The 66,397-nt window shown below is 38.0% G+C and overlaps 1 protein-coding gene across 1 annotated transcript; it reads left to right on the top strand.

Annotated features, from left to right (window-relative positions):
- The first annotated feature begins 12,421 nt into the window (after positions 1-12,421).
- SH3YL1 (SH3 and SYLF domain containing 1) lies at positions 12,422-47,585 on the top strand. Its single transcript, XM_008629870.2, has 10 exons — positions 12,422-12,452; positions 12,945-13,055; positions 14,118-14,231; positions 14,738-14,802; positions 17,386-17,498; positions 20,659-20,787; positions 21,501-21,645; positions 22,331-22,403; positions 23,123-23,179; positions 46,991-47,585. Exons 1-10 carry the CDS (start codon positions 12,422-12,424, stop codon positions 47,188-47,190), a joined length of 1,038 nt encoding a protein of 345 aa, XP_008628092.1. The 3' UTR covers positions 47,191-47,585.
- Positions 47,586-66,397: the final 18,812 nt, after the last annotated feature.

Raw genomic sequence — 66,397 nt, 5'->3', positions numbered from 1 at the left:
ATGTGCTGCGTCCTCCGCGTAGAAATTTGAGAAGCGTCGAATGTGGATTTGGCCCCGCCAGGCTGCTGGTGAAATTGGGCACACGGGCGCTTGGCTTTCCAGCCAAGCCTCGAGTGTCTGTTTTTTGGTTCGTTTTATTTAGTTGTGTTTTATATCTATATGATATAGATAGACTGTATATACCTACTATATATTGTAAGCTATATATATTTATATATGTATATATTTTATTTATATTTAATTATATACTTTTAAAAACTTTTTTAAGTATTTATTTTTTCTTCTGTGCTATCTTGTACACTGTATCTGCGTACCTGGCTGGGTTTTGTAACAGCAGACACAGCCCCACCACGGCAGGGTGTGGCCAGGACTGGATTCCTCTGCTACTTTTTAAAGACTTGTTTAGCTGGTCTTTTGGTCAAAATGCAGCGCTTTGGAGGTTAAATAAAAAATGCCAGATTCTTAATTTTCTGCCTGATCTGTGACTTTCAAATGAAAGCTGAAGAGCTTATATAACGTTTGCTGTGGAATGGAACAAACTGCACATTTCCTTTTATGCAGCTTGAAATGCTGTCCTGCATATGCTACTTCTTTTGTAAATACAGTTGTACAACCACATTTTTTAAAATTATCTAGTTATTTTACTTTGCAGTGGAAGTGATTGGTAATCAGCAGTGTGGTTTCTGCCCCCGGCGCCTGCAGCATCCTGCTGTTATCAGGCCAGCTCACAGGTGTCGGGAGCGCGAGGTGGTGGAGCCAGGCAGAGGCCAGGGCTCTGCTCGCTTGTCAGACATGGCCTTGGCAAAGGAGAGCGAGATGAGTCAGCTGTAGCATTCTCACGTGTGGCTCTGCCATATTACATAAGTGAGCAGTGCAGAGTGCCTTTTGTCCTGCTTTCTGTCAAGTGAAGTCCCTTGAGGGATCGACATTGGAAGCAGATTCCCCCCCTGCACCCTTCCTATGTCTGTGGGTTGGGGAGGATGAGGCTCTATATAGAAGTGAGTGCTTTGAAAGGCCATCCTGGAGTTCCTATAAAACCCGGTGTTTGTATCTGTGTATGTCATATGTACGCACACACCTAGCTCTAATTTTGGGACAAAGTCTTTCATATTTCAGTGTCTTGGGGAGGGGACTGGGGAGGATCCTTATCTAAAGTGTTGTCCTGCATTCTTCATTGAAGGAGTTGTCAAGCATTGAAACAGGCTGCCCAAGGAGGTGGTGGAGTCACCATCCCTGAAGGTGTTTAAGGAACAACTGGACGTGGCACTTAGGGCCGTGGTCTAGTTGACAAAGTGGTGTTTGGTCAAAGGTTGGACTTGATGATCTCAGAGGAGTTTTCCAACCTACATTATTCTGTCATTTTCAGCCCTCAGCATTGGAAGAGAGATACAGTTTGTGCCTTCTTCAGCTAATGGCAACTTCATACCTTTGAAATGAACTGTGACAGAATTCACTGTTGTTCTTTGCATTGTGTCATGGTTTCTCACCATTAAGAATTACTGATGTACTATTTCTGATGTAATAAGCTCGCCATATTTTGGGGGCTTTTGAAACAGCTGTTGCATTGTTGTAGAAGAGCCTGTATGACTTAGTGGAGAAGAAATGCTTTTGTGAATAAGATAATCTAAGAATTCAGGCAGAACTAGAGCTCTTCAAATTCTTGATTAATAAATATCAAGCATCTTCACTTTTTAAATGTTTATTCCTTTTAGCTCGAAGAAATGTTTCTTGTGTGATTAATTGTAGGAATTAATTAGCTGTGGGAATTGGTGACTTCTTAGATTTGATTCATGCACATAGTGAATTGGGACATCTATGAAATGTGGAAATTAGAGGATCAGAATGATGGTGACAGTTTCCTTGACAGAAATGTTAAGTACTTTCATTGGGAGATAAGCAGAGCCTGTATTTGTTAAGGTAGTTAATATTTTTTCATGGTAGCATAGAGGGCTATTGTGTAATGCTCATCTGGGTTTCATGTGTTACATTTTTGTTCTCTCTGTACCTCTGGCCCTGGTGAGAAGATAAACAAGATGTTTGTTTAGAATTGTTGTATACAAACAGCCTTGTTTTAGTTAAAGCTTTCATGTGCAAAGGATAATAATGTACTTGTTAATCTGCTTGGGTTGCCTTGAAGTTTATTCTTGAGGATTGAAATAGAGTTAACGAGTCAAAATTGGTGTTCTCTCTAGGATTTTCCTCTTACTCCCCTGTCTAAATTTCACATATCATACCAACTCTTGTATTAAGATGAGACAAGACAGGTAGAACTGAATTTGTAGCTATGACTTGGCTTCAGTCATGCTACTTATCTTGCTTGGTGGGTAGCACCCCTTTGGTACCAATTGTTTACACATCCAACATATTATAATAAGTGTATATGAAAGACTTACTAAAAGGGTTTCAAGTAGACAGTTTCCTGGGGCATGGGTGTAGGGAGGATAGGTGTGATGGCATGTTTTGAGCCAAAGCCTGCAATTCTTGTAGTACAAATTCTTGCTAGAGCCTCACATGTGAGTCTCAGACAACCCCCAGGATAACTCTGCTTTTTGTGCTTGTTTTAGAGCACATCACTGTCTCTATATTCTTGAAAATGCTGTTTTCTGGTTCTTTTTGCACAAATTGAGTGATTTCATCCCTGTGCTGCTTGTGTTTATCCTTTCTTTTAGTGCAAAGGCTACAACTTGGTTGTAGAACTGTGGACTTGGGATTTTAGTATTCTTGTAATTGCTAAAGGTTACAAGAATTTTTGAAGACTTTTAGCTACAGGTGTTCCACTATTCTGCCTCCTGTGCAGCTGAACAGTTGTCTAATGTGCTTTTTGGAACAAATCCTCTGTGCCTCAGGCAGGTATCAACTATCTTCACATGCCACAGTTCCTTAGAAATAAGGAACATCACTTAGTTCATCACTTAGTTGAAACATCTTGCATATACAAGGGGAACACATTTTTCTTTAACGTACATTGTACAGCTTTGTCACTATCATTTTACCCTCATGTATTCCAGCTGTCTTCAGAAAAGGAGATGAGAGGAAATTCAGCATCTCTAATTAGAATTTTCTCCAACCTGACTTCAGTACAAAAACTGCTGGGAACCCAACTCATCAAATGCTTTTGATAACGCAGGAGACTCTGTGTTACAGGGCTTTTTTTTCCTTGACTTGTCTCAAGGAAATAGTTAATTCAAAGTTGGGCTGAGAACTGATACCAAATAAAGTTACAAAGTGATCAACTTGGTGTTTCTCTTAGTTAAGTTCTTTCCTCTTTGTGGAGAAAAGTAATAAAAATTATGCCACTATGAAACGGGGCATGGGGTTTTTACATATTGTAGGGTTATTTTAACGTTAACAAAATGGATATTTCATGGGAAAAATATTGAGTTCCTGTGGTCTAGAAGTGCATACATAATTGGTAGCAAGATTTGAAAAGGCAGCTTGCAAACACTAGAGCCGACCAAAAATCTTTTATGCTTTTGGACACCATACATGACAATAGTCACACTGATACAGCTAACAGGCATTATTACTTTTATCACACTTCATATAATTTAATTTATATCAGATAGCCTGTGCAGAGCCTAAGCTTATTTTGGATGTGTATAATTGTTGCCTTTCAAATAAATTTTGCTTTGCTTTCAAAAGGTTGTCAGCTAACATCTCAATTTCTATCTCTGTAATCCTGAGTTTACAAAATGCCTCTGCTTAGAGGACACCAGCATAAAAACTTGACCATGAAGAAGTTTACTTACTCCTTTTAAAAAGTCATAGCAGAAAGCCTTAAACCTACATTCAGTGTGTATCCTCAGCAAGTTTGCTGATGGCACAAAGCTGAGCAGTGCCATTGATACAACAGAAGGATGGGATGCCATGGAGAGGGAGGGACCTGGACAAGCTTGAGAAGTGGTACCATGAGAACTGCATGAAGTTCAACAAGTCCAAGTACAAGGTGCTGCACCTGGGTCAAGGCAATCCCAGATCCAGGTACGGATTGGAAGAGGAACTGAGAGCAGCACTGCTGAGAAGGACTTGGAGGTTCTGGTGGACAAATGCTGGACATGAGTTGGCAATGTGCACTTGCAGCCCAGAAAACCAACTGCAACCTGGGCTGCATCCAAAACAGCGTGGGCAGCAGAGTAAGTGATGGGATTCTGCCCCTCTACTCTGCTCTCGTGCGACCCCACTTGGAGTGCTGCATCCAACTCTGGAGTTCTTAGCACAAGACAAATGGGGCCTGTTGGAGCAAATTCGGAGGAGGGCAACAGAGATGATCAAAGGGATGAAGCACCTCTCCTATGGAGACAGGCTGAGAAAGCTGTGTTTGTTCAGCATGGAGAAGAGACAACTCCAGGGAGATGTCATTGTGGCCTTCTGGTACTTGAAAGGGGACCTATAAAAAGAGGTAGATGTGATGCCTAAAAGGGGACTTTTTACATAGGCAGATAGTGATACAACCAGGGGTAACATTTTAAACTAAAAGAGGGGAGATTTAAATTAGATATTAGGAATACATTCTTTACTGCGAGGGTGGTGAGGCACTGGGAACAGCTTGCCCAAGGAGTTGTGGATACCTCATCTGTGAAAGTGTTCATGGCCACACTGAGTGGGACTTTGAGCAACCTGGTCTAGGGGAAGGTGTCCCTGCCCATTACAGGGGACTGGAACTGGATGATCTTTCAGCTCCGTTCCAACACAAACCATTCAATGATTCTCTAATAAAGGCTGTGAAGTGTTACTCACCTTAGAGTACCAGCTAATGATAGACATAGTGCACGTGCAGGTTGGTGTGAGGCAGTTTGCCTCTCCAGGTTTAGGGCTGCCACATTTACGTGCCTCTGATAATTCTGGCTTCCTTTGAGTTATCTTCAGAAGTATTTTGATTTCTATAACTCATAGTAATATATTAAAAAAACCCCTAAACACACACAAAAAACCCCCAAAACTCAGAACTACAGACTTCCAGAGATGAGAACAAAGGAAGAAATCTGCTCATCTATCTCCATTACTTAATTTCTAGCAAGGAAAGGCCTTCTGTGTTTGAAATGGTTCTTTTTTCAATAAAGACTTGTGATTCTTTATATTTTGGGTTGATTCCCTACTGTGTATTTGCATGCCAAAATCCAAATGTGGATGCCTGTGTTTCTTCTCATTGTCTGACTTCTTAGCTGTCTTGCAATAACCATACAGATGTGATGCAAGTTTGCGTAAAGGTTTTCAGAAGTATTAATCTTAATGGCTTTTGTTATTCCTCCCTTCACACAAATTACTGTGATTTAAATGTATAAATATATGTAATTGTGGAAACAGAAGCTTCACAAATTCTATAATAGTTTCTTATTATAATGCTCTCCATTAAAAAATTGTTCAAAATACTGTAAATATCTCAGCTTCCTATATTGATAGAAATGTCTGTGAGATTCTCCTCTTTGACATATAGAATTGTTGGGCTGTTTTCCTTTTAGAGAAGGTACTGTCTTCTGTTATGTGTCATTCCTTTTGCATATTTGAGTTCTTGAAGGCTGAATTTAGTTGTAGCTTCAGTATGCTCATGAGGTTTTCCTGGGCACAGGCTGTCATCAACAGCTAACTTTAGCAGGTTATTGCAGGTAAACCAAAGAAAAACAGGCTGGTTTTAACATGGATAAGAATGGTTGTTTATTTTTTTTCATTTTGAACTTTATTTTTAAGCACTTTTTTACTTCCTTTCACTGGAGTGTTTGGACAGAATATATTTCCATCTCTCTTAGGTAAACCTTGATTTCTGTATGCTGTTAGCTGCATGTTCAGCAGACCTTTCTTGTCTGCTTCTCTCACCACTACCAGCGCCAGCTTAATGCAATACCATCCAGTAAACCACTTGTTATCCAGGGTGGGGAAGGAGGAAAGTGTAGTTACATTAATTCACAGTAAGAAAACCATTAGGGTTGTGAAAGTGCACATTAGAGTCTTCCAGTGCAGCTCAGCTGACACTCTGCAAGGCCACATAGTGCTTGCTGTAGTACTTGTACCCTGCCATAACTTGTACTGTCACTGACATGTCACTAACTTCTCACACCAGTGTTGCTGATGAACAGTGAAGCAAGCGTGGAAGTTGGTAAAACTTCAGGAATCCAAGTTATAAAGATCATGGTAGAAATATATGAACTTAGTGCAAAACTTCACTGTACAGAGACCCTGTTTTCTACTTTTAAGCTCTGCTTCCACTGCCTTACGCTGATGTATTATCTGTTGTCTCCTGTCTCCCTTGCTGTTCTCGAGGTGCCTATGTCAGAATTGTACAACCTTGCCAGTTGGCATAACCAGTGTGTCAGTAATGCTTTGTCATTCCCTGTTAGTGCTTCGTAGACTCCTTTCCTATACCATTAGTCCTTTGTAGCAGGATGATCAAAGCATATGTTCTGAGCCTTTCCTTGTTCATGGTCCTTGGAATCGGGAGGAAACAGTATCTGCTTGTTGCTGTTGGTTCCAAAACCAGGAATAAGGAGCTCAGGCTCTGACAACAGTATGTCTGCTGGATTTCAGCTAAAGAGGGTTGTTACTGCCTTTAATTTTAACATCCTTTTCAACTTATTGAACTATTTCTTTGAACTCAACAGATCTTCTCTTGACATTTCATTAACCTGGCTTCTTTGCTTTCAGTCATTGGCTTCAAGTGTTGGAAGTCATAAATGGAGAGAGAGTCATAGAGACATGTTTAGCATAGGCTGCTCTTTGTCATCTACAGCTCTGTATTGCAACACTTAGGCTGGGCAAAATGCTTACAATGCATGTCTGGCATGCTGTTCAAGGAATTTCAAGTACCAGATGAATCCCAAGGCTGGAGCTGGCTACCACAGTATCGTGTTGTTACACATTTGCAAAACCAAAATTGCATTAATCTCTTTAATTGTAATGCCAAATTGCAATCTCTTCTTTAGGCCCTTTTCCAGTGCTGCACAGTCTTGTTCTTCAGGTTTCTCCTTCCCATTAGATTGTTGTTCTTTGACTTTTCTTGACTGTGCTAGTTTTCATGTTTATCAATGTTCATAATTTTGAATGTTCTCTGTTCATACAAGCCTTTTAGCATTGATGTTCTTGATGTAACCACAGGTATTTGCAAATCAGCTATGCCTTAATGTATTCTTGTGCTGCTTCTGAACTTTTTAGTGAAGTGAAAGTAAAGACTGAATAACTATATGAGGCTTATAGAGGTATTTGTCATTGTTTTTTCTTCTTTTTGTAGCCAAAAAACCCCACAAAACCACTTTTCACCAAATGCTTCAAAGCTCAAACATACATGGGAAACATATGTGTGAAATCTGCATGCAAGTCTTTGTCTCCCCTTTGTCATCCATTCTTTGAAACTGTACTTTTGAAGTTTGGTTCTCGTAATGCCACTATGCTTTATTTCATCTGTTCATATTCAGCATAATTTTGATTGGATCAGAATTAGTTACAGCTTTTAAGAAGGCTTTATTTATTCTTTAATGCACCTTGCTCAGATAATTTCACCAAACGTTCAGCCAGCAAATTATTACTGTTAGTCAGAATGTAAATTAGAGGCTGACGCACTTGCCTCATCACCTTACAAATTAAGGAGTTAATCAATTTTTGTGTGATATTCCCCCATGGGGTTTGTGTTGCTGACTCACATACACTCAATATCTGCTCCTTTCAACAACAAGCAGGAGTGCAAATGAAGCTTGCTCCCAGCTGAGCATTCGCTGGTCACGGCATTCCAAATCCATCAGTCAGTGTATCTTCCTGATAGATATTATTGTCTTATTGCTCCTGGTTACCTCTTTCCTGAGCAGTGCTGGAATACAAAACAGACAATTAGGTATGCATACTTAAAGCTAATAGTGAAGACAGTGCTATAGGAATATTACGCATGTTATTGATGGGATGAACTGAACACGGAAATTCTGCTTTTGTCTAAATATTTCATACAGTATTTTTGTTAAAAAGCAGATACATCTAAATGATTTTTTCCATAGACTTCCGACATTAAATGAGTTTCTAAGGAACTAATTTTACAGTTCAAATTCTAAGGTAAGCTTGAGGGAGAGAAAGACAGTTTGATAGATGAACAGAAGTTGAAATAATTTTTGAGGTCACAGAAATCCCAGTTACAATTTGGTCTGTTTATAGAGTGATTAAAATACATAGAAGCACGAATTTACTTCTCTACCTTCACTATAATATTTATTTATTTTATTTCTATTTTATTTAGGGACAGATGCCACCATTTTGTAATGCAAACCTTCATGTCTTTTTTTTTTAAGTGAATAACTAGTTTTGAATTGTCTGACATATTTGTGTTATTTTTGATTTAATAGGGGTTTTTTTTACTGAAAAACCAGTAATTTTCTTTGCTTTAGGACAAATTTTTATGAAATTGATTGATCTAAAATTTAATTGTAAGAGTCAGGCCTCAGCCGTGCTATATATACACTATATATCAAACCATTAAACTTCGCCTTTTTAGTGTTGATTGTTGACTCTGTCCTTATATAATCCTGAACTCTGTCAACAAAATCTTGAGTGTGGCATAGCCCAAGAGGGAGAGCCAAACTTCCCCCTTTCCTCAGCGATAAAAATACTATATTTCTTCTGCTGTGGTTCTATCACCAAAATGGGAGTCCAGCCAGGCCTTATCAGGCACCATATTATACATAATTAAGGTCAGGGTGTGGATTTGCTTGGTTTTTTTTTTAAACAAGTCATCGGTTCCTCAAGGCTCCTGTAGGCATCCTGCCAGTTCCTTAGTATCTACACAACGTTATGGAAGTAAGTAAAGGAACTCAAAGTGAGCCACTGGGGAAAGAATCATATGGTTACCACTTCGAGTAACTGTGTTGGTTTTCAGCATGAAAGTGTTTAATCAGGTCGCTTATTCATCCTGCCTGTTGTTAAAACCTCTCTGTGCTATGTTTGAATGCCAATTAATGTCACTTTCATTTTCATGCCTGCTACTGTCTAAATTAAAATCTTACTTACAGCCCTTCTCTACAAGGTATAGCTTTCAGTTGGTAGAGTGTTCAACCTCTTTCTTTTTTCCTTTCCTTTTCCCCTTTCTGTACCTCTGTTGTGCTTTAGAAATATCACCCATTTCTTAGCTTCTGAAAGTGCACAAGTCTAGCCACATGCAAATTAACTGGCAGAATGTTGTTGTCAAATTCACCTGCTGTGTCTTAGTCCAGAAAAATAATCCTGCATTACTTCAGTCTGTAGCAAGAAGGGAAAAAACAAGGGATAATGGAGGAGTGGATTCCTGTGGCTACCCGAGGAATGCAGAAGAAATAATGATGCAGGATACAAGTGATACAGGGAGAAAGTGAAGTTTCTGGTGTTAGTTTGAGGATGGGAAGTTAAGCTTTTCTGTGCTTGCTGTTGTAGTGTACAGCTAGATGAATGTCTCTCCAGTTTCTCCGTTCCGTGGTAATAAAGGTACCCCACACTATGTGGCACCAAAAAAAACCCGCCTTTTTAGAAAGGTTGGAGTGGAAATACCTAATTTTCAATTTGCTTAAATAATGCTATTTTTCTGTGCAAAGTTTGTATTTTAGAATAAAGTTTTTGGAATCATAGTGCAGGTAAGACGTAGAATGGTTTGGGTTGGAAGGGAAAAGGACATCTAATCCAACCCCTCCTGCAATAGGCAGGGACAACTTTGATTAGAGCAGGTTGCTCAGAGCAACCAGTTATGTATTGAGAGTGAAGGGACAGTGAGGTAGTAACAGCATTACCTTTGCTGACTCCTGAAGTTTAGCTTTGAGTTGTCTTCAATTAAATAGTAGCTCCTACGTGCACAGAGCCATGCACACAGTGTTTTCTGGTAACCATCAAATCTTTCTGAAGCAATTCTGAATCTGAAAATGCTTACAAAAACTGTAAAGTGATTTTATTTTTTTCCCCACTCTATTCTTCCTGTTTGCAGACTTTTAGGTCTGAAAATACCTCATGTTTTCTCAATGGATTCAGCTAAGGGATTTTTTTTTTTTTTTAGTAGTAGGAAGAATAATTGGAGATGTTTCTCCAGATTCTGAGATTAGCCTAAGAGAAGTGAAGGGGAGGAAGGAATGCATGTGAAGACAAGGAAGAAGAGTTTGAGAAGAGAACAGAAATTAATTTAATTTCTCTAATCTAGAAGCTGGATAATGCTTGCTTTTACTCAGTAATGTTTTTTAACTCCCCAATATTTTCATGTTCCCAGTGGTTTTTATCTCCAGTGTACACATCTTATTTTCATTGTGTTGATCACTTTGCTAGAAGTCCTGCATGGTCAGGCACATAACTGTCCATTTAACACAGTTTAATCTTACTGAACCACAAGAATAATTAAGTACCATGAAATGTGTATTTTGGGTAGACTGGGTAGGTGACCCTTCCCAGACTCAAGACCTCAAGACTTGCAAAGTATCTTAAGTGAAAACCTACATGTAGGAGTGTTCACCTGATTTTGCAAATGGACATGCGCTGTGTATTACAATGTTAATTATTAGTTACAAATTATAATATGCTAGGTTTATTCTTCGTGCGTGCTTGAGAAGAATGGTGTTGCAATATGCTTTTTGGGACTGCCTCAATGTATCTCCATACAAAAGCAGAAATCTTATTTTTCTCTTACAATATGCTGGTCATGTTTGCTCTCTGACCTTGAAGATGCAGAGTGAAGTACAAACAGCAGAAGCAATGGAGACATTTGCTCCACCCCAGTTTGTTATTCTACCGAAAGCAATTGTGAGTTCATGTTTTATTTGGGCTACATTGGCCTCTCTTTTTGCCATGTAGCCAGGTTCCAGCCTGGAAGCCTTCCAATCACAGCAGAAATGCATGTTCAAAACTCCTGCAAGCAGTTTGACAATTTTAGTACCGTAACCATCAGAAAAAATTCATCTGCCAAGAACTTTTCAGAATATCCTGAGCTCTTAGAGCTTCACCTTCTCCTATCCTTTCACGCTCAAGGCCTTGCCTAGCTTAATTTTCTGAAAAGAGAAGGGATGATTAGGAGATAGAATTAATATTTATACTCTGATACTGTGGTGAGGTTTAGAGTGTGTTGCATTCTATACATTTCGTTTTGTTTCCAGAGAGGCTGATATTTCTGCACAGCCTTCTGATGACTGATGTCCCTTCAAACTCTCCAAGGTTATACCTGCTGCATCTTCACCAAAGCCAAATGTTGCTGCAAGCTGTCTCAGGGATGCTAATCCAGACATTCAGCTGTCAAAATCTCTCTTAGTCTTCCTTCTTGCCTGGAGAACATACTAGAGGAATATTCTCATTGAAAAGTGGAGGTGTATCGTGTTCTAGTCAATGGAGCCTGAATAGAAACTTGGCTGACTTGCTGCTATGCGCTTCCCTTGGCCTGAGCTGAATCACTCTCTAAGCTTCATTGATGTAATCTCAAAATGTATTTAGTCCTCGCCTTGGTTTTGTGCAGGAATGTTGCCCAGAGTGAAGAGATGAATGAATATTCAGGGAATGCCAATTTATAAAATAGTCCACTTTTGACTGCATGTTGTTTCTCTATGCACAGTCTTTTTTATGTGTTTGTGAATTTAGGAACAGTAGAATTTTACAGAAATGCTGTGGCTAGTTTTTTTCAGAGATGTGACGTGAGACTGGATGCATCTTTGGTCTGGCAATATATTCATGTGTTAGCTGGATGGTTTGTTGCTGATAAACTTGGGAGTAGTGAGTGTTGTTATGTCCAGACAGGAAAACAAGAATGATTTAAGTGATAACTATGGGGGATTTTAGTAGATGTAACTATCAAGACTAACTCCTGTCTCTTTAACTGCACTAAGGCTTCTTTTTGCAAATCTACAGGTGAAACATTCATACATAAAATGTATTTATAATGTTGCAGAATACTAATATTTTATAATACTTGATTCTGTCCAGTCATTGACTAGTGGCAGCAGATCTGGTGGATCAAAATGGAATAAAGACATTTCTGTAGACTTTACGACCTCAGTGGTTTGGAGGATAGCATTCAAGATTTTGTGTGTTTGCTACTGTACTCTGCAGCTTTATAAAATAAACATAACTTACCTCTAATCTGTACTTTTTCCTCAGTTGAAATACATGAGGGGCTTATGTTAGATCACATTGGAAAGAAATACTGATAAGACCTTCAACAGGATGTAGATTTCTAAAGGAAATTTCTTGGTCTGAAACAGATTTTTTTTCACTTTCAGAACATGCCACATGTTTATGTCTGTAATACAAGTGTCCTGAAGAGGTGTGAAACTTTTAGTGTTCTTGAGTCACCAGTTGCCGGTTGCTCTGCTGTTTGAAGGACAGCAGAGTTGATGGTGATATGGAGAAGAGCAGTTAGAGTGGTCAGTGATGGAGCAACTGCCTTGAGGAGAGACTAAGAAGGCCGAGACTCCTGAAAGAGTGGAGAAGACTGGGGGCTTTGACTATTTATAAAAGCATGAAGGTAGTAGATAAGTTGAATGCATTAGGTATTTACCAGATCTTGTGATACTTGAGCTAGCAGGCATTCACTGTAACTAGGTGATTAATTTAAAACAGAGCACGTATTTCTTTAAGTAGGAGGTGAACGGCTGCTGCAGGAATTCTGAAGGCAGAGTATCAGCAGGTTTGAAAAGGCATTAGACAAATTCATATGCAATAAACCCATAAATAAATAGTGACAGGAACAGCTGAGGATGTGTGTCCAACACCCCTGCTGTTACCAGTGTGGATTCTGAACAAGTACAAGAGAAAGAGATTGCATAAAAGAATCAGGCTTGTGTGTTTTCCTAAGTGGTGTCTTCAGTTAAAATTGTCAGAAACAAAATGTGGATCCAGAAGATAATTCTTGTATTTGCTTGCCATGTTTGTTTGATTTACTCTTTATTTGTAAAGAACCACTTTTCCCATACAGATGATACTGTTTTTTTCATATGAGATATCCTAAACTGACCATAATTTATTTCTTTCATGTTTTACAGTGAACAACCCTATACCTTCCAACCTGAAGTCAGAAGCTAAAAAGGCAGCTAAAATACTACGAGAATTTACAGAAATAACTTCCAGAAATGGACCAGATAAAATTATACCACGTGAGTAAAGAAAATGCTTTGATTCAGCTAAAACCTTCAGGACTCCCATGTGCTGCAGTCATGCTGTCTTTACCAATTCCCTCTGTTTTCACTGACCACAACTTAGAGATGAATGAAGATTTTGGGTGCTATAACTTCTTTGAAAATATTTTGAAAGTAAAGGGTTTCAGTTTGCTGTATTCTTGGGAGATGTTACTTACTGGGAGAGATCTTTTGAATGTTTACCACTACAAGGTACCTGCACTGGAAGGCTTCCCTCTGGGATGGATGGACTGTCTCATGCTCAACCCTGTAAATGTATCTTCTTAAGAGAGAACCTGGAATAGTAGCTCTAGCTCTTGAATATCTGTGTTGATTAGAATGAGCTAGATGAAAATCACTTGAAGCAAAGAGAATGAGGGTGCATTTTCCCTTTGATACTAGTTTAGCACTCTTACTTGCTGCTGGCCTCTTTATTTTTGCACTTGTTACTCCGTGTTTCTTCTAGCGTCTTCCTCCATCCAGTGTTGCTGGTTGTGGTTTTGAATCCATAACTGTTATGTTCTGGAAGGTCTGCAATAAGATTTGCAGGATGATGACACTGTCTTTGCCACAAACACTGTCTAATGATACAAACTTCTTAGGCTGCTCTGTGTTGTTGCGATTTAAGTTTGGACTCCTCCAAAAATTTGTGGAGACTACATCTCATATTCAAGTCTTAAAAAGTTAATTCGTATACACACTGCCTGTTTTCTGTTTATCTTGCCAAGAGTACTCACACACAATGTGTGTGGCACTATACAAACTAATTCTATGCATGCTAATCAGGACAGGTGAAGCAGTTGTGGCAGTCTATAGATTGCCACAGGCTAATGTGACCTGCGGCTAGATTTGTGGTTCTCTGTGGTGGAGGTGTCATTATCAGTTCAATTTTTTTTTTTAAACTTTAAAAAGTTTTCTTTAAACTTTTGCTTCGATTATTTGACTCTTACATGTTCAAATTTATTAACTGTTGAGTTTTATTTTCCCCTTCTCTTAGAACTTCTCTTACAAGGTCTTGAATAAATGGTTTTGCTATTTCAGCTCACGTAATAGCTAAAGCCAAAGGCCTTGCAGTTTTGTCTGTTATCAAAGCTGGATTTTTGGTGACTGCTCGAGGTGGAAGTGGAATTGTATTAGCTCGGCTTCCTAATGGAAGTAAGTGGATATTTTCCTTTTGTACTTCATGAGAGAATTAAAAGAGATAAAAATATTTTTTTTCATTATTCTTTTCACAGTATTAAACAGGAGATGTGTGATGAGTCAGGCAAGTAGGTGACAGGTGACAATGTTTGGTGTGAAGGCTGTTTTCAAATCTTCATACATTTGTTTGACTAAATGTAAATGCTTTCAGTATCTTTGTGGAAAAGGATGAAATATAAAAGTACATAGTATAGAATTAATTTAAAAAATGTATTATATCTGATTATAAACAAGTGTATGATAAATAATTTGTAACAAGGAATTGTTTAGATCGTGAGGGTTTGTATTTCTTAAATCCTTTCTTGTAGGATGAAGCATTATAGTTATGAATCTATTGTAGTGGTTTTGAACATAGTTTTAAATAGAGAATTTGTCAGTATTTTTTAAGTGTAATAATAAAATGAGTATTTCTTGTAATATATGGTTAAAATTCTGTAAATTTATCTTGTTTTACACAACAGCCTGGTCTGCTCCTTCTGCAATAGGAATTGCTGGCCTTGGTGGTGGATTTGAAATTGGAATTGAGGTATGATTTTGCATTTAAAATACTTGTTGGTAACTTTTTTTGCAAGAAATTAAAATTCATTGACAAAGGTCTAAATGTTAGTGAGATAGTAGAATCTACTTTTATGTACAAAAAAATTATTATGAAATCCATTTATGCAAGACAAACAAAAGAGGAGTTTTGATCCTATCAGTCAAATTGTTAGGAGACATTTAGATGAAAAGAAGTGACATGGCAATTATTTCCTTGATTTCTGACCTCTAGCAGACTGAATTTTTCACTTATTGAAAGCTTCCTGTCAGTGTTCACATATAAGGCAATTGAAGTTAATTGAAACAGTATCCTATACTTGATACTGTGTCAAATGCTTCGCTAAAGAGCGCAGGGACTCCCATCTGGCAAGAAACAGTGTAAAGAACTGAAGCTGGAGTAAAATGGACTCCACTTAATGTTACTGTACTTCACACATTTCCCACTCACACTTGTGGTTACTGATATGACCCTTCAGTTTGAAAGCACCAGAACTGGTGATGCCTCTTCTGAAGGAATGCTATAGAAAAGGAGCCAGTTTCCAGCCAGCAGAAATGCTTAAGTAAAGGACTGCCAACATATTCAAAGAAGCCCTGGTGAGCTGAGCCCTGACAGCGTTCTGCCTCTGCTTCCCATTTCTTCTTCCTCACAGCTCCTTCACACTCGTATGTTTTCATCTTTCCCCTGCTTCCCCACCCTAGCCTCCAGACTCATCCTTCTCTTTTTCTCAGCTTAGCTTCTTTTCTGCTGATTCCCAAAGAAAATCAGAGTAACAATATGCTGCCAACAAGCTCTCTTGCAATGGGCATTCTGCTCTTCAGAAGAATCCATGTATAGCTGATCTGGGTGATCCATGTGAGCCCCCAGTACCTCTACAGCTAACCAGCTATCCCTGTCCTGACAGCCAGTCAGCCAGCACTCGTGTAATGAGCAACAGATCAATATTTTATTCTCTCCTCATTGTTCACTGTGTGATCTCAGGCATTATTGCATGCACTTTTTAAAGAATGATGTGAATACAAAATCATTAATTTTTGTAAGGGATTTTCTTTGGTTGTTGGATTTTCTTTGGTCTACAGGATCTGAATGCATTATGAAGTGTTCAGTTTGAGCCCCAGAGTTTTGTTGTGGGGTTTGTTTGGTTTTATCTTTTCTTTTAAGCTTCTTCATGTGTTTTGATTAATCTATGAAATTTTCTTTCAATCATCCCCATCTGATATTTTAGATAACATAGACATTTCCTATTGATACTTAAACAAATAATACAGAAGCTATTTGTGAGAGGGCTTTTTCTCTGAGTAATACTGTGCCCTTCATTTCAAATTTTAGTCAGCTTAAAAAATGCTGTTTCCTTACTGGCATTATTATAACACAATCTTTTTTATTTCTTGTAGAAAATGTATGTTATTCAGAAATACCGGAGTGACTTAGGAGCCCAGAGTCCAATTTCAGCATTCTTCTAGTCCTACATAAACTTAGATGTTTTAGAAACTAGGTGAAATTTATTTCTGTAGGAGAGATTATAGTTGACATGGCTGTAGTGATATGTATGGACAGTTTTAAATAACAAGAAGGAAATCACAAACTTCAGAAGTCACAGTGACTCGGTACCTCAAATTAAAGACCCGTTTTAAAATTCATATAAATGCTTTCCTTGAAGGTTTTCTCACTCTGGATTTTCTTATCTTTAACAACGGATTCATAGGAGGAAGCAGTATCCTGAAAAAACATTCTCCCTTCATCCCTGGATCATTCAGAAACTGCTCCTGTAGCCATCTTTTGTTTGGGATGGGGTGGAGGTTACCAGGGGGCTAATAACAAATACCTCTCTTATGCTGTGTGTAATACTTCTAGGACAGCCTTGTTTTGCAAATAATCTGGTATTTCCTCTTGTATTCCCTGCTGTCACTGTTTGGAATTTGGGGTAAGTTGAAAGTTTTTTCTGAGCCTGGCTTTCAGTCAAGTCCATCAGATGAAAGATCAGGTGCAGTAGTCCTTGGGTGCATTGCTATCTCTTCAGTTATTAGGTTTAATAGGTTCTTGAAGCAACTGAGTACATCTCATATTCAAGTCTTAAAAAGTTAATTCATACACACACACCCCCCCACACAGATATATAAAACTCCTGTCATGAAAATAAAGTTTTATCAATAGCACCTGTACCCTTTTTGGTTTTTATTCTTTGGACAGGAATTTTTGTTTAGTAAGTTCTGCCTTGCCTTTATTAATATAATTACTGAAGAATCAAAATGATTCGCATCTGAAAATGCCTTCATAATTGTTTGTATAAGCCATAGAAACTAAGAAATTGTCAATTAAGAGTTTTGAATTAAGATAGAGTTTGTGTTATAGCTGTTGTTTATCACATACTGACCATATCAGCACTCTGAAAAAAATCAGTCAAATTTGATTAAAAAAGTAGTTGAAAGGATTTTTCATTTCAAAATACCTTGCAGAAAAAGAATCAACTTTGTCATGAAAACTGTTTCAAAATAATCCTTTAAAAGAAAGAAAGTTCTTCTGTGCTGTTCTTTCTTCTTAAAAAGCGTAGTACTTTTATTTGATATTTTATAGGTCTCAGACTTAGTGATCATACTGAATCACGAAAGAGCAGTAGAAGCTTTTGCCAAAGGAGGGAATCTTACACTTGGAGGAAACCTTACTGTGGCAATTGGACCTCTGGGGAGGTGGGTAAAATGCTTTCAGAATAAGGTATATATGGAAGATAATTTTTAAAAGCCACATTGATGTGGCATTTTTTTTATATGTTACAGAACAACCTGGGCAACCTGTATGCTGACTGGACCATATTGTTCTTGCCAATCACTCCTTTTCTTTTCTTTTCTTTTCTTTTCTTTTCTTTTCTTTTCTTTTCTTTTCTTTTCTTTTCTATTAAGTCATTTAGTGATAGAAGGAAAGTGTTCTGAGATTTGCTCTCTCTTTGCAGGAGACTGCTTTGCTAGGCTCAATGAAGAGCACAGGTGCTTCTGTGCCTGATAGAACTATGATTTTTAGTAACATAGGGGTCTGTGCATTTGGTCACCACAGATCTGCCCAGCAGTAAATAAAAACTACACCAAATAATTTCTTTTAAACCTTTTCTGTAGTTAAGGTGAAATAACCACTGAATAATTTAACTGGGAAACAAACCTTGCAAGACTGCTACTCCAACCTCCTGCTCAAAGCAGGAGATCTGTTACAACTTTAGATCAGGTTGCTCAGTCCTTTTTTCCAGTAGGGTCTTGAAAATCCCCAGTGATGGAGACTGCTTGGTTCTCTGGGCAACCTGCTCTACTGTTCAGTTATCCTGCCTTACATCCAGTCAAAGCATTTCTTCTTTCTATTTACATCAATAGCCTTTTATTCTTCCACCATGCCATAAAGAACCTGGCTTCATACTCTTGATTACCTCTCCATAGATACTTGAAGCCTGCTGTTAGGTTTGCCCCAAGTCTTCTCCAGGCTTACCAAGCACAGCTACCTCAGACTCTGCTTATGGAATATGTGCCTCCTTATGGCTGTTTTTTTTAATGATGATGAAGTTTTTACTGATGGTTTTTAATCTTTTCTAACACAATAAAAGGATGATACTTATTCCACAGAAGAGAGAGAGATCTGTGGATCAGGGAAAGCAGTGAATGTCATGTTTCCCTGCAAAGACATTTAGTACACTGTCCTGCAACATCTCTGTGTCCAAGCTGGGACATAGGTGTCAGGATGGGGAGACTAGCAAACAGGTGAAGAACCAGATCATCAGGTTAGAAGAGCACTGGTAAATGGTTCATGTTGAAGTCTGAAGCCAGATTTCTTTGGAATTCCTCAGGAAACTCTTCTAGAACCTCTTCTGCTTGGTATTTTTATCAGTAACCTAGAGGAGCAGTTGCAAAATATATTCTTCAAGTTTGTGGACAACTCCAAACCAGGGGTTGCAGCCAATGCACTTCAGGGTAGGGCCACCATTCAGAGCAATGGACCTAGAGTGTGTAGAGCAAAGATCCAACTCCATGAAATTAAGCAAGGACAAGCACAAAGTTCTGCACTCCTAGGAGAAGATCCTTGGATGAACCCCCTGCCTTCTCTATAGGGCTGAGCAGCTGCCCTATAGAGAAGGTGCTGGGATCCTGGTGGGCAGTGGGGCTAAGCCAGCAGTTGATTCCTGACAGAAAAGGCAGTGAACAGTGTAGGGGGTTGCATCAACGGGACTGTAACCAGTCGATAGGGAAAGTGATTATTCTCCTTTGCTTGACATTTCATAGACTGTGCCTAGAATACTGTGTTGAGTTTTAGCCCTGCAGAAAGCTGTTTATAAACCCGAATGTGTGCAGTGAACAGCTACCCAAATGGCCAGGGAAATGCAGTGTGTGAACGATGAGGCTGGGGGAGCTCAGCTTATTGAACCTAGATGAGAGGCTGCATTCCCAACAGGGCATGACCAAGAAGACAGATCTCAGTTCATTATAGAGGTGCATGGCACGACAATGAGAGGTAGTGGTCATATATTGAAACAAGGAAGGTTCTGACTGGATATGAGGAAAAAAAAATTGACATGAATAAAATTGAGTTCTGATACAGGTTACTCAGAGTGTCTGTGGAATTATATCCTTAGAATTGTTCAAAAACTGGCTGGACAAAGTCCAGAGCAACTTGCTCTCAATTTGATGTTATATCCTTTTTGAAATGACTGCCTGATGTGTCTTTAAACCTAAAATATTATGTGATCCTGTGAAGGAAAAATACTGTAATCTCCCAAATCTATTGAGGTCTAATAAGGGCTTACTTGAAGAGTTTTGTGCTGACCATAAAGTCTAGGAGGATTTGGAAATATTGAACAGGGTTTCAGTCACCAGTCCAAACATAATTGGATCATTTTAAAATGTGATTAAAGTGTGGCTTAATAGTTTTCAGAGGAGGCTGTTAAGATCCAGTTATTAAAATTATTACAGAGATGCTTCTGCCCAAATAAGGTGCAAATGAGACCATATGCTGAAGTCAATGGTATGGATTTTATTTAACAGTAAATGGGAGGGGGGGAGAGAGAGAGAGAGAGAAATAGAAAAAGAGGAAGAGGGCAGAGAAAGAGTGACAGAGAGACAGATTGAGTAGAAAATACCACCACTCTGTGGATCCCAACAATGTCCTGTTGATCTTCTTCTGGTCTTCTCGGTGGTGAGGGTTCCATGAAGCTTAGAGTTCAGTGGATTAATACATGTTCAGGCTAGTTGAGAACACCCAGGTACCTCCCCTGGTTGGGAAGTTTGACACCATCTCTTGCCACAGGCTCTGGATCTGTTGTATCCCTTTGCATGGCATTCAGTCCTCTGGTGCAAGGCCTCAGGAATCAGTCTGAGGGTGCTTTGGGGGTCTTTGATGATTTATGATCCCTTCTCAGACGTGACAGCTGCCTCTCTTGTCAGTGCATTGAGTCAGTTATGTCCCATCAGACCTTCCCCGGGGGAGGGACTGGGAGTTGTGTAAGGGAGAACAATTACCGTGATAAAAGGTGCCAACCCACCTTGCAGGATTTGCCTCTTTTCAGCCTGAAAGCCCAGCTTGCAGCCTCCCCCTCTGTCCTGAGTGAATCTCACTGCACACCAAAACTCACCTACCCTCGAAGCATGCAAACCTGGCCTCAGCAAATCACCCTGGAGCCTCCTTGATTGTTCTGAGTCATAAACCATGAACAGTCCAGTCTCTCGGAGACCTAATGGGGAGCATTCCTATGAGACAACGTTGTTCTGTGCTTCTGTCTGAAAACAGGGTTAAAATAAAATGAAGAATTAAAAGACAATTGCTGTTCATGCTACAAAACCATTTTGAAGAATATCAACCAAAACTTTTTCCTTCTAGAAACTTAGAAGGGGACGTTGCCCTAAGAAGCTCTGCTGCTGTCTATACATACTGCAAATCTCGAGGACTGTTTGCAGGTGTATCTCTGGAAGGGACCTGTTTAATTGAAAGGAAAGAAACAAATCGCAAGTAAGCTCTTAAAATCTAGAAGATTCAGTGAAAGCATAGTGAAGAATTAACTAAGACACATTCACTTTAGAAAAAGATGTTTTTGTGAAAACATACTATACTCAGTTTAGAATTTCTTGAGGGACAAGGGTTTCTTCAATTTAGACATCTTGAAATGGGTGTTCAGATGATACTAAATGTTTAGGGATTATTTATCTGTGGCAGGGTGACCTTAGCTAGCCACCACATGCCAGCCCAGTTGCTTTGTCACTCCCCCTCCTCAACAGGATGAGAGGAGAAAAAGTATGATTACAAGCTCATAAGTTGGGATAAAGGCAGTGAGATCACTTACCAATTGCTATTTCAGTGAGAAAAATTCCAACTTCATCAAGGGGAAATTAGTTATTTTCAGTTAATAAGAGAATAGGATAATGAGAAATAAGAACAAATCTAGAAAGCAACACCTTTCCCCCCCACACTTTCCATCTTACTGGGCTCAACTTCAATCACAGCTTCTCTACCTCCTCCTCCCAAGTGGTGCAGGAAAATGGGGGCTGTGGTCAGTATTCCAAATTTACAGCTTTGAACTAGTTCTGTCATTTCTCAAAATATGATCAGTAGGAAAAAGGCAGGGCCAGGGATGGAGATAAGGGAGCATTTGCACAAAGTGAATTTATCTAGAACTTAAATGGAATAATAGTCAAATACCTGCCATCTTTATTTTTTTGTTCCAGGTTTTATGGGCAGGACATTCGTGCTAGTGCCATCCTGCTTGGTGACGTGCCTTTCCCTGCTCAAGCAAATGATCTTTATGAAATTCTAGCATCCTTCACTGAAGTGTATGAAAATGAAGAGCAAAAAAATAATCCAGGAAAATCTGTAAGGGAACAAAGAAGGGTTTGTGCACTTCTTTTTCATATAGGGTTTCTCTGTTCCTGAGCTGTTCCTAGTCAGTGTTAATGCTCGTGTTCATGTGGCATTTTTAGCTTCTCTATTGGATGACTGAAGGCATAGCACATGTCAGTTACTGCATGTGGAACATTTGTTCAAGTATTTCCCTGCTAGGGTTTTGTGGACAAGAATGTTGCTGGGTTTGCTTTGCATCTTCCAGAATAACAAAGTATACACTTGTTTTGTAATTGTGCCATGTAATTGTTGTGTAATTGTTATCAAATCTGAGGAGATGGTTAGGAATGTTTGATCAAGTATTTTTAATCAAGTTAATTGCAAATTGGATACTCTTAGTTTTTCTACTTTTTCTGTCTTCCATTCAAACAATCACATTTATAATGTAATACTTGGACTGCAGAAGATGCTTTCTTACAGATGTTAATCTTATTGATAGACAAAGCATTTACTTTAAGCTTTGTTAAACCCGTTGTGATTTACTTCAGTGTCATGTGTATGTCACTAGTGTTTAGTACGCTTCTTGGGTTCCTACAAGTTCCACGGAGAAAGTGTAATTAAAATTTTTTTTCAGTGTAACTTGACATACTTCTAGGCTATGAAGTCACAATCTAGGTCCACATGTGATGCAATGTTTTTAAAAAATTTGTGTATTTAGGTAAATGACCCACCTGCTAGACCATCATCCAGACCAGAGCCACCTAAACCCACTGTTAGACCTACACCACCAGGTGAAAATTTTTGACAATGACTAATTAATTCTCTTCATAAAATCAGAGCATTAAAGCTAATTAGTACTATGCAGTTATTATAGCAGCTGCCTCTATAAAATGTTTTTTAAATGCTCTTCCTTGGACAAACACTGAAAGCCTGTTGATATAGTGCCATGAGTGATAAAGAGTAAAGGATTTGTTTGTTTGTTTTATATTAATAAACCTTTTCTCTCTGACAGATTTGCTATGGAAACAGTGTTTTTCTAGTTACAAAATCATGTAATAATTCAAAGGAAATATTTATTTTACTGGACACATAGAAGCCCCATAGTACAATGAAACTTCTTAGTAAACAGAACAGTCCTACTAGAAACTGCTAGTCCTAGTTCTAGAAACTTTTGGTTTCTAGAAATCATAGTTTCTTTTTAGGTTGTCATTATCTTTTAATCATTAGAGATTTTACAGTAGAGCAGAAGAGGTAGAATTTTGGTTCTTTGACAGTTTGTCTTAACAAAGTGCTTTCATTCAAAGTGAGGCTTTACTGTGCAGCTCCTCTTGTTAACTTAATTCTCTAGTGAAGGATATGAGGAAAAGTCCATATTTCTTTCTTCTGCACTGCTCTTTAGTTAACTGCAATCATTTAATAACTGTTGAACTTGTATTAGAGGAGCAGTATACAAGATATAACAATATATGTGAGCATGTCATATAAGCTGCTACTTTATTGTCTCTTTCAGCTAAAAAGAATACAAACAAACTTTATCCTGAACTTCCCAATGATTATGCATCTGTGGGTAAGTACTAAGCTTACACTTATTTTATTAATACAGTGTAGAATCTGAGAAGCCCTAAAAGTACTTTGAAAGATATGTAAAAATATCTGGCCACTGATATTTTGCTTTATTGTCCATGTGTTAAAAAGAGATTCACGTCTTGTATGCTCTCCTGAAAATATTTCATAAACATTAATCTTACTCCCTGGCTTTGCATTCTAACGATGATGTTCTTTTCTGAGCAGCCCAAGTTCTTCTATTTTATTCTGTGAGCTTGAAAAATGCACTTGAAATAGTAAAATTGGTTTATGTTACCACCTAAATGAAATTAAAAAGAAAGCTGATACAACAAGCTTCTATCCAAGTCCTTATGCAATGTACTGTAGTTCCTGTTTTAATTTTAAAAGTGCTTCCACAGATCATACCTGATAATGCTGGCATAAACACAGATTTACATTGCTTCTTCAGATTTTTATATTGAAATAACTCCGCGTTATACAACTTGTTTGTTGTTCCATCGATTCTCTTATGTTTAAAGCACTTTCAGCTCTAACAGGAGAATCTTACGATCCAGTATTTGCATTCCATATTACATATATATACATATATTAATATGTACTTATATTTTCACATATGGCATGCTCCACTTGAAAATAAAATTAAACAGTATATCTCTTTTTTACTTCTGCAAATAGAGCTAAAATTGAGCTTGCTAATAGATCACAGTGAAAAGTCTATTTCAGGCAAAGAGTAATTAGAGCTTTTCACTAAAAATTAAGATAAATTATGTGTCATTGTTTTTACATTCTTTTTCATATCTTCTCTTCATACACATTCTTGATATGTGTGTCTGTTGAAGGGGCCAACATAGGAGTATCTTAAGCTGAGATGTCGATGTGACTTCTGCAGATCAGAGACTTCCTGAGAATCCAAATTTGTTATTGTATTGTAGGATTTTTATGAGGAAAAGAAGGATGACTCTAGTGGTCTCTACTTGATAGCTGTCATCCAAGAGAGAAGATTTGGTCTTCTGGCCATTAAAACTAAGCTTTCCCAGACTTACAAAAGCCCTGACCAGCTTAGAACAGGTTTATAAAGCTTGCACACATTTGCTGAATTGAAGGGAGTGCTCTTCTATTCAGGTGAAAGTGACAAGGTAAAAATATTCCAGACCCATCTGTTGAATGGCTTTCAAGATTCCTTGAAATCAAAATACAGATTCAATCAGTCTGCTACTGGGGATTTCTAGCAATTTCTAGAAATATACAAGTTTATCTTTGAGGAATGTGAGGGGCAGTAGGATCTTGTCCAAATGATGGCATGGTATACCTTTCTTTGTGTTGCAGATTATATTTCCATAGGTAACAGTTCAAATGCTTTCTGAATCCACAGAAATACTCAGTGTTTCTAGGCTAAAGGTTTTTTCCTATCACTGGGAACAATCAAGGTCGAAGTCAGTTTGCCTGAGTGTTTCAACTACCGTAGCCTATGTGCATGTTGATGGGAGGCTGGAAAAGAGTTGCAGTCCCTTTCACAAGGTGTGTGTTAATGCTGGGGAATGAACTAGAAAGAGCCATAAGGCCATACCTCCTGTCAATAATCTGTTTCTGCCTATTTATAGTCCAAATTATTTCAACAGAGCTACCTAGCAGCTATAGCACGTACTAGTCGATCTTTATTGCAGGAGTAGTTGCTGTTACGGATATTCTTCTACAGTGATCTGTAAAAAACATATTCAAAATTTTTTGTGTCTTTCTAATTTTAAAAATATATATAGATAATCAATAGAAGAGTGAATGAATCTTATCTTTAGGAAGCTACATGTTAGGTATAATGGCTGGTGTGGAGTTAGGTTTTGATGTTGAACAACAAGCTTGTATGGGTTGCAAGTAATAAGGACTTGCCTTTGGTTGGGGAAGGGGCAACCTGGCATTGTGTTACCAGCATTTGGTTTTGCAATAGTTATACAAGCAGTAGAAAGGCTGAAATATTAATTCTTCTCATTAGATGAAAGAAGAGCTAGACTTGTGGATGAAACATTTTTAATTATTTTCTGTGTACTTGAATTATGTAGATAAGTAATGTAATATAACCTACTTCAAATGCAAGAAGAAAGATAAATGAAAAACATGATTCTCTAAACTGACAACATGATACTTGAACTCAGATGCAAAGAGATTGTTTTCATGTAACTGAATAATGCTTAAGGTAATACATTTAGTTGTAAAATGAGCTTCAGTACTGTTTTAAATGTTTCCAGAAGCTTGGGAATACCACACATTTTATTTAGATGCAGTTTAAAAATTGCACAGGCCTTTTACAATTCTGGGAAGTAAAACCCCAAAACAACCACAGCAAAAAACCGCAACAAACTAACAGCTGATACAGTTATTGTGATTCAGTGAAGTATGAAGTTTCTACACTAGCAGAGATTTTTCTGAAGACTTATTAAATAAAGAAATTTGATTTGCTTATGAGTATGAAAGTTCATGCATTCTCCTTTACTAGAATTAGGCATTTGCTTCTTCATTTTTCTACTTGTCCCCTCTTTGTTGTAAAATCTACTAAAAGGGCTGACTGCCCTTCCAAAATTTGTCACCACAATCTAGCTTTTCTTTTTCTAGATGAATGATTCTTTGGACTTCTGTACCACATCTGTAATACAAAAACCCCATGATTCTTCAGTGACTACTTGGACATTGTAGACTCAGGAGTTTATTTCATTTGGACAATTTTTTTAGATACATTAAGTTCATAGTTTGTCGCACTGGAATATCTAACCCTAGATATTAGATTTCATTAGTGTTATGATTTCTATGATTTTCTTTTTCTGCTTGGGGTTCTGCCATGGAGCAGCAAGTAACCAAAAAATGTAGATAAATGGTTACTTACCTGCCTACCCTTCTAACAGTTTGCTGAATAGTATACCTTTCTGAAAATGTTACAGTGATGTGGTTTCCCAGTTGAACTGGTAGCAGCAGGAGTAGTGATCTGCTAGTAAAAGTTGGACCTGGGTTGAGGTGAATGTTGGTGAGAACTGAATCAATAACAGGCAGTTTGTTCAAATCAGAAGTCAGATATTTTTCACTTTTTCTTCAGCTCAGCTAATCAGAAAAGGACTGTTTCACATGTTTGGAAAAGAATTGCTTGGCATTGCCAAGATGCTAAAGCAATCAGGAAACAGACTTGAGACAGAAGTGGGGATGAAAACGGAAGAAATTCTTTCCTTCCAAGCAGAGTTCTTTCACTATTCATTCACAATGATCAAAATTCACCATGTGCTTGAATTCTTACAATACTGTAAGACAAAATACTCATATTAAAGACAAAAGCAGTTCTTTTGCTAACAGTGTAAGTATTTTATGATATTTTGGAGAAAGTAATGATTCTGTCTGCATTGTTTAAGTGGACATATGATTTGCTCAAGAAACACATAGGAACTTGTGGCTGTGAAACCTAAATATTCAAGGATTTTTTTTTTTTTAGACTTCTGTCAGAAACTATGTCTTTCATACCTTCCACAAGTATTGAGCTAAATATTTGTAAATTTTATCTTGAGAAAAAATTTGCCCTCTTCTTGGATTTTTGAATGCAGTAAATTACCTGCAGCCATTGAACTTTTTAATTATTGTGCATAAAATCAACACAGCCCATCTTGATTACAGTAAAACTAAAAAAACTTAAAATATTAATTTTGACTCATTTTTTATTCAGCAGAAACCTTTCACTTTGAAAATAAAATAAAATATTAACAGATTGTTATTGTACCATTAGGCATATATATATATTCTTGCATACTGAAAGAAGTGCTATATCAAGCCTACTGATGAAGATATGGAGGCAGATGAGAAAATTGTCACTGGTTTTAAGAATCTAAAAAAGCCCCTTCTTCCTTCTATGACAATTTGAGTGATTTGTCAACCTCATTATTAAAAATTCATGCCTTCCTACATGAATTTGTCTGCAGCTTTTAGACAATATTTGTTGTGGCTTTCTTCACTATATTAAAGAGCCCTTTGCTACCCGGAGGAGCTTTTTTTTTTCGGTCTCCTCTTGTTCTCTTTGAAACACTTATGCTGTAATCAAGCCACTTTTTGGTCTTCCTTCATCTTTCTTTTGATTTCCAAACAGATTGATGAGCTCTTTGTCAAAAATCATTTTCTCTTCCCTCTCCAATTCTAAGTAATATTACAAATAACAAATTCTGAGTTGTGAGCTCACTGAGATCAGTAAGATTTGGGCTCCTAAAAGCTCTAATGAATTTGCACTAAACTCCAGTCCTTATCTTTTTTATTATTTATTTATTAATTCATTTATTTATTTTAACCTTCTAGAGCATTACTTATCTATGTTTAAAGCAGTTGAGGTAATATCAACCCTTTTAGATTAGGTGATAAATTCAGTTTATTTAAGTAAATGCATCAGAGATGCTGCTTTTCGTGGTTACAGTTCTCCAGGAATCAGGCCTGGCCCGCTTCTCTATAATTTCAGAGATGATCTCAGTGTTTCTTTTGGTAATCTATGAATGCCAGATGGTTCAGTAGATCTGTGAAAATCTGCTTCCCAAGAGAATTCCAAGACAGATTTTCATGCCTCTTGAAGTGTATTTTGTCAAGGAAACTTGAGGGTCTGTGTGTGAATTTGCCTTTGTTAGTACCTTGTGGATTTTTTTGTGGCCAGTTTAAAAATGTGTTAACTAAGACAACATAATTATATGGACTAAGAAATCATAGACCACTTCTGAAGTAAGAAGCTTCAGAAAAATATTTTTTGCTTGTGATTTCTCCTCTTGTTTTACTTATTTTACTTTCATACCTGTTCTGCAGTTCAGTTTCCATCTGACTTATTTATCTTGTTATTTTTAAGGGTACTACTCTCTAGGATAACATTGGTCAACATTTTCTTTCTTGGAAAAGAAAATATAACCTGGAACACGGACACCATTTTAGCAGTCTCTGCATTAATTAGTACCTCTGCTTATGTGTGGTGCTGAGCTTTTTTAGCACGGTATAATGAAAAAATGGAATTTTCAGTTAGAACTGCTGAAAGAGAGCATCGCTCTATGGGCTTGCAACTTTAAAACAGGCTTGCTTTGGTGAATATGTATTGAAGCAATCACCTCTATAAATAAATAAATATGTATATATTTTTTTTTTCTCAATTTAGGTTTAACAAAACCTGTACTATTTTGAAACAACTCAGATTAAACTGGAAATCTAACATGCAACTATATTCACTGTGCAGTTCCATGTTTAGAATTGCCCACTGACAAAAAAATTCTAACAACTGTGCTACAAGGGAAATGTAAGTGTGCCCAAATCTCCTCTCGATGAGTGACTTTTTACTTGGGCATTTTTATTTTAATTAAGACTAAAAGCCATAGCAGGAAAGTAAAAATATTTCATGAGTTTTGAGACCAAAAAAAATCAGCTACCTCTGTGGTGTCAGACTAACTTTTTCCCAGTGTAATACCTGAATTTTTGCTTTTCCTTTGTTTTTAGAAAGCATATACAGTAAGTCTGCCTTCCTAGGATATTGTCAATATTTCATTATTTGCTTCTTTCTGTCTGTTCTGGGTCAAGATGATTTTAAATGGTTTCATCATTCTGAATTTTCCTTTGCCAACTTGAGTTGTAGTACAACTGAATCAAAAGCTTTTAACTTTTAGTTAAGTAAGATCATAAAATGTTTTTTGTACCTGATATCTGCATAGACCTGGAATGGAGAAGGAATCCAGAACCTCTTGTGTTTAGGGACAGAGGAAAACTCTGTTCACAGTGAGGGGAAAAATGCATTTTTCTTTTGAACTGGAAATTAAATCATCCATGAAAACGTGATAAAATCAGATGTGTACATACTCCTTTAGGTGTTGTAGATATGTGCTGTGTATCTGAAACTGGAAAAAAAGCTACTTTTTATTCTTCAGTTTATGAATTACTCCTTTTTCAAGAAAGGAGGAGATTTGCTGTAGGATCAAGTAGAACTATGGTAAGTGACACTTTATTGTGCCATAAATTGAGTCTCTCCTGATGGGAGAGGATTTGCTGAAAGTCCTTGCAAGGAGTTTAAAAGATAAAGCAAGACGTCTTCTGTAGTTTCAATGCTTCTAGGTGGTTGTTTATTAAGTCTTACCAGAGAAACTGAGCCACTAGTGTGACCCAGGTACAGCATGGAAAGAGGCAAAGTGAGAGCGAGAAAGCCTAATTATCAAGATTTACACAGCCTTTTAAAGACATTTTAACCAATAGTTACTAAAAACGTACATTATTTTTACTTTCTTACCAATTATTCAGTAACACGACTAGGAACTGCGGAATTTTCTATTCAATCAATCCAAACTACTTTTACTGCAAAATATGGAGTGGTAGAAGAAGGAGAAGAAGGTTGAGAGAACAACAACAATCCTCCATTTTGATATTTTTTACTCTTATCTATATACTACAAAGAGAGGCCTAAAACCTCTAAATTTTCACCCTGTGGCAATCTTACATAGTAGTCTATCACCTAATTCACACCCCTGTATTTTCTAGTTGTTGTCTGACTGTTGGTAATTTTTTCCAAGGTTTGAAGCTAAAACAGTGTTGTTCAGGGGGGTAAGAACCCTTAAAAACAGGCAGAGAAATATTCTCGGCACTCTGGGTTCCTACAGTAAGGAAGAACCCTCATCAAGCTGTGCAGTAATCTGTTCCTTCAATACTATAATTTGATGAGAAACTCTAGCAGATTATAAACTATAAAATCAATAAGACAGCTCAGTGTGACAAATAGGTGTTCATTTTAGAAAATTTTTACAAAGTGAGACATATGATATATCTGCCATAATCCTTCATGACATTGTCTACTAATTTGGTAAACTAAAGTATGTGAGGTGGTTTTTTTTTGTTTTAAGAGTTTTTGCTGAGCTTGGTCTATTTTTATGTTTTTCATGGCAAGACCTGTGACATGTTTATATTTAGTTACTAGAAAAATAAAACATCCATCTGGTGGTCCCCCACAGTATTAATTTTCTTGCTATTATGAGCTCTTTCTTAATACTAACCGAACCCAGGAAATCCCAGGAAATTATTTTTGAGACTATTTTTATCCCTGATTCACTTTTACTAGGATCGTACTATTACTATCATGAATGTGGTAAGTCAGATAATCAAGCTGCTTATGGCTTATGTTGTGGCAAGCTGAGAGGAAAATATGCATCATGCAGGCCTTCACTGGTCATACTGAAACAAATAACTGGATGCACATAATCAGCTAACTCAAAATACAACAAGGCACAGAAAGATTGAGGTCAGACATGCTAGAATGAAACTGGGGTCTTTCTGATGTATGTATGCATGCGTGGGCAGAGAGCTGTAGTGCTAAGCATGAACCAGATACTCTGGCATGGGTCAAACTATTTTTTTTCTTGGCATTTTTTAATGGTTTGGAATAAAAATTGGGAAATTAAAGCTAAAGCACAGAAAAATTTAAGTGCAATCTGTGCTTATTTTTTTAAGTGTAAAGCACCACTAAATTGATAATTCTGATTCACAGAATTAAAACATGAAGTTGTTCATACGAACATATAAATGTTAAATAGTATAGATTGAAGTCTTGTCTGAAGCCATTGTAACACACACAGATTAATGGAATATTTCTGGAATACTGGCTTAAAAGGTTGTTTCAAAGCTGTGAACTCCATTAGATAGTATTTTCTTCTGTGTTTTTCAAGCAGTAGGACTACAGCAAGCTTAAATTGCTTTCCTGTCTATTATCCAGAAAAGCCTTTGGGAGTATGGGAGCTTCTGCTTCACTTATAGTACTTGAAGGCAAACAGAAATTTTGACTCCTCAAGGAAGTGATATATATACAGGATTTCTCTCCAGAGTGTGGTGAAATGCCCTGTGCTTGACTGACTTGAGACAAAAGCTAACATTATTGTAAGAAATTCAGGTCTTTTTGCAGTAGTGGTGGGCTGATGCTTTACAGATCCATCCTTGTAGCAGGGATGAGAACATCTACCTTATAGTAAATGCTAAGGGAAGACTTTCCTTTCTCTGGGAAATTAATACTTTTCACCCTGATGGAACACCCACTTTAAATGTATTTTCCCATGAGCAATAAAATTAGGTACCACGGTTCCCCAAAAAGTGGTATGTTCTCTGTCATGGAGGGACCTGGAGTCCTGCATCTACCTTGGCTGTGCTGGTTCAGTGTTACATCATGCAGGTCAGCCAGCTGGATATTGCTGATTGTACTAAGAAGGTCATTCACCTTTGGTAGAAACACTGTCAGTCCCTGAATAAGAAATAGGAGGCCATAGAGAAAGAAATCAATAAGACAGACACTAATGTAAGCTAAACTAGTATGACAAATAGCTGTTGTAGAAATGGTGTAATAATGGTTCTCACTTCTACAAAAAGACACGGTTGCAGGAAACTTCTTACCTTTTCATGAGGAGGTCTGGCAAGGTTTGCATTGAGACTTCTCTGGTTATATTTCATTTGGTTTGTCTTTCTCATTAAAAACTTTATTGCCATATTAGGCAACCTTCAGATATTCTTTTTCCAGTTGTTTCTTGAAGAAGCTCAGCTAGAAGTGACCTCTACTCTTGTGGAAAGGAAGTGTTAATTTTTTCATACACAGTGAGACTTGCACCCCTCTTCCCCCTTTTTTCTCAGTGGTGCATGTTTGTGTTTTTAGCAGCTCCTTTGCTATTTAGCAAGGAAGGTGTCAAAAGAAGATTAAAAATAGGAAAATAGAAGACTCCTATGTAAAAAAAATAGAATGGGAAAACTTGTTCTGGTACACAATTTCAAGTATTGGTCTGTGCCATAAGGTTCAGACTGTGTCTTCTGAACTCCTGCCATTTCTGCCTTTCGTCAGCAAGTACAGAAGGATGAGCCGAAATTTGAGGTTGGGGCAGCAGAGTAAGTTTGGAGATACTTTTGAGGGAAAAATCTGCTTTCACATTTATTGCACATTGGACAAATTTGAGCCAGTGGCTGAATCCCATCTGCAAGCCTGAATTCATGCTTGAACTAAGGGATGTGATTGCTGTTAGCGTTTTCTTTTGAAAGAGTATCTATAAATCCAGTATTTCGCTTGACTTAAAAGCATATGTATGAAGAATACTGTTAATACCATTCATAAATTTCAACTGAAAATTGTGGTACTGTTTGCTTTTTCATTTCAAGAGCTTTATCATAACTGACTAGGCTGATGTAATGAGTATTCCACAAAGTTTCGTTGTGCTTAGCTGGGAAGTGTAATGTGAACACACCATGGGTGATAATGGCTGTCCAAGATGCTTCATCCATGTGATGGTGGATGTTGCAGGTTGCAGAGTTTGCACTGATCAGATAAGGCTCTAGTTCATGGTTCTGTGCCATTTCTAGCTCTTGCTGAAGCTGTTCTGTAATGAAGAGGGCTATCTACCTTTCTCCTACTGGTTTAAACTGTGGCCAAATGATTGCAGGATTGTGCCATGGGATACTGTAAGTGGAAGTACAATTGCTTGGGTCACCATTTGGCAGATGAGGGGAATATTGATTGAATACCTTTTGAAATTATAAGTTGATGGAGCCTGTGGTATAGGTGGAATTAATAATAGCTGTACTGCTGGTGAAGAAACATAAAATCAACGAGAATTAGTAATTGTTGCAAGAATAAGTCCTAGCATAGATTTCAACAAACCTTATGTCCCTTAGCGCAGCTAAAGTTAACAAGAGTTTTCTATATATTGCAGGTGTTCATATAGTATAAATGTTACCATGGAAGTGCTAGACTTTGTATTAAAACAGGATACTCACTTGTCCCTTTTACAGAAAGCAGTTTCTGAATCTTTCACAATGACTTGAAACTCGTCCTCCTTTTCATCTATATTTTTTCTTGTCAAGATTAATTATTCTTTTCTCATGCTTTCTAGTTCTCTAGCAAAAATACTTTTCTATCTGATTCCTTTGCCTGGTAGTAGTAACGTCTTTCATTTGTTTTATTCTATGAAGTTCATTTTCACTTTGCCTTGAAAACAGGCTTTCTGTTCTTGCTCCGCTGTTTTCCCAACCAGTTTTAAACATTGATAAGGATTGTGAACAGACCTTCAAATGAGGCCTTGTACAATATTATTATTTAGTATGTTTCCATATGAGATACTCTTTGTCTCACATAATTTTGTTATTTTAACCATTTTTCTAGCCAGTGCAGAGAAATATGTCTCCATGCAAGGCTGAAAAATAATTTCAATCAGTATTTTACAAAGCATTACCTTAAGAAACTGGCAGAAACTGTATAGAAGTACTGTATTTACTACTCTTTGTTTTTTTCCTGAGACTGTAGATTGTTTCCCAGACTGGCATAAAAGCTAAGGCTTCTATCAAGTGAACCAGCTTATGTGCCAATAATACCCTTGGCAGAAATTTTGGAGCTGACCATACAGAGATTTGAGAATCAAAGTGCAGAGACAGTGTATTGAGATTGAAATGCTAACTTGGTAATGTGTAGAGGAACATAGAGAAGCTTGTCAAAATAAAAGAGCCCCAGATCATTCCTAAATCATCAGTTTGACCTAAATAAAACAGACCTCAGTTCTTGTAACTGTACTTTTCATAATATGAAGGCAATGCTTAGCATTGCATCTCAGCTTTTGCAGTATGATTGCAGCACAGACATTACTTGCATTAATGTAGTGTTGAGCATGATAAAGCCCTTGACATCCATATGGTTTATTTGACCTTTTCACTTTGAATGAAAATCTAATTGTTTTTTGAAAAGGCAGAAAAATATAAAAAGTAATCAGCAAAAGTACTGTTATGGAATTGACTCTTGCAAGCAGGAGGTAGGGGTTTTTTATATCCTAAATATCAAATACAACCACAGATGCTTAACAAAAAAGGCACTTCTTTAATGCAAAAGCTGAGTGTGCTGAAACAAAGATAGAAAGCATTCCATCAGCAGATGAAGATGATGAGCCAGCATGTTCCCTAGTAGGCCAGAAACTCAAAACCAGCGAAATATGTTTCATACTGATGAGCTAAATTTGCGCAGTAACTTAAACTTTAAATACAGTCAAGTCTGTTTCAATCACCAGTTTTGTTTGCTAGACATGACATTGTTCAGTAACGACACAAGTTAGTAATATGGAATCTGCTTTGAAATGATCAATTTCTAGCTTACATAGAAGAGGTCAAAAATACATAAGCCTTTTCCTGGGTTTTGTGAGTCTCTTACAAAAGTGTGTATAATATCTTCATTCCACGCATACAGATTTGCAGCTGATGATGAACTTTTTATCTGTTGAGGCTTTGTAGCAAAATTGAGGATCTTGTACCTTGTATGGCTAACTTTGCTTTGAATAGTTATTTCCAGCCACCATTTCTTTGTTAACAGAGAAGGTAGTTGTAAAGTTATTCTGAAAATCAACTGGAGGGCTTTGTAACACTGGAAACCTGGACAGTGTACCCAGTTAAGTAATACATAACATCTAGCACTGCAACTAAATCAGAAAATAGGGTTTGCTGAGACAGTCCTCATGGAAGTGGAAGAGGGCTTAACATCTGGTTTTGCTTTCCTTTCAAGAATTTGGGTGTATATTTAATACCGAAACATATTAAAGAGTGTAGTTCCTGGAATGATACAGGCCTTCCTTGATTTTATCCATGTACCTTGAACATATTTTCCAGGTCACTGGAAAAAGGAAAACATTGTATACCTCTTTTAAAAGAGGGGAAAGGAGGGCTCCAGGAACTACACACCTGTCAGTTTCACCTCTGTGCCTGGGAAAATCATAGAACAGATCCTCCTACAAGCTATACTAAAGTACAGGGGTGGGGAGGTCATTTGTGAGGCAGCACAGCTTCACGAAGGGCAAGTCCTGCCTGACCAACCCACTCAACTACATCAGTGGACAAGAGAAGGGCTTCAGATGCCATTTATCTGGATTTTGGGTCCCTTCTAACCCAAGCCATTCTTTGATTCTTTGATTTTGAAATTGCCTTAAATCTATGGCTGCTGTAACACAACAGCCTTCAGGTGTTCTAGGTATAGAACAATTCTTTGCCCATACGTGAATGTAGAGTACAGCAATGCAACTTACACCTTCTCTCCCTCCTGAGAGCATGTTTGTTTAACTGAGCACAAATAGGCATTCGTGGGGCATTTAAAGAGTACTGTTTTACCCCAGTGACAGTGAAGCTCACTTAATGTGAAAAGTCCACCCTCATTTTCTTAGTCTTGAAGAACTAATTATTTGCAGACTTCAATATTGAATTTAAATACTTGAGTTTCTTAAGAAGCTTTTATTCAGAAAGTAGAGAAAAATGAGAGATTTTGTTTACTTGCCCAAAACAAGCCGTAATTATTGGCAAAGAAACAGCTAAGGCAAGAGATTATTTGTTCTGAGTGTGATTTGCTGAATATCACATCTCCTGACCTTTGATCAGATGAGCATTATTGGAGATTATTTGGATCAATGATGGCATATGAAATACTTCAAGTATCTGTACAGAATATATCTGATTATAGAAGATTAGTACCTGTAGATATAAAATGTCAAATCTACTGTGCATATTTAGGCCTTCCCAAACATCTGTTCAGTGAGATCTGAGGTTGTTGTTTTGTGTATGCTGAGGGTTTTTTGAGGTGAGTCTACACTTAAAAAACAAAATTTAAAAGACCATTAAGGAAATTAATAGTTTAATGTGAATAGGACATTTGAGATTTCACTTGTAAGGCTGAACAAACACTTGGTTTGTTATTTGTCCAGAAGCAACTAAAATTAAATTTGTAAGAAAGTATACATCTGTTCTGCTCCAGAAGTTGAGATAAACCCCGTTTTTCTTAAGATAAAAGATGAGAGGTGAGAGCTAAGAATATGGAAAATGAGCATACTGGGTAGAGAAAAGAGCTCATCTGTATACTGGTGTGATTCAAGAACTGAAATTATTTTCATGACTTTTAGTATTTAGGATATCGTTAGGCTACTATTTTTCTTTCTAAATGGAAGTTGCTTGAAGACTTTTTCTAATAGCCATTAGTATGTGTAATATTTTGTTTCCATATAGGAATTGAAAAGTTAATTTCTTCAGAGCCGCAGTGTATAATACACTACACTGGTTCTTCTTTACTCCATTTTCCCCAGCCCTCACTGGCTGATGTTTTGTCTTCATGAGAAAAAAGCCATGAAATCTTTTAACTTACTGCCCTCTTATTCTCTGTTTAGTAATTCATATGGCACTTTCTTTCAACCTTTCTCTGACTTTCCTTACTTCATTTTCTTTGTAAGTTTTTAAACAGATCATTTACCACTTTGCCAAGATGCTGCTGTTTTAGGCCTATGTAGGCCTTTAGACATAGTGAATGATAAAGCCTGAGAATAGACATTGCCCAATAAGGGCCCAGTAAGTGAATCTCAACATTATAATGTGGTTTATTTCTGCTCATCATGACATTGTAACTTGGATAACTCAGTAATTTGACTTAACTTTTGTGCCTCCTAGCTGTGACCATGAGTTCAATATCACCTTTGTGGCTCTGAGCTGCAACTTTGAGCCAAAGCTGACATTACCTAAATTTGTTAGAAACGACTTACGAATGGTAAAGCCTCCAAATTCAGATATCATGAGAACATGGACCATGATTGCATTAAACTTCTGCATCCATAAAATATTAAAAATATACGTATCCAGTGAACTTAATGACGTCTTACTCTCCAGGATGCCAGTTTTCAAAAAGTCATATGGAATGAGATTCTGTGTCTGTCATGTTCTTATTATTGCATGTGGTCATAAAGGGGACATTTTGAGGTAGTGTTGTTTCAATATTTCATGACTTTGAAATTTTTCTTTCTTTGTTTACATTCCAGGAAGCAAATGACTCAGTCCTTTTTCATAAAAGATTTACATAATATATGCAAGAGGTTTTTAAATTGGAGGAGATATTCAAACTGGTAGTCACATCCATTGCAAACTATATATTTTCTATTTCAATAACAGAATACTGTTTTCAGTTGCAGTTTTCATCATTTTGATTGCTTTCTAAAATCATGAGTAGAAAAATTAGTTGTAAAAAAAGATTACTTTTTTAATATGTGCATGTAGTAATAAATGTACAATTCTGTACTTTTGTAACTTTATTTCTTTACATATGAGAGTATCTTTTTCTGTGTTTCCAGAGCTGTTCTGTGCAAATTTGACTGTTATAAAATAAATGAAGTAGTTTCCATTACTTTGTTTCTAAGGAGACACATTTAGTTGCATGCATGTATGCTTTCAGATACTGAAGCAACTGCTTTTAGATTATCAACAGTTCTAGATTGGTTTTAGAATATCAACAAAGTATCTTCAATTGTTTCTTTGTTCTAATTCAGTGTGACTCATTACACTTACGATCAAGACTACTATTTATTCATATATTTTGAATTTAAAACTAGTATTCTTTCCTGTTTTAAAACTCTTTACAGCAATTACAAAATATAATAGTGAGATAAGGTGTGAGATCCTTAACTTTAAGGGACTGAACAGCTTTCAGGAAACTGGTATGTTGGGATGATTAGTGGTTTCCTCAAAAACCCAGCACTAAACCTTACATCTTTCTGCCACACCTCCTTCTCAGTTCCCTTGCAATGTTTCTTTGACTATCCCTGATGCAATTCACGTAAGAAATTATATCTCTTTCTTAGCTGCTCTTCTACGTAATGGTTTAGAAATAGACTTAAAATATAATGAAAACCAAGAGGGTAAGTTTAGATATAGTAAAAGGTAGATACTCCCCAGTATGACTGATCATACATAACCAAGATGTTGGATTTGTCTCATTCTTGAAGAAATGTGCTGTATCACTGAGGCTTTAGTAGTTTCAGCTTCATAATTCTTTAGAGAAAAGAGCAACACAGAATTAGCATTGTATCAGACAACGTGCCATCCAGTTTCTCTCTCTGTATCAGTGGTTCAGTACATAATTAATGCTTTGAATTCAACCTGATTAATGCTGTTCTTAATTATTTTCTAAATTAATATCAACAGGTAAATTTTAGGCTTGTTTCCTTAGTCTCTTGGAAACAGCTGCACCATTTACATCATGTGCTAGTATTTTTTATCGTCTTTCTATCTAGTATTTATCAAGGCACTAATCACAAAGACATCTTTATCTTCCCTCTAAACTTTTCATCCCTCTAGTCTTCTGTTTGCTAGTTTCCTTTTTTTTTTTTTTCTTTTTGTAACCTTCAAGTAGGTTCCATTATTGTACACATAGGCTTCTCTCAAAATAACTAATATTAAAAAACCCACTAATATTAAGGCAGTTTATGGAACCAATGACTTTTTGGTGGATTAATGATTACCAAACTAATGAGTAATATCTGTGTTCAGTACTGTATTATGTTGAATTCGAATTTGGTTCTGGGTTTAGAGTTCTGGGATATGGAATACATCCATTCATTTTCAAAATCTGTCTCTCTGTATTTAAGTTTCTTTAAATTATGTACACATTCCCTTAATTTCTTGATCTTTGTTATTAGTTTCTGTAACTTCATTAAGATTCTTCTAAATGGATTTGACCCCTTAGCTCTGTGTTGTATAGCTTTATCACATATTTTACATTTAGCTCAGCCTTCAGCTACAAGAGTGGCTCTACTACATTGCTAATGCTTCTCCTGTTCTTGTACTTCACCTTCCTATGGCTTCCAGTTCCTTCAGTGCTCTCTGCTCTCCTTTCCCTCCCATTTTTCATTTGCTGATTTCTTCATTCATGGTTATCTCAGACCTGTTTAAAACCACATATTAGAAATTGTAGTTCATCCTTCTGTATGTAACCTGCTAGATTAATATACATCTTCTGTTTTATTTGGTAATACTTGTGATCCCTGAATTCTATTGCTGGGCTGTGTCTGTAATTACCTTTACATCTATATTTTGAGTGTGTCACTGAGAAGTCTTCCTTATTCAGCCGTCTATTTTTATGCTAAGTTTTCCCAGCTAGCTGTCCTTTGTCCCTTTTAATTTGCTAGATAACATTTTCTGCAAAGAGCTATTTCTATTTCTCCTTTACTCGAGTATTCTTTTGTCAACTAATTAAGAATTCAAGATAAAAATTGTCAAGTAGAATCTGGAACTTCCTCTTGCTGACCCCTGCAGAGCTCACATGTTCTTCAACTTGAATTTCTTAGAAGTTCTCACTTTCACTATAAGAGCAATGAGGCCTATAGATGTTCTCTGAATACCATTTTAAAGATGCAGCCTTTTCTTTCTGTCTCCACTTTTGTCCACACTTTTGTCCTATTATGATTCAATTGTTGCAACATCCTTCTCTCTGACCTTTGCAAATTCAATATTTCTTTACGTTCATCTAGATTCAGTTCTTGCTTCAAAGTTAATTTCCTGCCCTATCATTTTGCTCATCTTTTACATTCCTCCACTGGCTCTCATGTTAAGTATGTCTTTGAGCTCAGACAGAACCTAAAGCACCCCCTGACAGATGCAGCTTTCACCTCAGTCTTGTTAGTATTACAGGTTTAACTTAGTGGTCACCTACCTACTTTGAAGTTAAACTTTAACCATTTCTCTGTCTGCCTTTAGGCATCATCATGGCCCAATGCTGCTGCATTCCCCAAGTCAGAATTTTAGATCTTTAGTTCCTCCTGTCATGAGCCCTAACACTACTTCAGAAAGCTATCCCTGTCATTAGTAGTTACCCTGATGCCTTCAGAATTTACTACATGCCATTTCCTTTGCCCACCCTTGCCTTTCATATTCTAATGTATAATATGCTGCATCCAGCAGAAAATGTATCTCTCTGGTTTCTGTAGCCCCTACTCAAATCCTACCTGAAATATAGCTCAATAAACCTTGAGGCTTCTTGAGCTCAAACAGAACCAAAAGCACTCCCTGACAGATCCACCCTTCATTTCAAGGTTTCTTGAAGGCATTATAAAGCAGGAAGGGACTGTAAGACCCCTAGTAACTGAGTGCAGAAGCTGACTAACTGTTACTGTCTGGATTCCATACTATTATTTTAGTTCCACCCTAAAAGCTGGCTTTGACTGTAAAGCAGTAACTCATACAGCTGGGAATAAGCCATAAGACAATTTTTTCTCTTTTCTATTTTTCACTTGTCTTGCAAGGAGCCAGTGTTATGTTTTAGTTCTTAGATCTAGATCTGTCAGTTGAGGAACACAGCAAATGCAGACATACCTGTAAGATACTTACTCTGGCCATTTACTGCCTCACCTCATTTCTGGTATTGCTTGTCCACCAATGAATCTTTCTCTTCAGCCCCTTATTTTACTAAACTCTGATCCAAGTCTTAACAGTAACCCTAGTCACTCTGTCAGTCCTAGACTAAACTGATTTGTGTGCCAGTGCAACTCCCTACAACACACTGAGCCATATGTTGACAGGAAGGCCCTGCCAGGAAGCATCCTCAGAGAGATGCGGGTTCCTACTAGGAGTGCTCCATGCTGGCACTCCACTAGCTGGATACAGGCTAGTCAGTGTCTGACAGGAAGTCTGCTCTGTCTGGCCTGACCATCAGATGATGCTGACAATGTGACTTCCATTGGTATCAAACTGGGTTTTGATTACAGCTGTTCCAGTCCAAACTGCCTACAATACAAATTTTCATACTGCTTTTATACTTTCAGGTAACTTTATTTCAAAAGTCTCTTTGAAGTTTTTCACCAAATTGCAGAATGGCTGAGGTTGAAAAGGACCTCTAGATATCATCTGGTCCAACACCCTTGCTCAAGCAGGACTGGGTCTAGACAGCTTTTTTTGGATGAAAACTCCATCACCTCTCTGGACAACCTATTCAGTCACTCTTAGAGCAAAAAAGTGTTTCCTGATGTTCAGACAGCACCTCCTGTGTTTCAGTATGTAGCCATTGCCTCTGTCACTGGCCATCACTGGCAAGAGCCTGGCTCCACCCTATTTTCACCATTCCTTCACATATTTATAGGTACAGATAAGCCTTTTCTTCCCTAGGCTCTCTCAGCCTTTCCACATAAGAGAGATGCTCCAGTCCCTTCAGGTTCCACATGGCCCTTTGCTGGATTTTTTCCTGCGTGTCCTTGTTTCTCTTGTACTGAGAAGCTTAGAACTGGACTCTGCACTCCAGGTGTGACCACACCAGTGCTGAGTAAAGGAGATCACCTCCCTTGACCTGTTGTCAATACTTTGCCTAATGCAACCTGGGATACTGTTTGCCTTCTTTGCATTGCCTCATCTATAGTTGTTGAGTTAAGCTAATGGTTGTCTTCCTCTTTAACAAGTTTGGTTGGAACCTGATGACAGTCTTCCTTTTTAATATGACAATTTGGAGCAAACATCCTTCAGGCATTTTAGTGTAACCAATAAATGTATACACGCAGTATTTACACTCACAGTGGTATCTTAGCAGATACCACTTTCTAAGGTGGGCATTAAAATTTCCTATCATGTCTTCATTGTTAAGGACACTATCATTTTTTATTCAGATTTGCAATGGGGCCCAGTAATTGACCTAGTTCTTTAACCTACTTTGGATTCTTTCCTGAACTCTGAATATAAACTCAATACTAACCCTTTCCAAGCAAAAGCCCATAATGGGTAAAGAACCAATATTTGTCTGTTCACTGCTGCTTACATCTCTCATACTAAACCTATGAGCAATACCTGATCCTTTCAATGCCTCTGAACAGTGTATTAGTTTACTAAACCTTTCTGATACTTGATATGTTTATTTTCAAAAGCACAGATTTTTTCACCTGCCTAATCTGTTAGTTGTTTTCCATCATTTTGTCTGTTTGTTGATTTTCTCTTACTTCTGCACCAACAGGGTCCATGTGGTTGCTTATTTTTCTAGGTCTCCATTTAAACAATGAGACTTGTATTACAGCTTTTCAGTAAGCTGGCGCTTTTTGGTGGAGCTTTTGTGCCTGCACTAACTTCTGTCATCTCTGTTGCTGGAGACTCATCTGACTTGTAACATTCTGTGGCAGTCCATTTACCAAAGGAGATATTTAACAAAGAGTGCATAATATATGGACAGTCAGCAACAAGAACACAGTGGCAGTGATCAGTCCTCTTGATCAGAAGGCTTGTTGGTGGTGACAATTGAGTCACAGGGCCCTTTTCTGCAAGTTCTTTAATATGGTTGTGATGAACCCAAAACCAGCAGTAATAGTTTATGTTAGTTCACTTATAGTTTCTATCATATAGTTTTTCCTGGTTTTGTCTGGGGCAGAGTTAATTCTCCTCTTAGCTGGTAGTGTTAATTGCTAGTAGTGTTGTGTTTTGTATTTAGGATGAGAATAAAGTCGATAATGTGCTGCTGTTTTAGTTGTTGCTGAGCAGGGGTTACCCTAAGTTAAGGACTCAATGGCTTCTCATGCTGCACTGTCAGCAAGTGGGCTGGGGATGCACAAGAGGCTGGGGGGGGGGACACAGCTTGAGTTCTTATCTCAACCCATGAGTCCATGAGTTTTCTTACTTATAGCCCTCCAGATCTCTTTCGCATCCCACTGAGGGGGGGCAGGGAGTCAGGTGTGTGTGGTACTTAGTCACCATTTGGCATTAAACCATGACATCAGTGCACACATGACCCACAAAATCATGCTAGTTCTCAAATTACTGACAATTAGTGAAACTTGCAAAGTGCACGTTTAGCAATCTCACCACTAACCTCAAGTACATGAAACTTACTTCAGTTTTATTGCTGTGTCCATGGCCAAAAGCAGCACATCTTCTGCAAGCTGTTCAGCATCAGGCATTTGGTGGCTGGGGGATATATGCATCTATGCCAGTAAAATTAAGTTTGGGGCCCACAGCTGAACTGTGTTCCAACTATTCTGTGTTCCAACTCAGATTTGGGTTTTGAAAGTCTAATAAGCTTAAGCCAAAATGATTACAAATGACTGTTCTTCTCTGAAAACTAGTCTTAGAAACAGCCTATGGCTTTACTAATATTTTATAAGCTCACATTAGAATAGTGGCTATTTTATTTACTAGTAAATTAAACAGTGTGAAGGCATGGGCCCAAGCACTGTAACTCATTTAGTTATGTGATTGTGTTGTTAGAAAATGCCTTGGCATTATTCTCACCTTCCACTTTCACAAATAATTCCAAGATGTGGTTCAGTTGTTACTCCGGTATAGAAACCAGCAGGCAGTTTGCATGTGGCTTTTCTCTCTGGTCAGTGTTTACTGGTATGTGTGTGGCCAGTCTATGCCAGCTGGCCTCTTAACTGAGTCAGAGAAGTGTAGACAGTGCATCTGTTCTACAGAGACTTTACAGAAAATGCTTTTATTCTGCGATAAATGTGCCATAATTAAAAATAGTTTTATTGCTCTTTCATTCACTCTGAGGCTGTATTGTAGCACACCCAAGAGGCCATAAATTCACTCTAGTTTATACCCCTCCAAGTCTTTTATCTGTAGCAGTGTTCCTTCACAAAATCTTCAAATCATTTTGGTATGTAAAGATGAATAAAATGAGAGGATATTGTGGTCAGAGAAGTTTGCTGTCAAGCGTATGCTATGCCTGTGTATGCTGGAGCATTGAATATATATGTTGGCTACTGTGCTAATTGATCTTCAACCAAAATTTCTATATTTCTGTTTTGATCACCGTGTTTGTGGAAGTGTGGTGTGTGTATTCAAATACCAATAACAAATAAGGATTTTCTACGATGTAGTTTGTTTTTCTTGCAGTGTGCATACTCATTAATCTCAATGATTTTAGTATCATATGCTGTATGTAGCACTGTAGCACCATCTTGTGTGAGCTGCAAATGTGGTTTCTGTATATGCATTCAGCAATCTTCATGTGGAATGTAACAATTTTATTTAAAACCCTTTCATATAAAACTGAAATTGGGAAAGGAGAACATGAAATAGATCCTCGTTATAGTCTGTGCAGTAGGTTTCATAATAGTGCATGCATTTAAGATACCTCATTGTTAGGATGACCCATATAGGTATGAAGCATGGGATGCTGAACTCTGGAGGCAAGAAATATGCATTCTGTCTGCTTTGTGCTACAAGACTACATAATTAAAGCACAGAAATTGGAATATTTATGAGAAATAAAAGCAAACAAAACTATAGTATAGGAAAAGACTGCTAGGGAAAATTAAGTAGAAATGGCTATGAAAGAGCTGACAGGAATAAAGCTGAAAAATGCTCTTAAATGATTGCAGGGAGCAAATGGGGCAAGGACACGGAACTGAGTGTTCATATTCAGCTGTCGTGCTTTGAGGTTTCTCTATGTTTGGAAAGGTTTGGGAAGAGAAACACATAAAACAATTTTGTTCATATGATAGAGCAAACAATAATTGGAGGCATGGTTGTGGTGCATTGAATATACTTCCTACCCTTTGCTATCTCACACATGGATCTTTTTTTCCCCACCTTTTCATGCTTTAATTTGTGCCTCGTTTCATTTTTCTTCCTACTTTTACAGAGCCAATTTCAGAATACTCAACAGTTTGTGTAAGAGGAATTTCAGTATTATTGCAGGTTCAGCCATGGAGGTGGTAACTACTAGTTACTACCATTGCTATGAGTCCAGCATATCATAGTGGTCTTGACAGCTCTTCTTCTGAATGTAATGAGAAGAAGCTCTCACATCACTTAGCACTTTCAGTCTTCTCTTTTGCTCTGTCAAATATCTAATTTTTCCATATATATTTGGGGAAGTTTTAATTATATAGTAACTCCGATTCTCTTTGAGTGACTATTCATTTAGGTGATGGAAACACATAGGTTTAAGAACTCAAAGTATAGGAATTTGTTGCATTCACAGTGATGTATAAAAGGAACTTTTACCCATGTGTGCTGCCTGAATGTGGCACAGGGGTAAAACATACCCTTCTTCCTTTTTATATGCAACTGAGTCATAACTATTTTCATGCCATACCATCTAAAGGGCCATAGTATTTTCTGACTATTCTTCAATTAATACTAGGAGTAAAAAGTTGATTTTTTTGCTTTTGTGGGTTTTTCTGCAATTTCCTCAATCAAAATATCTAGCTTCAAACCACACTGTGCACGGGAGCACATCATATCATCCCAAGTACATCAAATATTTGAATTCTTGGAGGAAATTCATATAATTGCTAAATATTCAGTCTATCAGGGTTTCAGATGTGACAGTAAAAGAGCTATTTAGAAAAGCTGCATTGCTGCCTTTTTTGGTAGGAGTAACTGATTGAGATATGGACCTGATAATCATGGTTTTATTTTCACATCAAAAGAAATAGTGTTGTGTGGCTTTACATCATGACTATAGATAGCAAGAGAGAGAGATTGTGTGATCAAGAAAGACAGCATTTGACTTCTCTGCAATCAAATCTCTCCCAGCTCATGGCCAAATAATTTTGTGTTATTCTTTGATGATTGCTAAAAGTTCAGATCATGAAGAGAAAGCACTGGCCTGTAGAATGAACATATATATTGACAGATGCTGGGGAAAAAAGCCCTGTGCTGTTTATGCATACATTTGTGGTCCATTGTTCTTCTCTGTCCTCTTTTGGCTACAGTTTGTGTTTATGAGCCTTAAGGAAAAAGAATTTTTCCTCTTTCTTTTGAAATGAAAAAAGCAACCAGAAGAAAAGATCTGTGTCTGTCAGTTGTTGAAGACAGACTGCAAACGTTGTATAAATGCTTTGCTCACCACCCTTTCTAGCTCTGCGCTTGCAATGTGTAGACTAATGAGAGCTTGGATTTCCCCTTTTCCAGCAGTTTTGACAGCAAGAAGGTGCAGCTAATGCTAAAAGCCTTTAATCTTGCATGCTTGAGCATTTATGCAGCCATCATGTCTATATGAGAAATACATCCTGAAATCTCTCTACCTGTCTGTGTAAACATTATTTCCTCTTAACTAATCTTCCATTGCACCTTCCATTTTTCACTTTTAGATTCACTCATGTGAGAGATTTAACTGTTTTCTAAATCAACAGTAATCTAATGCAACTACCTCCTGTAACTCAGACAGTTGAAGGGATTGAGAGAAAACATAATTATTATTAAATTGAAGATACTCAGATTAAAAGTTCAGTGGTAATAAACATTGAGATATTGGCTAAAAATTTTCTACAGGAATAGAGGATGGATAATAGTATCCAAGATTTTCATAATTTTAAAACTATTTGAGAAGACTCATGGCATGATTCCACCCCCAGCTGAGGACAAGAAGAGTTATGTAAGAGATTGGTGTAAAGAAAATAAAAGCCATTTGTATATGTGGCCAAAAATACTACTATACAAACCAAGTCATTTCCAGTACATCAAACTTTAATCTGTTCCTTCCACTGGCACATTTTGTGTGTTCTGTTTAACGTCTGAGATACACCAAAATCCCAGGTACTGCAAAACCTATGGAACAAGAAGGGAAGTGCTGTGGATATTTTGTATTTTTATATCCTGAGTTTTGATTAAAAAATCAAATTTTCTCCTTTGAATTTTGTACTTTCTATGAAGAAGCTGTCACAAAGAACACAAACAAAACTCAAATCTGAGCAGTGGCTCTGACAGGAGTCGTTCAGGAAACACTCATGCTTTCCTCAACACACCACTTTTGTTGCCACTGTCTTTGACTGTACGAGGCATACAGAAAAATGGCTGATCTTTATTTTGTACAGAGTCTAATTTTATTAAATAGACTGTACTATTAGGCTGGAATTAAAATTTCTCTTACCTAAGAATGTAGCAGAAATGGAGGGGATTTTTCATTAGTGGTTTATATGCTCACATAGATTATTTTAGTGTCTTTGTCACCCTTTTCTACTGTCATTTAAGGATATTCTGCTTAAGAACTTAGTGTATGTGCTGACACTAGTAATTTCCTTTTAGTAATTTCCTTTTTATTTAATATTTTTAATTTCAGATAACTCTCGGAGTGATCCAGTAGAAGTGACTGCACTTTATTCATTTGAAGGACAACAGCCAGGTGACTTGACTTTCAAAGCCGGAGACAAAATCACAGTGACAACTAAAACAAATTCCCAATTTGATTGGTGGGAAGGAAGAATAGGAGGAAAAACTGGCATCTTTCCAGCCAATTATGTTGCCATAAGTAACAACTGAATTTGTACAGAATAAAATGTTGAGGCAGTAATATATTTACACTCAAAAATATATTTTAATTTTTCAGATTTTATTAAAATGAGATTTTTGATCAATACTATTCTAACAAAAAAAAAAAATTAAATGCTTTGAATGACCATAACTTTCCCCTAAGTTTATTTCTTAAGTAAACAGTAGGTGATAGTCAATTTATAAGAGCATTATTTTTCAGCAAGTTGCTCTATAAAAAGTAATCCGATTTGTGTATAGTTTCAATTCTGTCTTAGTATATGGATTAATTTTTCACATGAAGGAAAAGGTTTAGAATTAGACATGCTGAAAAAATGTTCATTTCTATTAAATTGTTATTTATGGTCTCTTTCCGTAATAAATGCTCTTAAATTTGCTTCAAACCATGTTTGAGTCAGAGTTCTTTACTTGGTAAATATGGATGTTTTTTCACAGGTATGGCAGATAAAATCACCTTCATACTTGGTTTTAAAAATCACTCTAGATATTGCAGTTTTTTAGTAACTACTTTAGATCTGGTCTGTAATGTTTCTCATTGTTAGGCACACAAAGATCTTTTTTAAAACAACTCTGTGACAATTAAGCAGTTCAGCTTCTCTGATAGCTTGTCTTGCCCTCATCTTTGGAGAATTTAAGCACTTCTGAAAGTTTGTTTAGTAAAATGCATGAATAGTCCCTCAGAAAACATACAGGCTTATCCTTGATTCCTGTAGGAACTTGTTCCACAGGTCTCTCTATCCACAAAATAGAGAAATTTCTGCTTCACAAGTGAGCTTGAATCCTTCCTGCTTCTTCCCATTTAAAACTTTTTTAATGTTTAATCTTTAAGAAAAGAGCAACATAAACTACAGAGTGAGTAGAGTACATTTATAACAGGGATGATATAGGGAAGATATTTCTGTAGGATAGATGTGATAGTAATGTATAGCACCATCATTCTTGGGTTTCAACTTCATTTTGAGTATATTTTTAAATCAACTTTATTATACAAATACTGCTTTTAAAATTGATGTGACAAATCACAGCAGAAGTGAGAATGAGATTTTGAGTTTTTTAGAACCAGTTTCGTTTCCTTCTCAGTGCTGAATATCCTGAATTTGCCTCTTATATGGAGTTAATGCCAAAATGATAATTATGTTCCATCAGTCTCAGGTTTTCCCCACTTGAAAATGTATTAAGTCCTTGTTTCTTCTAACTGTGCCATGAGGACCAGAAAATCAGTATGTATGATCTTTCCAGCAACCAAGGCATAGTTGATCTGTTATGATCCACTAATCTATCAGGTAATCTTTAGGTTTAAGTTATCTCATCTGAATGGTAATGGTAAGGCTAAGCCCAGTGTAGATGAAGACTTAGCATTAGGAAGTTATTGAATTCTAGTTATTGGGAAAAGTTTCTGGATTTCTTTCAGCCAAAATACATTTTGATAAACAAACTCAAAATGAGACAGAAGAGACTGAAACCAGAGTCAAATGTGTTTACAGCCTTTCAGTGAAAATCCTTCATATGCTTTGCCTCAAAAAATCAGAGAGAGACCTGTCTTCAAATAGATACCACCACCAAACAAATCCACACTGCTTGCACATGTTTTTTTAGTAAATATTTTCTAGCTAGTGAGAAAGAGTTATACAACCTCAGGTAGCTGCAGTGGAAATGCACACTATGCTTTTAGAAGGACTGCTGTAGCATCTGCCAGTTTGAGGTGCGAAAGCAGGTTCTGTGTTTACCTATCTTTGACAGACTGCATCTATTGCTTCCTAAGCCAGAAAACACCAAATAAGCCACTATCAGGACTCGGTGAACAGGATTTCTAATAGTGTGATAGTCCCAGAAGCTTGATATTGTCACATATTCACAAAGAATAACTCCTGCTTTTATGATATCCTGTTGCTGCACTGTAGCTACACAGTTTAAGCTGAAGCATCCACTAGCAGTATTCTGCTGTAATACTTCATTAGTCATTTCCAGAATGCTTGCTGCTTTTTCAGCCAGTGTACTTGCTTTTATGTAGAGTTGTTAAAGCTTCTTAACTCATCTCAAGTGTCTTCTTCCATGAAACTGTTGGAATTTATGAACTTGCAGCGTAAAATCTTTTTATTGTTTATGTAAATTCAGTTTCTTGGATTGTCCTAGCTGTTTGGGGAAAATGAGGATTGTCTAATCTCAGTGTTCATGATATCTGTGGACTGTGCAGGATATCACTGATTAATTGCTAAATCCAAGCTGCATTTTGAGGAGGAAATATTAAATGGAAAGGATATCTTATAACTGGAATGTGTCTTACTTCATTTAAATGTAATAGAGGAAAGAGAATATTCAGCAAATTAGCCTAATTCAAGAAAGGCATTGGTTGTCAGAACCAAACCTTACAGAACTCTACTGCCTGATTCCAAACATCATTGACACAGGCTGGATTAGCTCAGATCAGTGGGCTTAGGCTAATTCCAAAAGGGTTTTTACAGTAAAAACACTTTACAGTAAAAGGCAGTCTGCACATTTCAGTAAACTAAGAGATCCCTAAGGAAGCTGGTATCTCAGGTTCTCAGCAGTAGGTCTAGGAACAAAAACCTAGAGATGCACAGAGTCACCCATGAAACGTGTTCTGATAAGAGAGGTTTTCCATCAATGAAAATCCATGTTATGTGTTCCTTTGCTACAGGATGCCTGACCAGATCCAGAAGAAAAATACTGAAGAAGATGGTGCTTCTGGCATAATTTAATGAGTTATGAGGTGCCTGGTATCCAGCTGTTAGTGGGAGTTGGGATGATAGATGTCTGCAGCACCGCATCAGTGGAATCTGTACTGGAAGAGAAAAATTGAGTTATGGAGCCATGGGATTCCCTCAATGGGATACTGTCCCAGTTTGAGACAAACTTGGAGGAACGTCCAAAATGAACATCCTCTGATAGAAGGCAGGTTGCAGCCATCCCTCCCCCACCAGGTTCAGGAAAAAAACAAAATTTCCTTGGAGGAAAGTGAAAGGAAAAAAACCCTATTTGTTTAACAGACACAATGCACAATGGGAAAGGAATAATGCTAAATAATAAAACCTCTCACTGTGGAGAGAAACCTGGGAAGATTTTAGAGTCCTTTCTGTGGGTGTGGTGTCTCCTCTTCAGAGCTGGGTTTTTGCCGTAGGCCCCTCTGGGCCAGAGATGTAAGGTCACCCAGTGTGTTCTGGTATTATTGAACAGTCCAGAAGAGAAGAAGAAACCGAAGTCCCAGGAAAACAAAGGAGTTTCCTTCTCTCTCTTCCAAGAAAAAGAGCCAAGAGCTGGGAAAAGCAGGAAGGTGCTTGCCTCCGCCCTGCAGCAGCAGCAGCAGCAGCTGTCTCTGTGTCCTTGGAGCACAAACTGCTTTGAAAAGTTCTTCTGGCTTTTTTTCCTTCTCTCACACCCCGTTTTAAAGACACAGAAAGGCACAGGAATCATGTCTGGGCATAGAACGGCAATAGGGGATACACACCATGAAGTCACCCCAAGATAGATACTTAGTAAAAGGTACAGAGATTAGAGGTGAAGTACTTCTGCTGTGTGTTGAGCAGGTTCAATTATTCATTCTGCTTTTATAAGCAGTTACCTTCAGCATATAAAACAACTATTTTTATTGTTAAAGCGCAGTTAATCAGACAACAGTAATTACTATACATACAGTACTTTCCATATTTATTTTGTGATTATATTTATATGTCATGGCTCAGTTTCCTGTCAGTCTTCATGGGCTTTATTTTGAGCAAGGTGATTCCTGAAGGGTCATAGTTAGGACTGTGCACTCTGTGTTCAGCACAGAAACAGTGTGTAACTATTGTCAAAAGATCTTTCTTCCACATCCATTTTAATTAATGCATCCACTTTAATTAACTATTTTAAATAGTATCTCTGGTTTCAGAGATTTAAAAAATTGTTTTTAAAATCTTTTTCAGTTTATTGAGAACTGGCTAAACACCAGATTCCAAAGAGTTGTAGTTAGTGGCATGGGGTATAGTTGGAGGCCTGTCACTAGTGGTGTCCCCCAAGGTTCAACACTGGGCTCAGTATCTTTTAATTTACCAAAACTTGTTACTGGTTTGGATGAAGGTGCAGGTGCCTCCTAGGGAAATATGCTGACAACACAAATCTGTGAGGAGTGGCTGGTACCCCAGAGGGCTGTGCAGCCCTTCAGAAGGACCTCGATGGGTTGGAGAGATGAGCAGAGAAGAACTGTAAAATTCAACAAAGGCAAGTGCAGGGTCCTGCCCCTGGGGAGGAATAACCCCATGGACCTGTACAGGCTGGGGGCTGATCTGGGAAGCAGCTCCACAGAGAAGGACCGGGGGTCCTGGTGGCCAACAAGCTGTCTGTGAGCCAGCAGTGTGTTCTTGTGGCCAACAAACTGTCCATGAGCCAGCAGTGTGTTCTTGAGGCCAAGAAGGCCAAAGGTGTCCTGGGGTGCATTGGGAAGAGCTTTGCCAGCAGGTTGCAGGGAGTGATCCTGCTCTTCTACTCAGCCCTGGTGAGGCACATCTGGAGTGGTGTGTCCAGTTCTGGGCTCCTCAGCACAAGAGAGACATGGAGCATCTGGAGCAGGTCTGATGAGGGGCTACAAAGATGATTAAGGGACTGGAGCATCTCTTTTATGAGGAAAGGCTGAGGGAGCTGGGCCTTTCAGCCTCCAGAAGAGATGACTGAGAGGGGACTTCATCAATGTCTGTCCGTATCTGAAGGGAGATGTCAGACAATGTTTCCAGGCTCTGCTTGGTGGTGCCAAGCAGTAGGACAAGATACAACAGACAGAAACTGATGCACAGAAGTTCCACCTGAACATGAGGAAGAGCTTCTTTATTGTGCAGGTGACAGAGCACTGGAACAGATTGCCCAGAGAGGCTGTGGAATCCTGTGCAATGTGCTGTAGGATGACCCTGCTTGAGCAGGGAGCTTGGACCAAATCATAGAATCACAGAATCAGCTGACTTGGAAGGGACCCACAAACATCATCAATTCCAACTCCCAGCCTTGCACAGCACTGTCCCCAGGAGTCACACCATGTGCCTGAGAGCACTGTCCAAATGCTTCTTTAGCTCTGTCAGGCTTGGTGCTGTGACCACTTCCCTGGGAAGCCCATTCCAGTGCCCAGCCACCCTCTGGGGGAAGAATCTTTTTCTATTATCCAACCTAAACCTCCCCTGACACAGCTTCAGGCAATTCCCTCAGGTTCTGTGACTTGCCACCACAGAGATCAGTGCCTGCCCCTCCTCTTCCCCTCATGAGGAAGTTGTAACTGCAATGAGGTCTCCCGTCAGTCTGCTCTTTTCCAGGCTGAACAGAGGACTCACTGTGGTGAGACTGGGTCCAACCTGACCCAGTCTGTGATTCTGGGATTCCTAACATATCTTTGGCAGCTTACATAATTTTTGTCCCTTTATGCTTGTTTGTGATACTTTAAATATATGGCCAAAACCATAACTACACAGTGTTCAGATTCTATTCTTTATGATACATTTAAATCTGTTCATTTACTAGTAATTTAGCTTTAACTCATGATTTTAAAAGTTACTTTGGTAAAAGATATAACTGCAAAACTTTTCACCTCCATTTGTTTCTTTTTCTTGCAGACCATTGCAGACCAAAAAATATTTCTGTTATGTGCAGGTGTAAAGTTCCATCATGGCCAATATCTCCAGGTCTTCAGCAACAAGTAAACATGTAATCCCACTCTCTCTTCTCATATCAGGCCTAACACTCCTGTTAGGCCTTTCACAAAAACTTTTCAGGCTGGTCTTTCTTGATCAAGTGTTCTGTTTCACTCTTTCTGTATGCGCACACACACACACTGGGTGGTTATTTTGGATCTATGTTTGGATAAGGACAAGCCCAGTCCAACTGCATGTCTTCCTCAATGAGGTTTGCCTTAATAAATTGGGAGTAGGATGGCAGGCAGAATTCCTGAATAAGTACTGGCATATCCCTGAAAAATGACTATGTTTCTCCTTTAAAAACTTAAGATATTTCTACAGTACCTGTAATTATGTTTGTATAAATTTTGAAGCCAGATTTTTACAGATCAAATCAATTTTTAGAGACTTAAATCCATACATTTCTGTCAATTCTATGCATAGCCTATGCTTATAGGATCATAAGAAAGACAAAAAAAGTTGTTCATGTTTGCAATCTATCTTTAAAAGAATTGTCTGATCTAAAGGGAGCTAAACTTCAACTGTTCGTGTTGATTTATTGAGGGTACTTAGATGCACAGAACTTTTTAAATTCTGACCTTTCGTCTGTATTACCTAAAAATATAAACACAGCATCCTACCTATAAGCATCCATTTCTAAAATACACTTGGCCAGAACATTTTGAAATCAAATTATTTTTTATTGGTAATCTAAATTTATTCAACACTTCAGTCTAAAAGTTCATGGGAAACCATTTGACTTTTTAATTGGTTCTTGCTCTTAATTGAATTAGAAATACTACAAAGAAAATCTCTTGGGCTTTTCCCATGCCATAACTAATGTAAGAAAAATAAATAGAAAGAAATGGTAAGCTTCAGTCTTTGGAAACGATTTTTAGTTAATTTCATCTAATATTAAGTGCAAATAGTTCCTTAAATGTCAGGAGTGTATAAACTAATGTGTGCTAGTCCTTGTGCTAGATCAATATCCACATATTCTATATCTGCTTTCCATTTTGTAATTATTTACCTACATTTGGTTTTTGACAGTAAAACTAAAAATTATGGTAATTGTAGACTGCAGAGGAATTCTGCCATCTGCGTTGCTGAGCCATTGCATCTGCCTTTATAAAGCTTATAGGTAGCACCACTTTGGAGTTCTCTTCAATGGTTCTTGAGCCTTTACCTGGAAAAGTTCACATTCCATTTGACATTCTGGAAGAGGCAAATACTCCTAACATGCTTATAAGCCTATTTCTAGCTTTCTCTTTGGCTTGAGAATTTGTTTTATACAGGAGTGTCTGTTCCAGGCAGAGAAAGCAGCCTGGGCAGGGCCTGGAGGAGCTGAGTGTGGCTGTCTGCTACAAGGAAGATCTGCCTCGCTGAAGAATGAGGAGCTGCTTTGTTTGTCCAACCTGAGGACATTGTCTGTAGTGATAATATAAGCCTGAAGGGCATTCTAGCTATATGAAGTGTTTCCATGGACTACTTGAATACAATTAATTCCATTCAAAAAAGCAATAATCATAGTTAATTTTATGGTTTAAGACATTTTGAAGCAAAAAGTTTCTTCTTCTTCCTTCTTCTCTTCCACCTGTGTATCCTTCTCCAGTCTTGTGCTATTCCTGTGCTATGTGTGGCCAAATTAGAATCTGACTTGCTGAATGCCCGAGGACTCTGTTTGACAGTGTCCAAAGCAATTAAACCTAACCTTCCTGTGGCCTCCCTCTAAACACCTCAGTAATGCTAACTGCTGTACCACACAGTTAGTCTGGGGCGGGGGGGAAAGACTGGTTACATGGCTTTAACAGCATAATTCTCACATCATTCCTGTAAATTAAACTTGTTGTTCTGTCAAACCAGATATATGGTCTCACAACAAACATGATTAGACTTCTGAGTTTCTGAACATTCTGTTTTCACAATATTGCAGTGCCTTTTATGCTTTCAGACATTTTATTTTCCAAATGCAAATGCTGGTCAAAACCTTTTCTCCAAGAGTTTAAAAATCTTTTTAGATTCTCATTTAATGACAACTAAATGTGAGTTTATTGCCTCACAATAAATTTAGATGATGCTCTTGAGGGAAATAAATAAAGCACCTGGATGCAAATGTATTGTCACAGATTGACAGTTCCAGCTGCTTGGGAGACATTTTTGATTATTAAAGTATTGAGTTGCTTAAATAGGTGCCATTCTGTAATATTTTATCAACTGCAGAAATTTGGTTCAAAATGAACTATTTTGAAGCAGAGGTGATGTCTGTTAAAATACTGGGTCTAATTTGTCTCAAACATTCTGTGGTGCTCATTTTTTGTAGAAACTAGATCTGCCCAATACCTTTTAAAACCTGGCTCAGGCTATTACTTGCTCTCAGCCTTGTATTCCCTTGAGTGTGTCTTGTATTTTAATTTTCCCAATTTCCTTCTGTCATATCTGATGTCAAAATTAAGGCCACAGTTAAACCAGAAATTCAAAACATCAGTCTCTTATTCTAATTGGTTTCATGTCAGCCATCAGATTCTTACAAATGTGAACCAGGACAAGCTGTCTTAAGATTTTGCAGCCGAAGATTTTATTTGATGTGTTTTGGATCACTCCTTCTGCATATCTGATTTCACGCTTTTCAGACTAACCCCTTATTTCCTTCTGGGAATGCTGAAAATACTTGGGCCTGTTCCAGCTGATTTTACATCTGTGGGATTCTTTTGGTAGCTTGAGGTATATTAAATGTTAAAATCTACATTACTCTCCTGACTTTCCTAGGAGCCATACTGGTGATCAAATTGCAGTGTAAAACAGAGATTATTGATGTATTTATAAGACTCTGAAAACAATCCGATCAGTATTTTCTCTGTGGCCATCACGCTCTCAAGCAATGTGTTCTCTTAATGTAGGTTTCCAGTAGCTCACATTCTTAACAGTAAGGATACTTGCTTTGCATCAGTCCATGCTAAGAATTTTTTTGCTGTGTACCATCTGTGTGTTCTTCTGGTCAGTTACTTCTGTACTTTAAAAAGCCATCTCACATATTTAAAGCCTGTTACAACTTAAGGTCTGAAGCACCCCCGAGCTTGGCAGATTACTGTGCAGAGTGGCAGCATCTTTTCCTATAGATCCCTTAGAGTCTGGTCATGAACATGGCAGCCAAAGGAAAGAGAGTTTCTTTTTGAAGACTCCTAGTCACAATTGCTCTTTTGATTGCATAAAAAAGAATTTACTATACAAAAAGTAAAATCCTACAGCTACCTCCTCGTTTTGCCTTCTCAAGCTTTGGAACACTACCTTAGCTTAAATTGGAGTATTTCATGATGTAGAGAACTTCCTCTTGTAGCACGGCTTTATCTTCTGATACAGAGAGGTACCCTTCTATAGAGTAGAATTCATTTCTGCACGGCTGATAAATGCTAAAAAACAAAAGCGGAATCAGAATCATAGAATGGCCTGGGTTGGAAGGGACCTTAAATACTATCCAGTTCCAAACCCCTGCCATAGGCAGGGATAGCTTCCACTAGACCAGATTGCTCAAAGCTCCATCTAATCTGTCTTTGAACACTTCCAGGGATGGGGCACCCAAACTCCTCTGGGCAACCTGTTCCAGTGCCTCACCACCCTCACAGTAAAGAATTTATTGCTAATACCTAATCTAAACCTACCCTCCTTCAGCTTAAGGCCATTTCCCTTTGTTCTATCACTGCATGCCCCTGTAAAAAAGCTCCTCTCCAGTTCTCTTGCAGACCCCTTTTAGGCACTGGAAGGTGCTCTAAGATCTCCCTGGAGCCTTCTCCAGGCAGAACAACCCCAACTCTCTCAAAGCCTGTCTTTCTAGGAGAGATTCTCCAGCCCTGATCATATTAGTGGCTCTCCTTCGGACTTTCTCCAGCAAGTCCATGTCTTTCATATGTTGGGGCCCCAGAGCTGGCCACAGTCTTCCAGGTGGGGTCTCACAAGAGCAGAGTAAAGGGACAGAACCATATCTCAAAAACTGCTGTCCATGCTGCTTGTGATGCAACCCAGGATGCCTTAGTTCCCCATGGCTGCAAGTGACATTGCTTGGTCACATTGAGCTTTTTATTCACCAACACCCCCAAATCCTCTTCCCCACAGCTACTCTCGAGTCATTCTTTGCCCAACCTGTCCTTGTGCTTGGGATTTCCCTGACCCAGGTGCAGGATCTTGCACTTGGCCTTGAAGTAGAGAGGAAGCGTATTCCGCACCAACCAACATGTCATTCAAAGAGCACTTTTATTTTTCAAAACACACCTAGATTTGTGCCATTGACTTCCAGGTACCTGTTCATAAATGTTTAGGAGTCCTCCCAGGTTGGATGTCTGTTTTTCCAAAGCAGTCAGTTAAAAGAGGTAGGTTGCATGAAGTGCCTTCTAGAGTGCTTTCTGGAGTCTGCAGCACAGAAGATTAACTTGTTCCGTGAAACTGCCATCCTAATGTCATTTCGTAGTGAACCCCTCAGGATGAACTCTGTTTACAAATCCTTTATACTTGCATTTCAAAAATAACTATGATTTTTTTCTCCATGACGTGCTAAATTAAGGAAGGAGACATAATTTCTAATCCTATTAACCAATGTTTGCCAACTGGAATGTGAACTGAAGCTATGGATCACTGCCACTGGGAATGAAGAATGAAAACTCTAAGAAAGGCACAGGTATTGTTAACAGCAACAGAAGTTCATATCTACTTTGGTAATAGGAATTAATATGGAATATTAATCTTAGTTGCTAATTTTGTCACACTCAAGCTATCTGCTTATTTCATCATTGCCTTTTTTGGTACTAAGACAAATGCTGGTTAAAAATATGTATCTATCTAACTTTGTATTCAGAGAACTGGGTTAGATTAATCTAATACCTTTCAAGTTATTCTTCTTTGATCAATTTTGAAATATTCCTGGCAAAACAAAGAGCTGGAAAGAGAACTTCCTGAACTGAAGATAATACAGATCTCATGAAAAGTTGTTATTTATTAAAACTTTTTAAATCATACATTGCAAAATGAGTTTTCTTAATTTAACAATACTACTTGTTGATGATATCTAACAACAGTGTATATTCCAAGCCTAAGAAACTCAGGTAATCTGGAATATCTTTCTTGTTACATGTTATAATATAAGAAATTTATATTTATATTCTTCTCCTAAGAACAATGTTAGAATAAAAAGACTAATTCATTTACATTTAAAAAATGCCAGTTTTCTTAAACATGAAGAGTTTGCTGTTAACAAATGGGGTCCAAAATCCAAATTAACAATTGTTTAACACGAAATTCAGCAGTTCCACGTTAATAGATCCTGGATGACAGTATGAAACCAGGACATTATTGATTACAGTTCCAATGAGATGTGCTAGCTTTAATAAAGCCTACAAGCAACATGTGCAGGCAAACCAGAGTCAAAACTGAAACATTATCTAAACAGAGTTGATTTCAAATGTTTCAAATGTAAATAACCCACCGGGTGGTCCTTGAGACTGTCAGCAGTCATTATTTTCTGTAGTGTAAACAAGGCTGTCAGCTGGGATTTCTGTCACAGAGATAAAAAAAGTCATTCTTCCCTTGCAAATCCCAGGGTGTTTTTAAAGCAAGTCCTGCACCTCCAAGATAGATGGAGAGTTCTTTCTGCATTTTAGTGAAAGTATCCTATAAGCTGCAGATACCAGAAAAGGTATCTGAACAGTGTAGTCCATGAGGTAAGTAAAGGTTAATGGAATCAGCAGAGTAATAAGCCTTAAAATTCTGACACCTAAATAAATGCATAATTTCCATAGATTCTGTATGTTTTTGTAGCGGGTTCAGTTCGTAAACCGGGTGGAAACACCAATTAAGTGTAGTGGTTTAGTTCAAAATATTCATTACTTACTTATTTTCCTTCTGTGAGATAAGAATTAGGAGAAAGCAAAGCAGGCACAAAACTTAAAAGAATATAAAGAAGTTTATTAACAGACCTAAAAGAAGGAAAAAGGTCAGACTAAATCTTCAGAACACTTCTCTTCCCCCCACCTTTCTCCCTTCTCCCACTGACAACGTAAAAAGACAACCCTTGAGATTTTCAATCGGTTTACCACCTCTATAATAATCTTTTTCAGTTCACTTAGGGAGAGGAGTCTCTCTTGCTCATGCTATGGAGACATCTCCACAAGAAGTTCTCTCATGGCTTCAATGTCACAACAAGACAGCCGCCTGGGTTGGTTCTCTGCTCACATGTGAGAGTCCCTTCCCTCGTCTTACAGCTTTTCCCACAACTGCTTCCAAGGGTTCAATCTTGAGCTACTGGGGTACCATTTTAAGGACGAGCTGTTCAGAAGCAAAGGTTCTCTTCACCTATCTATGGGAGCATCTTCAGCTCCAGGAACAGAGGCCCTCCTCCTCCCCTGGGAGCAAGGGTTTTCATCACTTTCATCTCTCTCTGTTCAAGCTTCTCATCAAATCACAGCTACTTCAACATGTGCTTATTTCAGCGCAGGTACTTTTGCTCACAGTTGCAGTTTGAACGCTCCACCCCCCATACTTTCATGAAATTACAACGGGTACTCTGATATATCGTAGTCCATCACCATAGCCTTACAACAGGATTTCAGCTTCTAGGTTTGAAGCATCTCCTCCTTCTCCTCTCTCGGGGTTTAATCTCTTCCATTCTTCACTGACTTTGGTGTCTCTATGGTGTTTTCTTCACGTGCCTTCACCTTTCCTCTTCCTCTGACTCAGGAGAGGATTGATGTCTGCAGGCTTCGTCTGTTCTGGAGAATCTTACAGCACTAAAAGGGTTAATCTCACCCGGGCCTTGCAGCTGGAATTCGCTTATCGCTGTTGCTCACATGCTCTTTGCCAGTGCGTGCACAGCGAGCAGAAGCGGCTGAGATCTCAGCCAAGCTGTAGTGCAGCTGACCTGGCCGGGCCACGCCGAGCAGAGCCCGGCCCGGCCCCGTTGGGCCGCACCGCAGGCCCCCCAGTTACCTGTCCAAAAGCTGGAAGCAAGAGAGCTTTCCTGGGGTTTGTTCATTCTTAAATGTGGATCACAGAGGCCTGTCAAGCTTCTTAAGTGGCTTAGAAAGTTGCCAATATTCAAACTAGCCAGTTGATTGGTTCTGTCGAGTCTAGAGGAAGGTGTAAGCACCTCTTGGCAAAAGAATCACTTCCGTGGCTGATGGAGCCCTCTTTAACTGGAAACTCAAACTATGCTAAACCATGACAGTTTTTCAAAGTTTTCTGCGGGTAGCAAAAGCTACACCAACAATCGTCGATGTTAATAGATGGCAAACATGTAACCTTGGATGAAAAAATCGTTGTATATGAGAGGCTACTGTTTCAATTAAACATAGAAACATGATCAGTTTAAGTGATCTAAAGTATTAGTTGATCACAAGGATTTATATAATGGCTTTAAGACTTAAGTCAACTAATCTGATTCAGCTATTTGAGAAGAGTGTTACAGCACTGTCTGCCACTACTTAGTTCAATGGCATCTGAGCAATTCAAACATCGTAACAAATCTGGTCTGACATCTCTTTGCTCAAAATTAATTATGTAGTACTATCTTCTGTATCAACAGTCACACCTTTATCTGATAGCCACTCAAATCCACAAGAACATTGCCATTGGCTTCAGTGGAAAGATGATTTTGGACAGTGCAACACATCAGAATTTATTTCCGAAATTGTTGAAGATTTTTGTAACTAATTTCCTGGAAGAAAGTAAAATTTCCAGGTCCTTCTCAGGACCATTTTCACACTTCCTCCTGGAAATGGGTCATCAGGGTCCATGCCTGCTTTCTGTAATGGTGCTGTGCACTGCTCAAAAACTAGACAAATTCACTCTTTACTGAACTAGAGAGATCTCTTCTTATTATGCAATATCTTCTTGTGCCTGGGGAACTGAATATTCTACCTTCCATGATAGAATCATTCTTTGCAACCCATACTTATACTTGCTTACATGGCGCGGTAAGTAGAGTCAATAGAAAGCATGAACAATGTGGTTAATGCCTCCAGGTGCCTTGGCTTCTCGATATGTATTACACACTTCAGTAATTTTTGGAAGAAGGAAAGAAAAGGGAATTCTTCCTCTGGAATGTTACTTGAAACCTAAAAATCTAAGGAAACAATGTATGATAAATGAAAGTTTTTGAAAGCAACCAGGGTTCCATGGTGAATCTGAACTCTCATCCTTTTCTAGCAAGGAATATCACATTTTAATATGAATTAATGAACTGAATCCCATGGTTGCACTTTGTTGCTGTCAGATGACACGGCAAGATAAACTCAACTGTATTTTACACAGAAAAAAAAATATTCCTTCATCTAAGAACCTATGACCAGTCATGCGAAATTGACTTTCTTCAAACAATCCCTTATCATTCAGAGATACATGCAGAGAAGGGTTAAAATACAAAGAAATATTTATTCCTCTCTCCTACCCAAGTCTTTATTCTTTGCTTGTATGTCCTGCAAAGTCTGTGTATAGTGTTGTCTGTGTGCTTGTCAGATTGCCTGGCTTCAGTTTTTCCTTTCTCCCTTCTTTCAGTGTGCTCCCCATGTCCTCTCAAGCAGCCACCAAGTATTCACTTCACCCTTCTCCAGGGGATTTTGTACAGTCCTCTTGAGCCTTGTGTTCTTATCTTAGAGAAACACCTGTATAACATGGCTGGCATCCTGAAAAAACATCTTCCCTTTAAAACCTAATATTTGTATTTAACTCTCTAAAGTTGTCTATAGTTGTCTTTATCTTTTTCTCACTACAAAAATTTTCAGTTTGCATGAATGTGAAAAATACTGTGAGTGTCCCTCTACTTTCTACTGCTAAAAGGAGTTTGGTGACCAACTCAAACTGAGATAATGAATTATATAAATATAAAGTATTACGGGAATGTTGCATACTTTGTGTCAGAATTAACTTTATTTGAAATGATGGTATATTTTAAACAGATTTTTAGTTCAGCTTTTTTTTTAGCAGATACTCTGAGCACCTGAGCTAGATGAGTCTTCATCCCACACATGCTTCAGGAGGTGCATACCTTTCCCCATATTACATTCTACTAAGCACCACCCCAGACAAACAGCTATACATATCATGTGAAGACCTACATAAATGAAATGATGACAGCAAGGCACTGTCCTTGCATAACTATTGAGAAGCATATGGAGGCCAGTGTCCCAGTTTCTGGGTACTGAAAGGGGAAGATGCTCTTCTTGATATGTGGTATCCTCTGCTCCTTTAAATCATAGATGTGGATTTTGTTTTTGCCAAAAGTCATTTTTTCAACAGAATGGAATTTTCCACAAAACACTCCCTTCCACAAGAATTGCCCATTTTTAAAACTCTTTGAAATAGGAAGTATTTAGATTGACAAGAATAATTTTTTTTCAAGTGTTTTTCAGGTGTTCCAGCCCCCTGAGACTTTTCTTCTGCTGTTCCCCACAGTTTTTTCACCCTACAGTGTTTCAGTAATTTTCATACATATTGTCCTTGGGTTTGTGTTTGTGCATTTCATGGTCTTTCAAAGAAAACAAACTTAACTACTGAAATAAAAAGGGATTGAAATCCCTGCAGTAGAATTGTGCATCAGAGATACTGTAAGCTGTAAATGGGTGCTTTATAATCATAGTACTTCCCTTTTTCCTTCACCTGGCATTATTTTTCTTACACTAACAATACATCAGTCTAGTGATTGTCTGTAGTAAAGAAAATGCACTGATATGTCAGATTTGAATGTTAAAGGAAAACACATGGAAGCCACCTGAAACTGTGGTTGCAGAGAAAGAAGATTCTTTCAAATCCTGTTCTTCAGTATCTCTTTATAAATACTCATTGAATTTTTTTAGATTAATCCCAAAAGGCTTTAGTGTATCAGTCAGTAATAAAGTGGAGGGACTGGGTAAGCTAGGGGTAGATTCTGTGTAGAAGTTCAGTGAGTGCCTCTGCAAGTGTGTGTATCCATATGTGGTCTTTAGTGAAGAAGTAATGCCGGAGTGAACCTCTTTGATTGGATTATATTGTGTCTTGCCCTTTCCATCATTATTATATTATTAGCTTATGCTTATTTTCATAACTCTGCTTTCACTTCACTATAGCTGTAAAAAAAAAAAAAAAAGAGCCTTCTTTGAAGTTCAGGATTATATTGTACTGGGAATATTACTTAAAAATTGGCTAAACTACAGCAATGGAGGGACGGGGCTGAGCATGGGAATTTTAAGGCTAAGTGGAGCAAAAGCCATAGAAGTTCTGAAGTTCTGGTCTCGTGACCTTTAATAACATAGCTTTGCTACTCTTCCACTCCACAAACAGCACTGCTGATTTACTTGCATGAATAAGATTTAAGGGATCAAAACTATAACTTGATACTGGTGGACTTATTGGCATAGTTTGGTTAAGTCTACTGTAAGATCTAATTTTGCTCTGATTCAGAAGAGAAAAATTAGAAGAGCAAACTCCCTATATAGTCACTGGAGAGAGGTAAGTGCTTGCAGGGGGGCCACTTAGGCAGTGTCAGTAAAATGGCTAAAGCAGACAGCATAGATAACATGCTTCTGAAATATAACCGTACCATGTGGTTCTTGGAAAGCGAGACAGACACTTGGGTGCATGTTAAGATTAGTCAAAGAAAGATAAACTTATGGTGGAGTTCTTGCTACTTTCATTTGGAATGTTAATAGCTCAAATTAAACAGTGTAGAGTACTCCAAATACCAGAGCAATGAAAAAGTTTACAGCAATGATATCAACATTTGGAGGGTCCATATTTTTTCAAGGTCTGTTCACTTCCCATGACTTTCAACATATTTGTACATTGCCAAATATAACTCAGGGTACAGATATGATGTAGGCCTGATTTAACTTGAGTGCCTGGGTGTATATCCTTCACTAGTGTTACCCCATGAAACCAAAACAGAACCAATGCAAATAATGTTGCTTTCTATTGTAAAAGTATATTTTGTCCCTGAATATGAAACAAACTTCCAGATTTGTGTACTCAGAAGGAGGCCAAGGAGTGAACCAGCAGAGAAAAATTCTTATGAGCAAGAATAAAATGATTTTCTAAGGCAATGTAAACTGCTAAAATTATGCCTTCTCTAGGCAAACATAGTTAAGTTTGTTCTCGAAGTCTGAAAACCTTGTCTTTTACACTACCAAATTCAGAAGTTATATGCAGCTTTCATGTTAGAGACGTGGTACAGAATTAAGCATCATCTCACTAAAAAGGAACATGAAGTTTTGGTTTCACCCTTTTGCAAACATAAGTTCTCAAGGACCAGGCTGCCAGGCTGAGAAAATGGCAAAGCAGCAGACAAAGAGAAAAGAAGCTGGGCATTTGTGTCCATCCAGCTCCCCAGTCTGCCACTTGCTGTATGCAATTTCTTGGTTGAGCCAGCCTTACCACTTTTCCATGTGCAAGGTGAGGATCACCCGTATTTAAAACACTGCAAGGACTAATAAATGGAAGGAACTGAACATGAGCAGGTTTGAGAGAAGAAAGTCTATTTCTAAACCACTCCTGTTAGATTCTCTGCGTTGGTACCTTGGCAGCCTACTCAATTTACTGCTTATGAACAGTGGTTTTGGACTACTCCCTTACTTAAAGGGACAGCATGGTAACAGGCTGAGTTCCCTGTGGTCTCCATGGTGTTAAAGAAAGTAAAAGCAAATTATTTGTAATATTGGTATGTGCCCACACAATAATTGAAGCTGTATCCTAAAGACTTGCTGTCTTGGATGAACCCCAGTTGTCCTGGGCATCTACCACTCCAAAAGCAAACCTTTGACCCCTTTATATTTTCACAATTATACGTATGTTATCAAAAAGAAGTAAGAACGTGGGAAAGGGAAAAAAAAAGGTTAAAAATAAGCATCCTTACTGTGGGAACAGGGTGGGGGAAGAGTGGTAAATGCAGCAGCTCTCCCTCATTCTGTGCAAGGTTCTGTTGCTAACATGCCAGTTTTTTTCAGAAAGGCACTGTTGCCTAATCACCTGCCTGACTTACGCTAAAGCAAACAGACAGCAACTAGGTCTCTCTTAGGGACATTAAAAATGGCCACAGTTTGTGCTTACTAGGTCCAAAGCCAACAGGAGACCAGGCCAAGCAAATGCACCTTCTTGTTCAGCAAGTTTGGGTGCTGGCTGTTTGCTGGTGAGAGTACACAGATGCTACATATCCTATCTAATTTGAAATATCCGGGGAAAGAAATATCACGTGAATAACAAATACAGAATCGAAGGTTCTTGTTGCCAATAAAAGAAAATACAAGAAAAAAAGGCTCATTTTTCCTGCTTTTCCATTGTGGTCCTTTAGTAAATGCTAAAATGAAAACAAAACAAAAAGGAACCTACATTAAAATACCTTCTATGCTAAAAAGGTTTGATCCAATTGCTCTTGAAATCAATAGGAATTAACTTTAGAGAGCTTTATATTGAATGCCTAAGGACATTCTTCTTTTAAGAAATTAGCTGCTTCATTGAACATATTTGAAGAGTTTAGAATAAAGTAAAGGGCATTTGAATTACAGAGCTACTGGCTAATGTGTCAACAGCCATAGGGTTATAGCAGCCACAGCCCCAAGGAAATCACAGATTAAAAGAAACCATCAGCAAGAACAGCAATGGGCTCTCTATTTGCTCAAAAGTATCTGTGTTTGCCATCCTCTTATTTTTTAGGGTCTTTTCCCTGAAACTTTGTACATTCTAAATGAAATTAATGTCCTTGGGACAGTATGAAAAGCTTACCAAGGCTTCTTGGTAAGTGTTTGTGAGACATACAAGTCATTACTGCCCAGATAGTTTCATATGCATACAGAGCAGGAAGAGTCAAAGCCCAAGTCTTGTTGGACATAGAGAAAGGAGCAAGGGATAGGTAAGTCCTGGAAGAAGATCTTGTGATTCCAGATAAATACAGAGGGTTTATAAATATGTAACTAGTTAACATGGTCTCATCAGTCTGCTTCAGTGAAGAGGAACTGCAGTGGCACTGCCAGACAACACTGGAATGTGTGAGAAAATGAGAGGTTAGACAAGTAAAAGGAAGGAAAGGCATGAACTTGGGAAGAAGCTGTAGAATAGAGGGTGAAAAAAGGTTTCTATCAGAAGACTGGTACCACCAATTAATTAATCCAAATGTTTTGTGGTTCATGCGTCAGCCTCATTTTATTTTGGGAGTCAGCTTTAGCAAATTTGGAGGAAGATGGCAGAAGAACTGAACAATCCATTTGTTCCCATAAACTAAGGATTAATGCAAGAGATGTCTGTTGTTCTTTTGAATTCCAAATTATATTAAACATCCTTTTATTTCTCCTTATTCTCTTCTGATAAACCCAAAAGCCTAACATTGGCACAGAACAAACATTAGCGAGGCCCCCCAGAAGGGTTGCACAGAGACCTGTGAAGTGTTGGTCTGTGAAGCCAGAAATATGGTTAAAACTTGAAAGCCCTCTCAAGAAAAATGGTGTCACAGGCAAAGCTGTTTGTAATTTTTGGTAGCAGAACTTTCCTTTCCGTGGATTGTTAAGAGCCACCCCGAGTGCTGGGCAGGGTGAGCCTACAGCAGG

This window comes from Corvus brachyrhynchos, unplaced genomic scaffold (assembly GCF_000691975.1).
Source record: "Corvus brachyrhynchos isolate BGI_N302 unplaced genomic scaffold, ASM69197v1 scaffold1, whole genome shotgun sequence".
Classification (NCBI taxonomy): domain Eukaryota; kingdom Metazoa; phylum Chordata; class Aves; order Passeriformes; family Corvidae; genus Corvus; species Corvus brachyrhynchos.
Note: the sequence above shows the minus strand (reverse complement) of the source record. Positions and strands in the feature narration are given on the sequence as shown.

Coding starts and splice junctions, on each gene's coding strand:
- SH3YL1 (XM_008629870.2), top strand. CDS start 12,422: ATGAAGGTAGTAGATAAGTTGAATGCATTAG. Junction 22,404..23,122: donor TGTTAGACCTACACCACCAG/GTGAAAATTTTT, acceptor TGTCTCTTTCAG/CTAAAAAGAATACAAACAAA. Junction 23,180..46,990: donor CAATGATTATGCATCTGTGG/GTAAGTACTAAG, acceptor TTTTAATTTCAG/ATAACTCTCGGAGTGATCCA.